At 39.6% G+C, this 72089-nt stretch overlaps 2 protein-coding genes and 1 long non-coding RNA gene across 3 annotated transcripts in view; 2 read left to right on the forward strand and 1 right to left on the reverse strand.

Moving 5' to 3' along the window:
• The first annotated feature begins 11074 nt into the window (after nucleotides 1-11074).
• LOC139717458 (uncharacterized) lies at nucleotides 11075-12404 on the forward strand. The gene is made up of 3 exons (XR_011709974.1): nucleotides 11075-11210; nucleotides 11816-11922; nucleotides 12342-12404. It is a non-coding gene; the product is annotated as an uncharacterized lncRNA (long non-coding RNA).
• A 12349-nt stretch (nucleotides 12405-24753) lies between these two features.
• LOC139717492 (uncharacterized) lies at nucleotides 24754-47465 on the forward strand. Its single transcript, XM_071628998.1, has 12 exons — nucleotides 24754-24814; nucleotides 25992-26246; nucleotides 26983-27258; nucleotides 28228-28362; nucleotides 32328-32492; nucleotides 32765-32917; nucleotides 33380-33538; nucleotides 33994-34125; nucleotides 38639-38750; nucleotides 39594-39865; nucleotides 41344-41420; nucleotides 47190-47465. The coding sequence occupies exons 1-12, from the start codon at nucleotides 24754-24756 to the stop codon at nucleotides 47463-47465; spliced, it is 2073 nt and encodes a 690-aa protein (XP_071485099.1).
• A 17760-nt stretch (nucleotides 47466-65225) lies between these two features.
• The window catches only part of LOC139717493 (beta-1,3-glucan-binding protein-like), an 8999-nt gene continuing 2135 nt past the window's right edge, over nucleotides 65226-72089 (reverse strand). Inside the window, exons 4-9 of the mRNA XM_071629000.1 lie at nucleotides 71503-71685; nucleotides 70695-70772; nucleotides 68201-68318; nucleotides 67186-67260; nucleotides 65762-65906; nucleotides 65226-65474 (exon numbers count right to left, since the gene is read on the reverse strand). Coding sequence (XP_071485101.1) covers nucleotides 65226-65474; nucleotides 65762-65906; nucleotides 67186-67260; nucleotides 68201-68318; nucleotides 70695-70772; nucleotides 71503-71685 — 848 coding nt within the window. The remainder of the gene's footprint in view (nucleotides 65475-65761; nucleotides 65907-67185; nucleotides 67261-68200; nucleotides 68319-70694; nucleotides 70773-71502; nucleotides 71686-72089) is intronic.

A 72089-nucleotide genomic window follows, 5' to 3' on the forward strand; every position in this document is an offset into this window, starting at 1 on the left:
AAGGTGTAACTGTAACTTTTGCATCTATACCAGCTGTTTTTGTCCTTCACATTGGTGCATATTATTCTGTTGATAATGCTGGAGATGAACGAAAAATGAAGTTGAGCCTGAACCTGAATATATTATGTCTCAGAAGGAGGGGATCTGAAGTGTATTCTTCGGATTGTCTTTTTTTCATGGCGACGGTAGATGAAAGTCTATTGTTACTGACACACACTATTATTGCCCTCTTTTCATTTTCTCATTTAGCACATTTATTCTGTAACATGGTTGATTTAACTTGCAAAATAGAATCAAACTACATTGTATTGTGTGTCATCTACATTTTTTTCGTTTTTCTTTTTGACCATCCGATTTATATCATAGTGCAATACTTCTTTTGAGAACCGAGAGGACAGAGTATCCCTATTCTCTCTCTTTCTTATTTACTCTTCCCTTTCTCCCCCCCCCCCTCTCTCTCTCTCGCTTTCTCCTTCTACTCCTGAGATTCTTCTGATGAAAACCAATAACTTGCATGAAGCTGTCAAGCTGCCTAGCAAAGTGGTTTGCAATCAATTTATGAGAAATAAAACAGATTAGGGATCATAGTACTTAGATAAAACTGATCATCATCAAGGAAAGATATATTCAACATTGTAAGTTGAATTTGGTTTTCCCATCATTTAGTTTTCATTTGACACTATTTCGATTTGCTGCAGCTCATCTTCAATAATATATCCAGAACAGACTAGAAATGTCGCTTTGGCGACTGGTATGCCTCCGCCATAATGCATGATTCTCCTAGGTCTATAGTACATGTGGACAATGTGTGATTACATTTTCACAAAATTGGCAAAATATTTAAATGACATGTTCGGCATAACTGTGTTGAATATCCACCTTCCTTGACTTTGATTTTTTTTTTAAATTTTAATTGGATGAATAGGAGAGCATGTATTTGGGGATTTAAGGACTTTAACTTGACTTCGAATCTTTCATAAGTTTATGCATTGAGTAAGTTTGGAGAAAAAGTGCAATTTCTGTATTGAGTAGTAAATTGTTACCATTTTCATCTGGCCTTTGACCCTAAAATACATAAGAGAATCACTGTCAGGCAGAACATGCATAAATATGAACTAATTTTCAAGATAACTTGAGCCACTTCCGATATGGAGGAAGAAGTAAGTTCAGCACTTTCACTTGATCTTTGACCTTTTGACCTTTGACCTTCTGGAAAAAAAACTTCCTAAAGAATCTCTACTGGGTTATACATGCATACACCAAGTTAAAAAAAAATCCTGCTGGCAATGCATAGATATGAGGGAAATAGTAAAATTTTGAAGTGTTGCCCTTGACCTTTGACTCCTGACCTTTGACCACATGAACCCCAAATTCCCTAGATAATCACTGCCAAGACAGTACATGCATATATACTATGTTCCATGAAGATACCTTGAACAATTTCCAGGATAAAAGTGAAAAAAGTAAAGTTTTAACATTTTACTTGACCTTTTGACCTTTGAACTTTGACCTCATGACCCCAAACTTTCACCAGAGAAATCTAATAGGGTAATACATGTATACACTAAGTTTCAAGAAAATATCTTTAGGCATTGCATGGATGTGGGGGAAATAATGAAATTTTAAGCATTTGTGACCGTGCACCTCAAAACGAACATAAAGTCGCACACACTGATTTTGCGTAAGGACTGAAATTGTGAAATGGGTCAACCTAGCCGCAATTGACTTTTTCATATTTTCTGAAAGAGCGGGTCTTCTTTTACATTATGCTAAAATTTGGTATCATAAATCGGGCAGGAAAGTGTTTTTTTAGCAGTTTATCTCGAACATTTTTGGTAGAATAGCGTGATTAGGTGTGTCTATAGAATCCCTTTTTCATTTCAGAAAAACCTTGTCCACACTCTTCACTTTCAACTCTAATAACTTTTGAAAGGATAGCGCTACTGCTTTGAAAGTTGGCATTATTATATTATGGACAGAATGTGTTAATGAGGCATGCTTAATTTCATTATAATCTGATAATCTCTTCATTGTTGTTACTCAGGTGGTTTACTTCCTGTTTTTGTCCCATTCATTGCACAGCCAGCACGGTTTGGTAAAGATTAAGCGCTTGAATAGACACTGTACTTCAGAGCCTCTTTTCTCAGTTCACACTTTTCCTGAGTTCTGTGCTTTCTTTCCAATATTTAGATAGGTTAGGAGAGTCCATTTGATTTGAGTTATACATCATTTTAAAGCTTAAAGTCTGCTCTTTCAGAATATGGTCTTAACTAAAAATTCATGTCTGGCGACTTTTTGTTTGTTTTGAGGTGCAGGGTCACATTTGATCATGACCTATTGACCTTTGATTTTGAGCATAATTATTATGCACCTAAAAGTTGGTAGGCACAACTGCACCCCCTAATACACGTATGCCAAGTTTCATGAGGATACCTCAAAAGGTTTTTTTAGTTACGCTGTCCACAAAATTCATTACGGACGGACGGATCGAAGGACGGACAACCCGAAAACATAATGGCTCCGACACCACTTCGTGGCGGAGGCATATCATATATATGAAAAAAAACAAAAACAAAACAAAACAAAAAAAGAGGTGATTTACAAAGGCTGGAGAAATTGTAAAAAATAGTGGGGAACGGATTACGAGACAGTCTTATTTTTTAATACAGGGCAGCCTTCTAAATTTTAGCGCTGACCTTGCCATTGGCATGAATTTAGGCATCTTTACGATTACCATGTGACGTGGACCTGGAGGGATATCAGGTACATGTAGAAACAACTAATAGTTCACTTCGCGTGATTCGAACAAAACGATTCAGTTCAGTTCAGGTCAGTTCAAATTCATTTCATATTTCCATTTCCTCAATGATGAGATTACAAAATTATTGACAATAAAACAAGAATACAAAATATATACAATCATGCCTTTTGATTGAAGAAGAAGAAGAAAAAACATTCTTGACACAAATGCACATGGTCATATCATATTAAGATGTCACAAATAAGTATCAGAAATATGATGGGGCCTACATAAAAGCTTGAACGCTTGTAAAACTGTAGGTTCCCAAATTCATAGGCATATAATTATACGGAGAACGGATATGTTTGTCTTGATCAACTAAAATTACATCAGTACAAAAATCGATAAAGAATAAAGTAATAAACCACATAGATATCGCACAAACCAGACTGTATACGGATCTCGCGGTGTTTGAAAAAGAATGCTATGTATTAAAAGATGTATCGGTACCATTAAATAACTTTAATAACTTGGTGCTGCGGACAAGGACAAAAGACTGGGAGTATAAAAAAAGTTGCTAAACACTTGGAAGTGTGTCTCCACTAAGTCATAACTGTTTTAATTTGCGTTTGAAGGTGAATAAAGACAAAGAAGAAGTAATATCTTGAGGGAGGTCATTCCAATATCTGGGTCAAGTAAATATAATTGTTTTCTTAGCAAACATAGTGCGAGTACTGGGAAGGTGATAGGCGTCACTCTGGCGAGTGGGATAACAGTGGATAGAGCGATTCCTTTTGAACATGTGGATAAAAACAGATGGTAATTCATTGGTTGTTAATTTATACATGAAAATTCCGAGATTGTAATAAGATAGGTCTGGAATTTTCAGAATTCTATTTTGATGAAAAAAACAGTTGGTATGAGCAAAATATCCGTTGTGGTTTATGATTCTTATTGCACGCTTTTGAATACGGAGAAGGGAATTTGATAATGAGTGAATTGCATTTCCCCACACCAAAAGTCCATAATTAAAGTGTGGAGATATTAAAGAAGAATATATACTCTGCAAAATATAAACAGGAAAAAAATGTTTAAGCTTATTCAAAACTCCAATATTTCTAGACAAAATTTTACGTACAAAATGAATGTGAGTTTTCCAGGATAATTCTCGGTCAATCCAAAGCCCTAAAAACTTTGTGTTATTAACCTGCTTTAAACATAAATCATTTATTTTGATATCATTTGGGACAACAATCAAAGAATTACTGAATACCGTTTTATTATAATGAGTTTTTTCTATGTTCAAGGATAATTTGTTCGCATAATTCCAGGATTGCACAAACCTGAGCTCAGTATTCATCATATCAACTAATGCATTAGGGTCTCGATGTGAAAAAAACAAACAAGCTTGTGTCGTCGGCAAAACAAATGAACGATATAATTTGCGATGACTTTGGAAGATCGTTTATGTATAAAATAAATAAAAGTGGGCCCAAGAGGGAGCCCTGCGGACTCCACATAAAATAGGTTTTAATTGCGAATCATGGCCGTTATGATTATTAACAATTGCTTTCTTTCTGTTAAGTAACTCTTAAACCATTCTAGGGGCGTCCCGCGGATTCCATAATGACACAATTTATAAAACAAAATTTCGTGATCTATCGTATCGAAAGCTTTAGAAAAATCAAGAAAAACTCCAATTGTTCAAAATTATCTATAGCATGAGCTACCTTGTCCATAAAAGTAAGTAAAGCATGAGTTGTGTTGTAATGTTTTCTGAAACCAAACTGAGAATCCGACAAAATGTTATAATTTGTGAGAAATTTTAATAATGGTGTGTAAACCACGCTTTCAAGAATTTTAGAGATTGAAGTCAACAAAGTAATTGGTCGGTAATTATTCACCAAATCTTTCTGTCCCTTATTAAAAATTGGGACGACCTTTGCGACTTTCATCTTATTAGGGACTTTGCCATTAAATAAAGATTGATTAAGAATGTATGTAAGAGGAGTAATGATTTCACTTAAAACACTCTTTAAAGAAATTTTGTTATTTCATCATATCCTGAACTTTTTTTATCATTCAAATTCTTGGTGATATTTATAATTTCTTCTTCAGCAATAGGTTCAAAAATATTGATTGAGAATTCCTATTGCCTAAGTATGTATAAAATTCAGTTGATGATTTCGGGATTTTACTGGCAAGATGTGGACCAAGACTTGCAAAATAATCATTGAAAGATTCCGCCATAATGACCGGGTCGTTAGTCTGACGGCCGTCCGCTGAAATATATTTGGGAGGATCGGTATTATTTTTGTGTTTGAGCGCCTCATTAATCACCTTCCACGTACTCTTCACATCAGATTTATATTTAACAAACTGCCGCGAAAAATTATTTCGCTTGGCTATACGTATTAAAGATGTCAATATGTTCCGATAACTAGTATATCTTAATTTATTTAAAGGGGATGGATCTTTACGATACTTATGAAAAAAAAAATATTCTTGCGGTTAATGGACCTGAGAAGAGATTTTGTAACCCATAGTTGTCGTGGTACTTTTTTTATAATTAGAATGATGAGGTCTTCGGAGAGGAACACAAGAATCATAATTAACAATTAAAATATTCATGATTCTAAGGTCTAAGTAAAAAAACAACAACAACAAAAACGAACAAACAAAGATAAGAGGACTCACTAGAAATTGAGCGAGTAAAAACGGAGCCATGTGAACAGTTGCACGCGCACACGAGAGGTTAGTTCACAGAACACCGAACCCGCGGAAGTGCCCTAGTAATTAACGTGAGAGATAGCTTAGGGACAGACACTTGTGGATAGGGCAGGGCAGACAAAAATCACTATAATTTAATCCTACATAGTCCGGGCTGTTGTGCCCCCCCCCCCCCCCCGATCTCGGCTGTCGTTGATGTCGGGATCGTTGCGAAAATCGGCACGCACGTTGCCCATCACGTAATCTCTATGATAAGAATGAATCATTAATTTTAAAAAAAGTAAACACGGTCGCTTTCTCTAAATTGTGCTTATTATGCTCATCTATGCATTTTTTATTTGTGCATCACATATTTAAGCTTTATAAATCCCTACATAAATCTTCCAATGGGATTTTTACCCCCTCAAGATTTTATTTTTTTAGAATTTATTCATTTATTTATTTTTTGGTAGTAACATTAGCGAATTTACGTAAATTAATGCGGTAATAATATTTTTTCCTGACACTACTAAAAAGACATGTAATAGCATGGGTACTATGCTTTTCATCAACTCTCTATAAGAGACAGTATGAGTGCTTGTTGGGATGGTGTCCACTTGAATTTCAACAAAGAAATGCATTATCTGATATCACAAATAAGAGTATAATTCAAAAAGCTTAATGGTCTGCCTTGATCACAAACCGACGTAAGAGCAAAATTTGCCTACAGGTATTTGAATGGCTGCCATACTGGAATTCAAGATGGCCTCCAAAACTGATGAGGTAGAACAAAAGTGGTGATAAACTCTGTGGCTAATATCACAAGCACATGTACTGCCACCACTTTAATAAAATCTCAAAAGTCGAAATATAAGTCAAACCTCTTGAAAATAAGCTGTCATATTGAAATTGAAGAAAATGCAAAACCTGATGAGGTTCAAAAACAGTAGAGACTTTTCTCACCAAATCTGTGGTATCACAGACATAGGTAATGCTACAATGTTTCATGATCTTCATTGCCCACAAGGCGAGATACAGGACAAAACCTACCTTAGGTTGCCGGTCATATTGATATTCTAGATGGCCTTCAATTAATATTGATGATTTAGATTACTTGAAACCCTGTGGTATATCACAAACATAGGTACTATCACAATTTAAACGTTTTTCATCACTTAGTTGAGATATCGGACAAAACCTATTCTGAATTGGCAGCCATGGTGAAATTCAAGATGATGCCAAACCTGATGAGGTATAACAAAAGTGATCATGTCAATGAATTCTGTGTTATCAGAAGTATGTGCAATGTATCATTTTATATGATTTTCATTCCTTACAAGTCAAGATATAGGACAAAACCTATTTCTAAATGGCGACTGAAGATGTCCTCAGAAAAAATGGTACCCTAAATTTTCTGAATCAGCAGCCCCAGATTGACAAAGTTAACGATAAAGTCAGTTTTGGCACAAAAATCTAGCTGGAGCCAAATATCCACCATTAGGGCCTGTACTAATTAAACAAGGTTTTTTTTTTTTTTGTAGTAAGGCCCTCGTTATATTTTCCACTTTGTTTTCTTCGCTTTATGACCAGCACTTCAATATCTATTTATAATTCATTCATTCATTACCTCCTAAGTGCTGTGTTCATGTATTTCCATGAACTCTCCAACAACCATTAAAGACACCGTTTACCCGATGGGGTCATCCCACGAGACCGACACCCACGAGTCATACGGTCCACGAGACCGACATAAAGAATAGGTCCAAGAGTCATACAGCCAATGAGTTATACGGCTCACGAGTTACATGTATATGCAGCCCATGAGTTCGACATTAGGCACAAAAGGCTCACGAGACCGGCGCTAAGAAAAAAAAAGCCCACGAGACCGACACTACACAATTAAGGCTAGAGGCTCACGAGACCGACACTAGGCAAAGAAGGCTCACGAGACCGACAGGATGAACCGCGCCATCTACATGTCAATTATGTACCTGTACAGGGTGTTCCATTAAGGGGAAAATTACATACTGGCGGGTGCAAATTCGTTACGCTGTCGAGCGATATATTTTTACCAATAACAGCACCAGCTACATATCGTATTTGTACATGTGTGGTTTTTAGGGAGCAGTTCTGTCAAGCTACGAGGAGCGACATTGTTACCATTTTTTTTTTAAACAAAATTGTCCTCTTCATGGGACCACTCACCAAAAGAAAAATGTTCGACAAAATGATAGAGGACAAGAACGATGAATGGTTTAATTTTAGATGCCATCGTGATATATTTAATTGGCTTTCCTAATTTCTAGTTAGACCGTGGACAGGATATAAGTTTTTTTCGCTCTTTTCTTTCTCGCTTCACAAGTTAAGTAGGCCTTAATAGATATCCTATCTACCTGCTTATACCCATCTGCTTAGAGTTTAATTTGTAATTTTCTGTCTAACTATGATGTATCAAATTCAACGGATGAAAACATTTTGTAATCGCAGCGATTCACCTCGATTTCAGTGGCTTCTAAGTAGGTGTATACCGGTATGGTCTTTCCAGATAGGGAAACGAGGGTGTTTTGGCATTTTCGAAAGTAATGTTGAAACATCTCATGCACTTTCACTGATTTTTTTTTTCCACAAACACTCACATACGCAAAGACAATTAAAGATCTTGAACCGTTCAGGGGGTGAGGGAGGGCAATTGACGAGGTAATACCCTAGCAACTCTCTTTTTCCATCTCTTATACCATCTTTATGCCATAATGTGGACACCCTACACAGTTAATTGGTCTATAGGTGGCGCTGTTCATCCTGATTTTTATTTTTATTTTTTCCACAAACACATACGCAAAGACAATTAAAGATCTTGAATCGTTCTGGGGATGAGGGAGGGCAATTGTCGAGGTAATACCCTAGCAACTCTCCTTTTTCCATCTCTTATACCTTCTTTATGCCAATATGTGGACACCAAAGAGATTTTTCCCAGTAGGAGAAAATCTCTTTGGTGGACACCCTATACAGTTAATTGGTCTATAGGTGGCGCTGTTCATCCTGTCGGTCTTGTGGGCCTTCTTTGCCTATTGTCAGTCTCGTGAGCCTCTTTTGCTTATAGTAGACCAGCCAAACCTCAAAAAAGGCTCTAGATAAGGATTCGACGGCATTTTTTGTTAATGCTCCGTTCTCATACTGAAAGTCTTGCAAAAATACTAAGGAATAGCGTACGGCCGGATGTCACGCGCGTTTTTGCCGAAAAATGTCATTTTTAGCACAAAATTCAGAAGCATGTCAAAAATCACGATTTTTATTTTTTGCTTCCATTCAATTCATATTTGAAAGATCGTGAGTTTCAATTGTCCCTTTTAGTGAAATTGCAATTTCAATGTGTTTCCTTAGCAATTCAAAAAGTCATTTTGTACAGCCATATATGGGGCTCTCAAATGTTTGGGTGTTGTTTTCTCGAAATAATATTCACAGATTAATTAACGTTCTGCAAAGTTTGCTTTTCCAAGCTAATTAGATGATCTTCCAAAAGTAATTTAATGTTTTATAAAACTACAAGTGCTTCTTTGATTGAATGTGTCAATATTATTTCTAGTTTTCTTGAAGAAATCTTTACTTTTAACCAAAACTCTGAACTTGCAGGAACTCAGAAAATGCATTTTCGAGCATTTTCCAGTAGCCCCGCGCAGCTTGTGTGCGCGCGAATACTTAATACGTGTGCGTACGTCTACCCCTACGAGCTCGCAATTACAGGTAAAATCTCTCGCGCGAGAGCGTGCTGCATGTTTCGGTCGTTGAGTTGGAAACGTGGTGACTGGAAAAGGGACTATTTCCTTCGAATGTAAGTAACTTAGTGAATAAATACATAGTTCTTTATTGCACTGCATAACGGAACTTAAAAATCTGTTTTGATCTAACAGTAAGATATACAACTTTGATCTGAGACTTGGTTAATATCAAGGTTCAAGCGCTAGTATACTACGTTAGGCCGATGTCTTTAATTACCGGTACTGTATTTCGCACCGATCCCGTGGGCGCAGGCATGCCTACCAACCCCCGGGCCGCCACCCGACCGTGCCGGCGGTGCTTGTTAGTGGAAAACCGATTATTCCGGAAAGCACGTCTTGACACGGTGCGAAAAGAGGCCTCACAAACATTAGGTCTACGTCTAGATTTAGGTGTCTTGTTCGTTCGATCTAGGTTTGTAATCTATGGCCTCATCACATGCAGTTGGACTGAATCCTCGTCTACTGTTAGGTCTAATCTATCTAACGGTTACACTCTCTCTAACTGTTAATACTAACGTTAGTGTTAGACATTCTAGCTAGTAGGGGTAGTGTTACTCTAACGACGAACGTTAGTGTAATAGTGTTAGAATGTACGGCTACGCGCGCCTGTTATTATGCCAAAACAATTCAATCGGGCTAGGCCCTATGATAGTATAATCACAATGAACTTAACACCTAACGTTAGCACATTAGCAGTTGTATATTGAGCGTGGACAGTACAGGCCCACTACTACTAACGTTACTGCGCTGGTTAGATGTATTTGTAGGGCTAGAGCCAGGTCCAGGGCAAGGGGCTGTAGTCTATACAGAAGATGTAGATGTAGATCTACCAACGTTTAGAGTCTAATATACTAGACCTACAATATAAAATCTAGGGTCGGGGTCTGAAGCATAAATAGCTGGCGTCTGGAATTAGGATCTAGGTCTAACCATAGTCAAGATCTGGGCCACTGATTCTACCTAACGTTATAGAGGTTTCTAGTAACCTACTACTCATATCTAGGCAGTTTTGTTGTAAAGACCCAGCTTACTAGGCCTAGCTAGACCTAAGTTTAGGCATCTAGAGGTTCTAAAATCTATGCATAATAATTATACTATATATGTAGGCTAACTTTGATCAAAAAGTTTATGTTAGATCTAACATTAGAAGATCCTAACATTAGCTCTAACGTGAATTAGCTAGACTAATATCAGTCTCTAGAGCAGAGGTCTAAGGTTGATTCCACTCTTTCTGGTATTTGTAGACCTGTGGGTTCAGAAAAAGAGTCTAGGATTTAGGCCTAGGTGTTTTATATAAAAGCGAGTCTACAACCAAGTGATCTTGCCATTCGAATATGCCCGGAAGAGAGAGAGAGAGAGAGAAAGTGTTCAGTCCTGACTGCCAACCTCTCCTAATCTGTGAATCATTTACTTTGTACATGTACTCTTCTAGTTTACAAATAGATCTAGTCAAAGAGGAACTATTTAGAAATGTCTTTACTCATACAATGTAAGTACCAAGTTCTTATGTTAATGTCTCAAAGAATAAAGGTTCATTTGAAAAAAAATGTAAATATTACATTTTTAATGGATCATTTATACCGACTTACTGAAACCTAAATATCTTCTTCTTTTTTAACTTTTTAAAAAGCTAAAAAAAAAATCATCTTAATAAAAGCGATATATTTTTAGTTATAATTGATTTGCATGGGGAACAAAGAAAATTATGTCAATGTCAAGATGCCTTTTCAAAACAATCAAATTTCAAATTGATTTTATTTTTTGTTCACTGTTAGCTTATAATGCTCTGCTTTAAAGATTAATAAAAATTATTTCAGTCATGTTGATTTCTGTTTTCAGCTAGATGTACCAACAAGTGGACAGACTGAGTCTTGTCTTCAAACTTCACCAAAGAGAGAGAGACATAGGCCTATCCTGACTTGCCAAAATCTGATTGTAAAGACTGAGCTCTTTCTACCTGCAACAAAGTGCAGAACAACCAGAAGGTAAGAAACGGTATAAATATCTTAAATAGCGGTCTAATTTGAAATATCTTTTAAATACTAACTTACTAAGTGTTTGAGTATCAAATGTATCACTTCAGTGCCCAGTTGAAAATAATGCCAAATCTAAATACATTGAGTATCAAATATTCCTATTCCATTTGAATAAATTGTAACAAGCATGTTTTCACTTTGACAGTTGCATTACAATGCAGTGTACAAGTACTTTGCAAACAAAGAGAGGAGAATAATCTTATACACGTGTATCTCCATTTATATAAGAAGGGGAGCAAATCTATGATCAAATGTGTATTCTTGTTTTCTTGTAAATTCATTGCATCTTCTATTGTAGAGGATCATATGAAAGAACGGTATTCTATCTACTGAAGATGAGATCATATAAAAATCAAACATAAATGTAATCAAGTAAGATATTGTATGTAATGAAATATTTCTCAACCATGTCAATTGGCACAAGTGTTTAATGTGTGCACAGATGAAAATACGTCTGTAGTCACAGACCAATTAACTTTCCATTGTTATTATGTTGCGTTAAGTATGACGTAAGGGTGATATGCTGTGATGTATTGTTCTTTATTTTTATCAAGGTGTCAGCAACAAATGGACATGCTGAGTTTGGGATCACATCCACTAGAGTGAGGGGGAGATAGAAAGATGTCTTGACTGCGATGTGAATGCCCTTTCCAGCTCAGAAGTAAGTGTCAACGATTTGAAATTAGGAATATCATCTCATGAATACAAACCGATTTATGCAAGGAAATCATATCCTAATCCACATACAAATGAGAGCATGATACAATCACATATTTGTGTACAGGAATTAAAAGTGTCAAGATGACTTCCATCCTACATAATTCATTTTCAGTAAGATATGGCTTTAGAGCATCAAAGATGATAATAACAATGACATGATTAATGTATTACATGTAAGACAAATCAATGTTGACAGTGACCTGAAGATCCAAAATCTCATACTAAGGGATTCATGAGATCGTGATGATTAATTCTAATTCATGATGAATGTGTTTTGTTTTTTGTTGCAGTATGATTATCCTGATTCACTCATAAAAATGATAACTTATTCAAGTTTTTGTTAATTGTATTTTCGACCAGAATTAGCACAAAGTGGACAAAATGGACCCTGCAAACCACAGCCAACTACGGACAAGAGAGAGAGAAAAAAAAAAAAGAAAGAGACAGATGTCCTGACTACCAACTTCTAATCTGTGCATCCTGTACTCTATTTCGAAAGGAAATATGGGAGGTAAGCAATAATACAATAATGTAAAATGTAAACCCCAAATATGTTGGAATATTTTGTCAAGCCTTTGACATCTTGACCAAATTTTTGACTGTCGATCCTTCATTGGGCAGAAAATTAACGCATGTTTTGCTAAATGAATGCAGTACTGCATATGCATGTAGTCAATCACTCCAACAACGAAGATTTACATGAATTAACGCTGATTATTTTTTTTTTTAGCCTCTGTCAAAGATGGTTGCAGGAGTTTTTATGTTGTTGCAGTCATCCATTCACACGTACATCTGTTCTATTCTCATCTTGCAATAACTTAACATTTACTCAGCAGATCATCTTCAACTTTGGTTTTATACAGAAGAGATGATTACCTGCTGAGCCTTGTACAAGTAGCATTTTAGTTATTGTTGTGATTTTGCTGCTGATTGTAAATTACAGGGAAACCCTGATTTTTATTGACTGTAGAGCATTGCTACCATGACATTATATCTACCTTCGGATGGCAAAGTTACCATAACCTCTAAGCAATTTGACTTTGATTAGTTATGAGGGTATTGATGTGAAAGGTCACGGGGACATTATATGCACGAAAGTGAAAATTCTTCTGAATGGAATAAAAAGCTTAATGGAAAGAATTGGATATTTGGATCATGAAAGTTTCCTACATTTTATATTTCATCGTGTACTCACGGTTAAATTGCTACAATTAGGATCTATTGTATAAAATAATATTCTTTACAGTTTCAAGGAAACACACAATATAGAGGAAATCAAGTAACCGTATGTCTTTATTAGCGTATATGTCACTGTGTCTTCACCAAAGATTAAAATGCCCATGTCACTTTCCTCATCAAGTAAAGACAGATACACCATTCTTTCTCTCTCTCTCTCTCTCTGTGTCTCTCTCCAGAAACAACCCTGCCAGGCTATCCGGTCCGCATCCAGATTCCGTATGAAGGATGTCATCAGAACCTGAACTTACATGTGGAAAATGCATCCATCTAAACTTCTCAAATAAAATCACAATGTGCTTTCAGGACTATTATAGAAGTTGAATATATAAAAGACATGTGTATATATTAGAAATTTCTACTAATCCAGATTAAATGCTTCTTTTTTAATCTTTTTTTCTTTTCTTTTTTCCTTAGTGATGAAGTAAAACAAGGCCTGATATCAAAATGTGCACAACACTACTTGGCAAAGAGCATTTACAATATGATTTGATGTAGATCTACTTCCAATTTTGATGGCAGCATTAAAGGGATAAGGGATGGTCTTCTTTTGGTTGAGATGGGGGCTGAGATGGAGATTTTGTAAAATAATGAGAACCCTGTTATAAAATATCAAAGAGTAAACAATACCAAGAGGAATTCCAAATTTATTTGTTAAAAATTGGTTTTGAAAAGGCTGAGATGTACAAAAACAAAGAGGTCCTAATAAAGGTGGCACCCACTTCTAATAAATATCATTCTGTGTCACTTTTTAAAAAAATTTCTCGGCCGTTTCAAAACCAAGAACTTTAATCAAACAAACTTCAAATTACTCTAAGAATTTGATGCTCTTTCATATTTCATAAGTTGTTTTTATTTGCTTGCAAAAAGTTAAAGTCTGAATCTTCATCTCAACCAAAACTATACCATGCCTTTGAGACTCAGAGTTACAAGCCGCATACTAGTAGTTCATGGAAATTGATCCTGTTATTTCCTTTGAAGCCCAAACGCCAACATTTTAATCCTGTCAGATTGTAGTGTCTTTTGTTTTTGTTTTTTTTTTGGGGGGGGGGCAACAAAAGGGAAGTGAACTTTGCCTTTCTTCATCAGATGGAGGAAAATATGTGACATATTAGAAAAAACAAGAAAACTTCACGTTGAAGTGCTTAAACAGAAAATTTCACAAAGTAACAGTTGGTGAATCTGAAGGGAAATAGCATAGAGCATGTTTTTTTTCTTTTCTAGTTTATAAAAGAATAATATGTAGCTTAAAGGAACGAACATAAGTAAAATGTTTCAATCCAAACGCCAAGTACAAGAAGTAGTGAAAAGAAAATGTACTGGTCAAGATGTATGTTTTGCCAGGTTTCTTTCACATGTGCCATAATTGTCATGATGTTGGTAATACTGTAATATATGTTAGCTATTCAGGGCCCCAGCAATGTATTCTGGTGTATGGTATTCTAATCAGCATTTTGGTAACCAGCAACATAGATGTCAAGTGCTGCTATTCTAGTAAATGTACGCTAATGGCAAATCATTGCTTTAAAAAAGAGAAATTGCCTCGTTTACTATTTACTGTATTTCATTTGTGAACGCTGTTTGAGACGGTGGTTGCGGGCGTGTGCACAATGTGTAGTACGTTTTGTTGGTTGACTGGGAATTTAGAGTGTTGGTGATAACTGAAATGATTTTTTTTTTCACAAATTTGTGATAATATAGAAAAAAAAATCGACTTGCAAACAAACAAGTTGTTACATGTCTGCTCCAAGGACATAGAACTTGGCCAAGGATTAATACATGTATAATCTGCAATATAGACTCGATGATATAACCGACTTAATGATGGGAAGGGGAAATGAGGCTGTTATTGCATTGTACGCATTTCACTTCTACTTCCTTTTTACTTCTTGTTTTCTCTTTTGAGGGTGATATTTGCCTTACTTTTTCACACAAATCCGGGATACATAATAACATTTTTATGTCGCCGACTAAGTGTGCGTTCCAAACAACGTTCAAGTAAACAATCAACCATCATAAAAGAAACATTTAGTATAAGTCTTCTGCGGGAGAATAAATCAAAATAAAATGCAAACACCTCGCCTTAGAACATTACAAAAGTAAAAGTGATTTCGTGCCTATCCCTTGCAGGGCTCCGTTTCAGGGCCTGAGAATGCAAACTATATAGCATTATGAATTCCAAAGCATTTTCGGGGGAAGGGGTGAGTATGCAGGATGGGAGATTTGGTATCGTAATTTTTCCCAGTAACACGTGATTTGTTATCACGGTTTCCATGACAACCATTTCCGAACATAGTAAACAATTTATATATAACTCTTAGGTTTCATTGTTAAACATAGATTAGTTAGATTGATACATTTTTCACACACACACAAAATGTTTCAACACTTTCGTACGTTTTACAATTATGAATATTTGAAATTTTCAGGGAGTGACCTAATGATGATCAGTTGCCATGGTAACAACACTACTGATTTTATTTTATTTATTTATTTATTTTTATTTATCTATTTATTTATTTTTTTTGGGGGGGGGGGAAGAAGCACATTTCAGTCATATCAAGGTGCCACAAAGGGTTTTGCAGTCAGCTATCCAACCTGTCCATTGACTTCGCCAATTATGTAAGATAAATACCTACACGCACTATACCATGTACAATATATATGGGCTTACGCTATACATTCTATTTTTCATTCAAAATGCGCGTCCGGTAAAAATACATCGTCCCATTTAGGATAACATAAAACGAGTTATCTTTTGCCTTATCTTGTAATTTCTTTGCTGCATAAGATATCAGAATATATATTATATTTCGGAAAAATAAAAACTTTTGAATAGATTGATTTAGGTAGTTTTAAAAAACTTTGAAATATTGGTAGATGTTACAAAGTACAATTTTGAATAAATTAAGTTTTTATGTTTCATTGCGCCATATATGTGCGTGTAAAAATTCTGCATTCAAATGCATATTAGTCAGGTTCTAAACTTGAAATAGAAGATAACACATTTCTAGTTTGAAAGGTACTTATCAACCATTACTTATTTCGGTAAAAAAATAAAAATCGTGATTTTTGACATTCTTTCAAATTTTGTGCTAAAAAAGGCATTTTCGGCAAAAACGCGCTTGACATCCGGCCGTACGCTAAACTTGAATATTTTTGCAAGACTTTCAGCTGGAAAACTTAGCATTAACAAATTTTGCCGTCCAAAGTAAAAAAAATCGTCTTGGCTGGCCTACTATTAAGGGGGTTTCACACCGAGCTTACGTACTGTTGCGTAGAGTTGCGTAGTGTTGCGTAGTGACTACGCAACACTACGCATCTGTATGCTGTGAGTACGCAACTCTACGGAAGAGTACGCCGAGGGACGCAAAATACGTACGCGAGATGTACGCAAAAAATTAAACATGTTTAATTTTTTCGCGTACCCTCCGCGTAGAGCACTGATACGCAGGTTTTACGCAAGTCTACGCAACCCTACGCAACTGTGCTCCATTTATACGCAACAGTACGCGATCAAACCGTGTTCACACGAAGGCACTTTTTCGGCTCGCGTATGACTTGGCGCAGTGTTGCGTACTGTTACGTAGACATTTACGTAGACTTGCGTAGACCTGGCGTACATTTACGTAGTGTTGCTTACAACTGCGTAGGCAATTATTATTGGTGAAGATTTGGCATTCAAATGTGATCCATGTTTGAAAACTGCATGATATCATTCATCCCACTGGACTCTGAATGGCTGGTGAATGTATCTTCCTGTGCTCTTCGAGTCTTCATTATATCTTTTGTAGGCCTAATGACTGCAAAAGGCCGAAAAGGAAGAGCAAATTGCTGTGGTAGGTGCGAGAGTTCTTCTCCTGCTCATTTTTACATACCTCTACTGATCAAGATGCAGACAATTTGCCAGCACTGTTTGAACTTATCTGGCAATAAAGCTCCAGCGGGAAGTTCCCTTTGATAATCACCGAAGTAGAGGAAACAGAACGTGCTTCCAGCCTTATTTTAAAGATCCTATATGAAGGGAATAAATGTTCGTAAAATTCGTTTGTAGATGAAATATATGTTGGTAATTGACCAATTATGCAAAAAGTTTGGCTCAAATCCCCGCAAGCATCTAGATATCCGCTATTTGCAAGTCCCAAACATCCCCCTCCCTCCCCCTCGAAAACCAGCCACAGTACGGGACTCCAAAAGTTGTGACGTCACGCCAGGGTAGTTAGAGCCACGGGCCCCGGATGCTCTGTAGAAAAGCATTTGGCATCGGGAAAGAATTTCTGTCAATTTTTTTTCAAAGTCTGAAATCTCTGCTATTTATACTTTTGACACCAACTCTTTACTGTTTGTCTACACTTAATAGTATTATCATGAACTGCTTCTTCTCAAACAATTATTTTGTATTACTATGATCTGCAACAAGCCCAAATTTCACACAATTATCACAATTTTCTCCTCATAGTTTTGGTGCGAAAGTAGATCCGGTCGGCCGTCGGTCGGTATGACGTATCACCTCGCAGCTCGTATCGTATGCATTGTACGTACGTACGTGCGGTTCACATTTGTATCATCGTAACTTTTTCATAGCGGTTCGTTTCGAAATTTCGCGTCGATCAATTTTGAGCTTTCACTCCTTCCGAAAATGGCCGAGAACAGTGAGTTATCAGAGTGATCTTTTTATGGACTTTGAGGAGTACGTTAGTGAAGAGGAATGAAGCGACAAAAGCAGAGAAGGGGACGAGAATATAGACGAGGACGATGGAAGTTGGGAAGATGTAAGCTGGGGAGAGGACGATGGAGAAGTGGGAGAGCAAGGTGCTGTCGACGTCAATCCAGCCGGGGAAGCAGCGGCAGGGCCACGGGTGCCGCAACCCTATGAGCCGCTGCCTTTCGATGGAGATGGAATGGCAAACGACGGGGATGCTCCTCGTCTCGATTTTAGACATATTCATTAAGACATATTTCAAATTTCATGGCGAAATGATGTTTCTATCTTGAGAAATTTAACTTTGAAATCACAGCAATATCACCCCATTTTTTTACGAGCACGCATGAAAATGTGACCCAAATCATGTTTGCAAACAACGCCGAAAAGCTGCATTCGCGTGTGGATCTCCAGCGATCAGATAATGAGCGTACAGCGGTTAGAAAATACGCGTAACAAGCGCAGAAGCCACTCCCCCTATGTGTTGTCATACCCTGTGTGCGCTGCGTGCGTACGTACGTGCTCGGTATTCAGTTTACATTCGATTCACATGTACCGTATTGAGCGCCCTACAACACGTACGAACCCCGCGTATGTATGCAGGCGCAGCTAGCTAGCAGCAGCTAGGCAGCCCCGCCGGTAAAATTCGGGGAGCCGAGCGGACGAGAGAGCATCGCGATTGCAAGCCAGGGCAGCCGGCATGGCGAGCATGGTTACGTTCGCACTTTGGCTAAGCGGACATGATTGTATTCACAACCGACTTCTCGGCTTTATAGTGCCAGTGACTCGAGCATCGCGAGTGCACTTTCGAAATATAAATGCCATATAAATGAACAACGATAAGATCATAACCAATCCACAAGTAAACTAATAATAGTAGACAGAAATTTAGTCTGGTTGTTTTGCAAGACGTACGTGATTTGTGAGCGTGACTGTATCCGATATGTACAGTACAGGGTGCGTGCTATGCTGTGATGCGTGTTGTAGGCCTATAGGAGCTATCGCAAGCGACACCAGCCCAGTTTCCTGCCTCGATATGCACATCATACACAACACATACACACACACACGTAGTGACACACACACACAGAGGTAGCTCTTTGCTGGCAGCATCTGGCGTCCGCACCGTACCGCGCGCTGGCACGTACAGAGTCGCATCACTCGCGGATTAATCTTTTACGCGGGACGTTATTTTTCCAACCAAAATAAAACTAAAAAAGTCCTCTCAAAATTCTAAATTTTCTGAATATTATGTGATGTATCAAAAAATCGTTCACTAGAACATTTTTTTCTAATAATTCTTAAACAAATTAGAACATAAAATCCATCATAAGAGAGCGATATGACGCAATTTTAAAGCTTTGACAGCACTGCATTTGCGTGGACATAAGAGGGAATACCCTTACGTGACATCATAATCTAGGGGTCTTGACTCAACGGGGAATAAGGCTTCGATATTTTGACGAAATTTGAACGCATATTCCTCAAAAACCAACCTTTTTAGGGGTTTGAAAGATGTGAGATAGGAAAGTATGGTTAATAAGCCTTTCAAAAACACAAACAGTCCAGTTTTTGGCGATCGGCTTCTTATGTGAACTTTAACTGACCAAGAAAAGGTACACGTTCTAATGGAGTGGGTTCAATAGCACCCGATGCTCTATGATAAGGCTCGTGAAGACTATAAAAAGGACGCTAAGAAGCTGCTGTATCAGTCATCAAAACACTAAAAAATGGAGATTGGGGTAGAAGGTATGCTACAGTATAGTGATCAACCAGGCTAGCGCACGCAGACATGGGTGAAAACTCAACGAGACAAAGTTGGCAAGCTAGTAAAGATTTCTGGAGGAGCATCAGGGAGAATCAGTATAAAGACATGTTGTCTTCCCATGTTATTGGTGGCTTGGATGCCCAATAAGGTAGAGGAAGCTACTGCAATTGCAAGTGCCATTAAATCACACTGATCTAAATGATGGGTATCTCATCTTCCCATGGCACCATGAGGCAGTTTCTTTGCTCATTTTCTGCTCTGCTTGTGTTGCCACGCTATGTACAGTTGTTCCATGTCTGGCAGGTGGGTATTGTACGTATCTCCACGAACCTGAAGTTAATTCATGATAATGCTGCTGGTCATCTCGATCAGGTGAAGATTATTGCAAGTTTGAAGCTAGGTTCTAAAGATTTCCTGAAATGTGTATCTCATTGTGTAATTCTCGGTGCATGTCGTGTCAGGAGTTTATTGAACGCCTGTGGCTTCATTCACATGAAATTGAAGAAACATTGTTGGCATGCAGTGTTTTTCATCAGTTGTTCGTATTGCCCCTTGGTCGCCGCTGGATCCGAGATTTGGCCCACACACTTCTTAATTCGGATTCTTGCAACATCTTATTTTCTTCTCTTTTCTCATTTTTGCAAAACGTTCGTATTTATGGTCATGCGGTTTCTAGGGCAGCTAAATGCTGGAGAACTGAAGGTACCAGCAATGGATTTAACCTCCCCACCACATCATGTTTGAACAGCAGGCAATTAGTGGAATAAAAAGCAGAAGGCTATGCTGAAGTAGCTTTGCAGTTACATTAATTTGTGCATACGCCCGCGGTACGCAACTTCCCGCAACTGTAAGCAAGTCTACGCGGCCTGTACGCCCGACCTACGTTTATGTACGCAACTCTACGCCCGCTACACGCCGATTACGCTACGTTGATTCGCGCTTCCTACACAACCATACGTAACCTTACGCCGAGACTACGCAAATCCTGCGCGGATCATCACAATTATTTTTTCATGAGTACGCAGCCGATTTCGGCGTAGTCGCTACGCAACTCTACGCAACTCTACGCAAAGCTTGGTGTGAAACCCCCTTTGTCGGTCTCTTGAGCCTTTTGTGCGTAGTGTCGAACTCATTGGCTGTTATATAACTCGTAGGCTTATTTTACTTGGTGCCGAACTCATGGGCTTTATTTACTCAGTGTTGAACTCGTGGGCTGTATGACTTGTGAGCTGTATGACTTGTGGGCTGTATGACTCGTGGGTGTCGGTCTCATGACGTGCACCCTTACCCGATTGGGTAGTGATAAAAAAGAAATCTGATGCAAATGTTTGTTCAGTTGTATCACAAAACATTCTACCGTATACAAATGTTCAATAAAGCCTAGAATATATAAAGGAGATACATTCATTACTAATTACCCTATTACACCATAGTTGTAACCGGTTTATTATAGAAAAGATTTTATCAAAATTGTTGTTCACATTTAGTATTTTTAACATTACGTAACATCGATGGTGCTGATCAACTATTTTACATTTGTAGTTGTTTCTCTCACTAACTAACATTTTAGACCTTTTTGAAGCACTAATGCTGGTTGTTGATTTTTTTTTTCATCTACAATTTTAATGGTAAATAGTGCATTTAACCATGTTCCTCTTATCTAGGCTATTTACAGTTATTCAACCTGAACCTCTCCGAACACGCACCTTCAAGAAAAAAACAAAACAAGAATAGTCCTTGCTCACCGTACGACATGCTGTTCCTGGCACCGCTGCCTGGAATTCTCTTTCTCATGAAAATCAATACGGCTATGCCAAAAATGCCGTCAATCTTTGTAAATAAAAGCAACTCCAGTTGCAAGGGTCTTGCCTGCGCTCCAGAGGGTCATATTCCTCTTTATATTCGAAATGCTGAAAAAGTTGAAAAGTTTAAATCTTTGCTGAAAACTTATCTATTTTAATACTCAATCCGATTTTTTTTTTGCTGTTGCTGTTTAATGTACATAATGCTGTATTTATCTTTTTTCCGTATTAATCCCGCTAACTAACGTCAGTATCAAGCGTTATATAAGTGTTTTTTTACTATTATTATTACTACTAGTAGTAGTAGTAGTGGTAGTAGTAGTAGTATAGTAATAATTATGATTATTATTATTATCATTATAGTAATAATTATAAGTATACGTAAATAAGAAGTGAATTGATCAGTGTTTCAGTAGTAGCCAGGATCATGGTCAGGATCAGGGTAGCCTCTTCACTGTTGCCACTGTCCTAGCAGAGGGGCCCTCCATTATTATAATTCTAGCATTGCCAGGTACGCATTTATATACCTGAGTCGAGAGGGCCGGCTCGTGGTGGATAAAGCATGAGAGATGTACGAGTATAGGGATAGAGATAGAGAGAGATAGAGAGACTTGCACTGGCACGACTTATCTTGTTTATCTGTCATCTGAAGTCGATACATGTGTGTATCGGGTAAAAATGCCTTTTAACTTTCTGTAAAAGTTAAAATGCTTCATAAATTGTCAGGATTTGCTGTATACTACATGTCCCTTTAATGAGGTGCAGGTCTAGCAGCAAAGAACGTTGTTTACAATCCAACGATTGTAAACATGATCATTTTGAATGTAGTTTGCCATGTGTATGCCCGCGTTCTTCTATCATTGTCATATTAAGCGATTATTTGATTTATGATTCAAGAATGGTTCCTGAAGCTATCCTGGACGATTGACTACGTTTGATGTGCTATGTCGACTTCAAAAATTAAGTGCAGAAGCTGGAGGGTACAAAAAAGGCTTATTTTGTTGAAGACATAATATTTTTCCGGCATTGCTACGAACGGGACATAATTTAGAAAGATGAAACATTGAGGATATGGGAAGGTGGTTATAGAATGTTGCTCTAGAAGGTTAACCCCCCTCCCACCCGCCCGTCGTTAGCTTGTCAGTCGTTATATTTGACATAAGTACGTTCTCAATGACAGCCCCTCTCATTCGCATGATTATTATTATCACTTGTCATCCTTTGAATACACCTTTATAATATTCCCGTCTTCATTCTTCGACTTGTTTTTCCTCTTATCTTTACTATAGAATGTTATTATCCTTGTCTCGGTCCATTGTCATATAGACCTACTTCAGTCGGTAACAATAGAAATAGATAAATACAAACACACACACACACATACAGACACACACACACACACACACACACACACACACACACACACACAAATATATCGTGGCTGTATTGTATAGGCCCTGTTCAAACATTGAAGTGGGAGTGTCTCTTCCCACCTCCCTGCTTCCACCCTTCTCGTGGATCAAAATGTAGTTCAATTGACAGGTTCGTTCCATCCGGTGATCGCGTTCGCGTCGGGTAGTCTCGTTACACAACCTTTCGTAGATTTATATTAAATCCTAGTACATAGGGTATTGCGTCCAGTTTACCAAGATCTTCTACGAATGTACGAATTTACGAATGTTCACGTATTTTACGCGATAATATTGGTATGCCTTTTACTCTGTGAATATATATATATATATATATATATATATAAATACATATATATGATATCACAAAAATTCGTACAGAAGACTAGCAGTACAGTACAGTTCAAATGCTGTACTGTACCCGTGCATAAAGCGATGCGCTCGATTGCGATAGTGCTATACCTTAAACATATGGGACTGTTTCAAGTAAATAAAACACGCACAAATATGCATCAAATTGCACCATTTACAACATGAAAATGCATAGGTAGGGAGGACACCTTCCTATTCCCCCCCCCCCCCCCCCACCCAACGATCAAATCCTGGCTACGCATGTGCATGCACGTGAGAGATCGCACTGTATGCATTCAGCACTGTATGCATTCATTGCAAAGAGAAAAGGGCTTTAGAATTGTCCCGTTGTCCTCCCCAAGTACATACAACTGAACCCGATGGAGGACCATCTAGTGTAGCTGACTATTATTGGGCTGTCCAACAATTGTGTCACATAGACATGAAAGCAAACAATAAATATTGCTCTGCTTAACGCTTTGAATATAGAAACATTACCCCCTCACCCGGAACTCCGGGGAGGGAAATAAACCAGATGATATTCAAATTGGTGACTTAAAAAAAAATCATGAAAATCCCCTAACAATCACTAACTGCTGACAGTAGGCCTACTTATAATAATTGAGTTTCAGTTACTGGAGAATAATCCTTGTTCGGTCCGTTTTCATGATGGGGGGGGGGGGGGGGCAATACCAAGGGACAGGAGCGAACGAGCGGGGGTAGGGAGTGTACCCAAAGAAAAGTAGGTTCAACGTTGCACCTTTACCAGTGTCATCCTGGGCATACTGGAAGCACTTTTTTGGCTTTAACTTTGCACCTTTCAGATCAGTTAGCACCTTTAAAAGGTGAAAATTTGTTCCTTTCTGGTCTAAAAGGTGCGAAGTTGACAAAATCGGCTGCTCATTACCACACCGATGTGTGCCAATTGTAGGTTGGTTTTTTTTTTCGATTTTTGTTTCCGAGAGAAACAAGGGCACAGAAATAAAATCTCTTAAAAGAGGCTGTACTTTGCTCATGCAGATTTGAAACCGCCGATCAGTTGCTAAAAAGAGAAAGAAAAGAAAACCTCTTATCAGCGAGCTTTTTCCCAACTTTTGCAACACGTGGCGTGCCATAATTGATTTATTTCATTTTGTTGACAACACAGAGTAGAGACCTCTGAACGGGGGGTTTCCAAAATTTTCCAGCACAAGTCTTCATTGTGTTTCCTGCAACGTTTCGTCTGAGGGACTCAGTTCAGTGCGTCTTTTGTTCAAAATAGCAGTCGGCCTGAAAGATATCTGTTTCCTCTCAATTATAAGGGGATATCATTTATGTACTTCTCTAATTTTCGGCAAAACGTGAGAACGAGAGTAACGCAAATCTTTCAACCTATCTTACCGTGGAATACTTGCAATTGCAGGAGGACGAAAATTAGTTTTGTTTTACAGATCATTAAAGTGCTTAAACAGTCTTCAAAGAAATTTGACCACAGGTGACTATTTAAAGTCTTCAGTAAACCACGATGGCTTCTGCTAGGAGTGTTTCATGTCTGTGTTTCGTGATACGAATTATTGGAATTTTAGGTAAGATATTAAAGCATTTTGTTGATTTCCCGTTCCTCTTATCTGGTTCTAACTCCTTATCCTCTAAGGAAGTCTAACAGACGAAGCAGAATTATTGCTTCTATTATTCATTTTGTTGGTAATGGACTGAAAGGAACGCTTATCTTCAGTGAGTCCTGATTTTGTTTTCATCGTACATCGTAGTGCATTTGCGGAGAAATACTAGTAATCTACTAATACAACAACCACTACTAGTACTACTACTACTACTAGCTGTAATGACGATAATAATAATGATGATGATGATGATAATAATAGTAATACTAATAATAGTAATAATAATGATGATAATAATAATAATAATAATAATAATTATTATTATTATTATTATTATTATTATTATTATTATTATATTATTATTATTACAATTATAATAATAATGGTCATTTTACCAAGGGTAGCCTCTTCACCGTTGGCACAGCTCTTCCAGAGGGCCATGCCATCATCATTGTACCCCAGCATTTGTCTGAGCCCAATATTTTGCACCAGGAACATTGGGGGTAATAATATCTCGTCCAAGGATCCTTCGCAAGCAATTGGCCCGATTTGAACTCGGAACCCCCAAGTCAGAAGTCATTATTATTCGCTTTACAACAGTGCCCCCTCTTTAAAATAGATTCTTAGCTCTATGAAAAGAATAAGCACCATTGAGATTCCATTGACTATTGTCAAATTGCCATCTATTTGTTGTCACATGTAAAGGGTATTACCTTGCTGTGACGTCCCGTCGTATCATGCTTACGACCTACTGAAGGCGGTGTTCGCAAAATATTCATGAAACCGTAAACGTAGATTAATAGGTGTTTTTTTTTCGCGTCCACATAGATTTTATTTTATTTTATTAACAGATTTTATTTTATTTTATTTTATTTTATTAACAGATTTTATTTGTTCGCGTCTACAAAGTTGCCTCATTGTTTAAAGCCTACAGTGTTCCCTCCCTTCACATCATTCACCATAATTCACCATATCTCTCTGCCCTACGCTGAATGACTCTCTCCCTCTCTTTCTTTCTCTCTCTCTCTCTCTCTTATACATATGTGTGTATACATGTATACAAACTTGAAAATAACATGTTTGCAACGTGCTTCCGAATAACAGAAGAACAAAATAAATGTCATATTTTTTACCCATTTAGCTGAACCTCCTTTCATCACCGTGCTGTCAATCAGATATTCATCCATTGAGACTACGTCTAACGACATTTTACCCGAGTATCAATGTTATCGCAGCGAGGGGGACGATGACGTGGATCTTGACTTCGGCCGACTAGTACCGACTACATCGTCTTCACCTCCGGACCCACCGGAAGAAGTACCTCACTCTGCAGACGAAAATGTCCTGCGCATTTTCTTCCCTCATTCTCCCTCATCATGGCAGAGTGACTGGACAGGTATCTTCTATTGCCGTGCATCTAGAGGAGACGACAGGACAACCGTTTCGACATTCTTCACACGTGGCGATGGTACCAAAAAACTACCTTCAACATTTGGCAGAATAAACTATAACTGCAAGAATTTAGTCAGTCATTGTCTCGTGAAGTGTTGAAAGAAAGATTAACAAAATAAAAACCCTCCATTTTAGATGTTCCCATAATGGCCATTGGATGATTTGATAGGAAAGAAAGGGTCTCGGAAATGTCCAGGCTATTGGAGGGGACAAAGAATCTTAAACTTGTAATCTCATCTGATTTAGGTACATGAATGTGATCGATATCAACCTATTAACTATTCGGACAGTATTCGCCAATATTTTGAAGATTCAATTTTTGAAAAGATCTTAACTAATGAAGAGAAATTATGCCCTGCTTGTCAACGAATTTCTCTCTGAGAAGCATATAAGGCAAATCGGGTGACGCATATACCCCTTTCGATTGTCGTATCAATGTCAAAAATAATCTATAGGTGTCTCACTAGATGAACCAATACATTAACACATCCTCGACCAGAAAAAGTGAAGATGCTTGTCTCGTCTCTCTTCCGAGACTATCCTGATGACATGAAAGACATCAATTACCTTTCACTTATTTCATTCCGACATCAACAAATTATTTAATTTCAAGGCTCTCATTGGATTGTCTGCTGTATCAACATCCTTGCAATCCTACATCCACATTTAATTTCCAACAGCAAAGTTTGCGCCAAGGGAAGGGGCCTTCACTCGCACTGTCAACGTTGGTGACACTGGAGTGATCATCAGCATGGACGTTTTACACGGACCTTCGGCTGTAGGAGGGGTCATCAACTGGCGCAAGAATGGTGGTCAGCCGATTGCCATCCAGAATGGGTTGACAGATTTCACACTCATGGGACCAATTCGCCAGTCTGATCAAGGTGTCTTCGAGGTTTATTACGAAAATGAGAGGGATACTGGAAGAGGTGGCCTGTTTCGTCTCATTGTCAGAGGTTAGACTACAGTGTTAGTAAATGTAGCTATTCTTGATGTTGTGATATGTTTGCTTCTTGATTTTAAGTCGTTTTATTACTTAGAAGTGTATTAACACTAATCTAATTCCGGTTGTTGAACTATATGTATATGTATCCATGATATGTGCATAGATTTATAAATGCAATACCCTCTGTCCTAGTGAGCTTTTACAACATTCATAACAAGGCAGGGGAAAAAAAAACTGCTGAAAACTGCTTATTCAACAAAGGCGAGCCAGTGGAGTGAAATGGAGTCAGGCGGGCCCTGAGTTGTCGATCCTAGCTATTGCTAGCAAAATCTTCGTCAGAAGTACTGGGTGAACCTTCTATAATATCTTGTTTTTCGCAGGCAAGATAACTAATTCAGATAAAAGCAAACAAATGCCTTTAATTATGGACATAGAAACAAAGCAACGAAACATGCAGCAACAAGAAGGGGCCATTAACACGCACTCAATAAGAACAAAAAGGGGCAAACTGGGTGTCAATAGCAAGGAAATGTCGACACTTTAATAGATTGCCCCTTATATTCTTATTGTTCTATGTCCCTGGAATATACTGTAGGAGTAGTCGGTTCATGGTACCTTGCTGTGTGTCTGTGGCTCATAACAGCAGAGTGGATTTTACTTTCTTCTGCACCCTGTTTGTCATTTTGCCTTTAAGGAGGATTAAACCAGGATCTAAAGCTCAGGCCCCTTTGGACTAAATTCGTCATTCATAACATAGTACATGGCATAAAAACAATATGAATTAAATACAATGTACTGAAAATGTAGTTTGCTTCATAAACTATAGGAGGAAGGAATTATTAACAATTACTCTGCTATAGGCTATTGTTAAAAAAGAAAAGGAGCCTAAAATTTCTTTTGTGTGTTTGTGTCTATCTGTTTGTTTGTTTGTTTGTTTGTTTTTATGGTGCATCTGTTTGCTTCCACACCCGTGATACAGAGTGTCCTGCCGGCAAGTGGGATCCACCTGATTGCCTTGGAGTGTGTGATAAATGCTACAATGGAGGAATTTGTGACGACAAGACTGGCTACTGCATCTGCCCGAATAACTTCATGGGACCAAATTGCCTAGAAAGTAGGTTTGAAACATTCAAGAACTGGTTACATTAATTCAGTCCCACCTGTGTAGTATAGGCATTATTAAAGTGTAAAGTGATTATTTTACAGTCTGCTGTTGAAGTCAACAGCCAATGTAATCACCCTTCCAGGTCATCCTTTGTTTTGTTCCCTTTGTTTCTGATTTCCTACACTCCTTTCTCTCCACCCATACACTGGGAGATTCATCGCCTTTTACGGTCCTTCCATTTCCTCTACTTCCTACCCAACTCATCGCATACCGGCGATGAGCGCTTTTAGAGGGATGCCTCAACTTGAAAATTAACGCTTGCACTGACTATTTGTTCACAAACACCTGTCTCATCGAGTCATTATTTCGGGGTGTAGAACACAAAATTGGCGTCGGATGATTTTTTATTCAGAATGGTAGAGCGTTTTCACGTGCCCGACTCGGGCCCGTTCGATCGAAGTCCAGTCATCTAGCTTCCCTCTCATGGTGGAAATGGTGTATGTACTATTTTGACTGCCGCCTGCGTAGCTGACACCAACTATACAGCTTTTTTGTTCTTCTTCTTCTCTTTCTTTATCATCATCTTGCCGGCCCCGGAACACAAGATGATTTATTTTCGGCGTCGACGCAGAGTCATAACCCACCTACAGAGTGACAGTAGCTGTCCTGACTAAGTGCATATAGCTTTCCGCGAATGTTGCGTTGGAGCAATATCATAGTTTCGTTAAGAAAGTCAATTACTGGCAGACGAAATCAGCAACCGTTTGCAGTCACTATCCATATCACGTGAACACGGTGACGCCGATTTATGAATAAAGTCGGGATCGATTCAAACACCAGTGCCAATCGCCCGGTGTCCATCATCGTTTGTTCCTTTAACGAGACTTGGAAGTGCACACCGGCCTGACATCCCACGCCCCAGTGAGGGTCAGGGCAAAGATAGAGGCTGCCATGATAGGGGATGGAGTCTTCCTTCGACAGAAGGACACCGGAGTATACAGACGCGATATCGTCCTACCCAGTGACATGGGAAGAATCGCTGTGGAAATTGCGGTCACAATGGATATCATACCAGCGACCCGCCACCCGCACAAGGCCAGAACTGCATTAAGGACGGAAAACACAGGCACTATAATCTGGTGTGTCGGAGCGCCAAGCTGGAGAGAAGTCGGGGTCTCGAGAAGGACGACGAAAAGCCATCAGTCAATTGCGTGGGCGAGTAACACAACACGGGCCCCCAAATACATCTCGAGCTCACCGAAGAACAAAAATAATACAGTCACAAATCCAAAGAACTTAAGACTGGGCGACCTGAACTCGCATTTGTCCGCTTTTGGTGTGATCCCGCCTTCGTACAAGCGCTCGATTAGTGCTTCGAGCTGGTCAGGGATCGTTTCGCCTTCAAAGTTGTAGACAATGATGCGTCCGAAATACAATTGCTTGTCATCAAAGACTCTCGGTTTCATGTCCCCGAACCAATTCGTAATCACCCTTTCGGTCATCCTTTCTTCTTTCTGTTTGTCTCTAAATTCCCACACTTCTTTCTCTTGTCATATCAATGTCAAAATAATCTTTAGGAGTCTCACTAGATGTACCAATGCATTAACACAACCTCGGAAAAAAAAAGTGAAGTTGCTTGTCGTTACCAGTCATTAATGATCATTCCATTTCCTCTGCCACCTACCCTCGTACCATAATGGACGATGTGCGGCTGTACAAAGCATATAGTAATTTGATCAACACCTGTCTCATTGAGTCATTCTATCACCGAGGTGCAGAACACAAAAAAGTGCGAAAACAACTTCCACAGTCTTCCATCCTAACACCAAGGAGGCCCGTCGCCAGCTCTCAGTAAATGTCAACGGGTCACCACTGCAACTCTACACCCACATACCTTGGCTGACTTACAAACAACATGTAGATTCACTGCGTGCTATAGTGTCCTCCAGGAACAATCTCCTACGTCTTCTATCTCATTCTATTGCAAGCCCATCCATTGGCATGAAAACTTCCGCCCTCGCCCTGGTGTACAGCACTGCGGAATATGCCTCTCCCGCGTGGTGCAGCAGTGCACACACTAAGTAACTAGACACCACCCTCAATGGGACCCTGAGGATTGTCATCGAATGCATGAAACCCACACCAACGAATATCCTCCCAGAAATGTCTGGTATCGCTCCGGCCGCCCTTCGCAGGAAACACCCCACACCTACAGATTTGTGAGTAAGGCCGCAGAAGACCCAGACCACCTCCTCAATGAAGTCATATTGGGATCCGCAAAGAGCTTGGTCGCCAACGCCTACCTTCCCACCGCCTGTTCCCCCGCCTGTCAGCTCCCCTTTTTGACTCAAACTATAACACCCTCCAAGCATGGAGAATCAGCTGGCAGCAGACTCCCCGACCCGCCAAACTCTCAACTACCCCGAACACCAGCTTACCACCGGGCACAGACCTACCCCGCGATGATTGGGTAATACTGAATCGGCTACGTTCAGGAGTGGACTGGTTCGTATGCCAACATGCACCGCTGGGGCCTGCGCGCTTCTACGGGTGCACGTCTCGAGACCGACACCCACGAGTCATACATCCCATGAGTTATACAGCTCACGAGTCATGCAGCCCATCAGTTCGACACCAAGCTAACACGGCCCACGATACCGACACACTGAGCCCCGCGTTGTATCTGTCGAACTCGTGGGCTGTTTTCACCTAGTGTCGAACTCACGGGCTTTATTTGCCCAGTGTCGAACTCATCGGCTTTATGACTCGTGAGCTGTATGACTCATGGACCTGTTTTCAATTGTCGAACTCGTGGGTGTCGGTCTTGTGGGATGACCTGGCTTCTGCAGCCTACCCATGCGGTGCCACACAACAGACGGCCCACCATATCATCCACGAGTGCCCAACCCTTGACCAACCGACCAGCCTAGATCTCGACAATCCCAACCTCGATACAGTGAGCTGGCTGCAGCGACTTGGTGATACTGCATAGCCGTCTGATATGAAAGAAGAAAAATAGGAAAAGTATCGGTGTTAAAAATATCACTGAGATCTACTTGTCGTTTTGTCTTGTCAAGTATCGGGAATAGACTTTGAGCGTCTGTTTGGCTGAGTCAGCATGGATATAGCACCACCGCATTTTTGATACAGAAAAATATCACTTACCATTGTATTATCATACCTCGCCTAGACGGAGTTTTAAATAGTTTATGAAAAGTAATAGTTGTCAAGAAAAATTGTACTTACTCAAAGAATTTAAAGTTTAAGTGATAATTCAGTTCGCATTACCATCAAAAAGGACACATTGCTTTTAAGTTGACTACACGTTTGATGCCCATTGTATTGTAATGTTTAGAAAGTGTACTATTACACCATGTACTTTTTTATCACATTTTTGAAAGTCAAGGAAGCAAAGCAAAATGTTCTTGTTCAGTTAAGCTAAATTCCATGCCATTTATTTCCAGCAAATGTTAGGAAGATATATAGATATGAGATATAGCTACGCGATCAATTTAAACATGTTCATGACACATCTCTATAGAAAAACAAAACAAAACAGAAACTTGTGACGAGTGTTTCTTCAAGATGAGTGAATATGATACTCCATGATATCCGATAGGATAGCAAATACACAACCCTGGCAAGGACAAAAACAGAGACAGACACCGAGAGACGAAAACAGAAACAAAGACAAGGAGATACATACGGATATTGATGTTAACGGGGACATAAACATTGACTTTACATGATAATAACAATAAGGGTATAACAACAGACATGCAATCTCATATAAGTAAATATGAACATTATCAATACGTGTAATCTGTATTCTTATTTTGTATTAATCACTTTGCATGGGGAATTCCAAAACATCGGATCAAAGCCCTTATGTCAGGACCTATCATGACAACAGTGACTATTCGAAGTGATTATGAAATCAAAATTTAATGGTTATGATTCATGTTCTATCATAGTATGCAGACCTAGAGGAGGAAATCGCTTTGGTGTGAGCTGTGAGTTCCGGTGTACTCATCAGTTATCTGATGACCCTCAGGCTTGCTCGTCGTATATGTTTTGCCTTCCTGACCCATACGGCTGCACTTGCGACGTCGGAGTTAAGGGTTTAGCGTGCGACACTGGTAAGTCGAGCTCTCATTCGTCGCAAATTGACGAACTCAAGCATAGCAATACCTAAGTATAGTATATTTTAAAGTGTTTATGAATTATGTGTGTGTGTGTGTGTGTGTGTGTGTTTTAGGGGGTCTTCTCACCAGGATCAAGCTATCAATGTCAGAACATTATTTTTTCCTACGCTTTTTTCCTGAAACTACGCTTTATACGTTTTACAAAACCAACCTTGTACACAGTTTGAATGTATCACGTGTATGCCCCTTAAAATTGTCTCTCTAAGCGTGTGACTCCGGCGAATTCGGGCCTGGATGTTCCCAAACGTGTCATTGTCAAGATCCCTCTTCCTGCAGTCGATTCACGGGAGAATGCTCGGATAGTTCCTCTCCAGATAGCAACCTCTGTGAAAGCGGCTGGTCGGGACAAAACTGCCAGAGTAAGTTTTAACGGGCAGCTCATTAATGTCGTAATCTTTAAAATGAGAAATAATAGTAATTAACGATTAGACGATTATGGATTCAAGATGCGTGCTACAATTGCACGACTCTGTCAAACGCCCAAAGTTTGAACGTAGAAGAGAGGCCACGTAGGAGCAATATCATGACTGTGGTGATATGGATGAGACATAATAGCCTCCAAAAGCCCTTGGTCCGAATCCTGTGGTTGTCGGCGTGTACATCCCTGGACTACCCAATATACTGTATTTTTTCCACCAAAGGAAATGAATGGCACTTGTCAATGCATGTATCATAACAAAGAAATATGGACAGTTATCGCGGCATTGTAGTATGTTCTCAACTTTCACATTGTTTATTGCCGGTTTTGCTGAAGGAATGATCCCCTCCTAGGACAGTGTTTTTCATCAACCAAGTGATCTTTTCTTTCTGTATTTTTTCAGTTCCAGATGTATGTGACACTGGATATTACGGCATGCAGTGTATTGACAAATGTCACTGTGAGAATGACGTGTCCTGTGATAAGATTACTGGAGAGTGCCCTCAACGGCGGTGTGCTGCAGGATATCGCGTCGAAAGCGGACAAATTCATTGTTCCTCCGGTAATCATGCAATTGATACAGCAGTAGCAAAGGTAGTGGTATTATAGTAAATGTCTGTAAGATTGCCCCTGTTGACAAGCATTCTTTGACGTCATCGATTTCAGTAAAGATATTTCCATGACTGACATTGCACTCTGAGCATAGATTAATTTATACAGACTACATGTATTACTACAGATTGTTCACAGAACATACATCCTTTGTTTGTTTGATTTTTTTTCAAGTATACTAGTAGCCCAGTTATTATTCTTCCCAGGACCCTGGACAGAACCCCAACAGTAATGAGACTCGAGAAAACGTCTCTACCGATGCATACGAGATTGTCTTGCGATAGTGAGTCACGTTTTCTGCATGATGTCGATTATTTTGACTGTAAATATAAGAAGGGTGTCATTGTTAACGATCGATTCCCGTTAGAAGAAATGCAATGATGCTCGTCTGTGTATTCTTCGCAGAATGTCAACATGGATTTTATGGTGAGGACTGCGCCAAAGCCTGTCATTGCCAGGATGAAGCGTGTGACACAGTGACGGGGTCGTGTACGGGCCAGTGTCTGCTGAATTGGCTTGAACCAGATTGCCAAACTGGTGTGTTCTCTGTTGCTTCTTTACTGTATTCCATGTGATAATAAATTTATTTATGATCGTCATTGCCAATTTGTAATGAGTGTAAGGCTGTTTGGAGGAAAATCGTATATTCGTGATATGAATTCCCTGTAAGCAGATTACAACTAATGAAGTTCGGATGATAATAATAATAATAATAAATCATTTATTAAGCGCAGAAACTATGTCTATATATTCTACTGCGCTTCAAGAGCTCTTAAATTCCTTTGTTGCACAATACTGCATGGGAAGTACAAGAAGAAATAAGCCCATGCTAAAGCAAAAAAGTTTTCACTTTTGATTTAAAACTATTTAAAGTCTGACATTTCCGAATGTCTAATGGTAATGTATTCCACAACCTAGGGGCTGCACAAGAAAATGATCGGTCACCTAATGTAACTTTTGTTTTGATTTGGGGTATCTGCAATATCAATCTATCATTTGTACTGCGGAGATTATGGCTATGAATCTGAGATTTAAAATTCAATAATTCACTGATATAACCAGGGGCCTGACCATTCAGAGCTTTATAAACCAGCATCAATATCTTGAAATCAATTCTTTGGCGAATGGGCAGCCAGTGCAATTCCTTTAAAAGTGGTGTAACATGAGCAAATCTTGGGAGATTACAAATCAATCTTGCACACGTGTTTTGAACCCGCTGCAACTTAACTATCTGTGAATCCGGTAATCCGTACAACAGACTGTTACAATAATCTAATTTGCTTATAACACATGCGTGAACAATCATCTTCATGCTTTTCTGATCAAAATATCTACGGATGCGTCTCAAATTATATATCATATAATATGCTGATTTACATACACTAGTAACCTGAGATTCCATATTCAAATGGGTATCAAAAAACACCCCCAAGTTTCTCACATTATTGGATGGTTTTATAACAGTATTAGCGAATGATATACCATTTGATTCAAATTTAGAGACTTGCCGTGGAGTGCCAATGACTAACAGTTCCGTTTTCTTATCATTTAACATCATTTTGTTTTGTAATGTCCAGGTTCTAATGTACTCAATACATGATTCTAACACAGTTATGCAGTAGTCTTCGTTTGGTGTGTTAGGGCTGAATGACAAATATATTTGTGTGTCATCTGCATAACAGCGACAAGTGATAGCAGGAAACTCCTTTTCAATATTTGTGAGGAGTCTACTTGTGTACAGTGTAAACAGTAGGGTACCTAAACGTGACCCCTGTGGGACACCAAAAGGTACCGTGAACACATCAGAGACAATGTCTTCCATTTCCACTGTCTGTTTTCTACCAGACAATAAGAGTTAATCCATTCCAGAACTTTACCGTCAATCCAAAAATGGGTTCTCAGAGTTTTTGATAGGCAGGAATGATCAATAGTGTCAAAAGCGCCACTAAGATCAAGTAAGAGCAGTAAGTTGATCTTCTGGTCATCCATTGCCATCAGGAGATCATTTTTAATTCGAACGAGTGTTGTCTCAGTGCTATAAAAATTTCGGTATGCAGATTGATTGAATGGAAGAAGTGAGTTAGACTCAAGGTGTTCAAGGATTTGGTGGGTAGCAGCGCCTTCTACTAATTTTGAAATGTATTGAAGATTACTAACAGGCCTCAGATTACTGAATTCTGTTTCAACACCGGACTTCTTCAACAGTGGTTTAACAAGAGCAACCTTCCACAGAGCAGGGAATTGCCCTGTTGCCAAAGATACATTGATCATTGATGTTATGACAGGCAATAATACATCTAGATGTTTCATCAATAACTTTGTGGGTAATGGGTCCAATGGACAAGACTTCTTACTAAGTTTCATGATCAATTTCTCAACATCATTCTCAGACAATTCTTTAAAAACTTTGAGATCTACGATCTTTTTATCAAAAGGGGCTTCATCAATGACAAATTTGTTCACATTAATGAGTTTTGATTCTATGTCATTATGAATTTTCTTAACTTTATCCAAGAAATAGTTGCCTAAGTCATTGACAAAAGCTGTTCTATCCGTATTACATGGAATCACTGGTTGCTTGTTTGAGATATTCACAAGACCCTTCACAATATTAAACAGTGCTTTGGTGTTTTCTCTGTGTTCAGACACGAGGTCTTTGTTGTGAGTTTTGCGTGCCTCAAACAATGAGAAACTGTAAGAGTTTCGAAGTGACACATAATTTTTCCAGTCTTTCTCAGATCTTGACTTCAACCAACGTTTCTCAGCTTTCCTCTTTCTACGTTTCTTTTCTAATATAACATCAGTTAGCCAGGGTGTCTTAGGTCGCAAGACCACAGTCTTTTCTACCATCGGTGCATACTTATCTAACAACTCTTTAAGTGTCGAGTCATACAGAATAGCTAATTTAGAGATATCAAAGGATTTTTCTTTACAAAGACATCTTTCAGCAATATCATGTTTAAACAGGTCAGTGTTGATGACAGATAACCTACGAAATGATATTTTCTTGACTGGAAAGTGAGCTTTACTTAAATTGAGGTAATACATTACAGGGAAATGATCAGAGATCAAGGACGAATAAGCCCAAGGTTTGCCTATTACAATGGTATCGTCAGACTGCCGTCTGATTAACAAATCAAGGGTATGACCGTGTGTATGGGTACAGAAATCAACTAGCTGGGTACAACAAAGACATTCAAGGAGGTCTAAGAAAGATTGTGAATCTCCATTTTTAGTATCAACATGTATATTGAAATCTCCTGTAACTAGAACAGGAACATTAGACAGCAGATGACTTTGAATATAACTGTTGAATTCTGATACAAAACTGTTAGAGACAGATACCGGATGTGATTCTGAGTAAGGAGGCCTGTAGATGTTAATAAGAGACAAATTATATGATTTACATGTAATGTGATATTCTGCATACTCGAAAGAGTTCACCTCACCAGCAGCTGTTTGAACGGCATTAACTGTTTCTTTGTATACAAGTCCTGTTCCCCCTCCATGACGGTTGCTCCGGGGTCGATGGATGAACTTGTAACCTGGAGGTAGAAATTCCTGTAGCACGGCTGAGTCGTTCTCTGTTAACCATGTTTCTGTCTTTGGCATGAGATCAGGAGTTGTGTCACATATGAAATCATGTAATAGTGCTGACTTATTACGCACTGACCGAACATTCACTGAGCACAGTAGAAGGTTCGATAATGATTTAGATTTTCTGGATTGTCGAAGATGATTCCTTCTACGGCCTCCACGTCTTCCTCTCCGTGTCTTTCTGCGTTGAATTCCATAAGAACGGATTATATCACATACCTCTGAAGGCAACTGGAACTTTGTATGCCGCCATTGTGAGAGTTCTGCAGGAGTGCACTTGATACATGTACTGTGCTGAAGATCATTGTCAGGGATAGAACATGGAATAATGCCATCATTATCCTGTGGTCCGGGGTTGGGATGTATGTCACCACCATGTAACAGTTCTAGTTGGAAAGAAGCTGTTCCATTTGGGATATAAGGGATTCTCCTTTTGGAGATACTGCTTCCTGGTGAAGTGTCCATGAGTTGAAAGTTTGATACACCATTGCTCATTGCAGTACACAGCTTCCACAGATGCAAGCAGGCAGAGGGTTAATAATAGTCCAAGTTGAAAAGCTCCCATTGTGCTTGGAAGTGAGTTCTATTGTTGAAGTTCACCCAGGTGCACATTACATAATACCCTGCTAATACTATCAGCTTACATACAAGTGTGTACAAAGTATGGCCTCTTACCTTATGCACTGGTAACAGAACTCCATAAAGCTGCAAAAGTTGAACTTCAAAATACACACTGAAATCCAACCAATATGACTTCAAATTTGACCTGGCGTATCCAGACAACATATATGAATAACCAACAACAGTATAAATCTGTAAAGCAGTGCGAAACAGGCAAATGAGAGCTCTTTTTGGAGAGCCAGCAAAAGCATGTGTATACATGCTTGAGCGGTACTACCCATATATGGGTAGATAGATACAACGAAATCTCCACTAAGACATTCTTTCATGACGTCAAATGTGATAAATATCGTGTGGATTGAACGTGTAGCTTGACAGAAATTGAGAACATCAATGAGCATCTTCTTAAAGACAGGGTTCCGATTCATTCGATGTCCAACTGCCAGGGACACATTAATAAATCTCAAATAGCACCGGCCAAGGAATATGCGCATCGAATCATTGGTAACGGTCGACTCATGTCGATATTCTCCTTCTGTATGTGTACTTATATTCAGAAAAGTGATAAAGTTTTACACAATTCGTTATACAAGGTATGTATAGGTATATGTATGTTATGAAAATCTACTCCACGAAGCAATGCGTTACGTGGTCAAAACTCGTAATGTGATACATTGACATATTTGAACTCTCAAAACGTAGTGGCCGTGAAGATAACGAATCAGCGGGTTCGTTGTAAAAGATGTTGAACATGTCAAATCCTACGTTTTGTAAAAAAGAATATGATTGTATACCTTATTATTCTAATAAACTCTTCGGGTTGTCTTTACAGGCGTTGACGTGATCAGTAGGCACGTGCAGGTCAATCCCATCTCCCAAGCTTTGCTCTTTTGTCGAGCTCGTGGTAATCCACTTCCCTCTGACACTGATGTCGGTCTGTACAGGTATTCGTACCAGGACGACAGACATGACCAAACCGGCATACATAGGAATGGGTCTACAGTAGAGGCAGGGGGTGATGAGCGTATTGTGATATTCAGGGTTACCTCTATTCAAGAGGGAAATTACAGTTGCGGAGTCATCGGAACCACTGGGTTTGCTTACTACACCTTTCGACTTACTTTTCATGGTAAGTTAACCTGCAGTTCGGTTTTATCTTTCCCCTCCAATTTTCAGATAAAAAGGTTACATCAAAAGTGAATACACGCTATACATATAGATCTCATCCATTCTGACAACGGTTTCTTATGCCCGAAAACACCCCTTCCCCTTCAGTGGCGATCTCCAAAATGACTCTGTCATTATCTATACCATAGTTTGGGCAAGTACCATTTTCCCCGGATGAAGACAAAAATATTGGTTCAAACAAGACATTTTGCAACTTCTAAGTTCCTAGGCACCGTCTTAATCTGTTTGCAGAGTAACACACACACACAAAAAAAAATCAACACGGTGCATTGTTGTTGCTTAACTTTTTCTCATTTCAATGTGGCTTTTAAAAGGAATGTAATTAAGGTTTAAGGGAATCGTTTGCTATAGCTGTTTACACAAGATGTATGGACGTTGTGTGTCTTATATGAATTAGAATGGACCCATGTTTCAGAAACAGTCTCATGTAAAGTATATCTTTATTTGTATCATAAAAGATTGTTTGTTTGTTTGTTTGTTTATCATAATTTATAGACATACAATGGTTACCATGGCTATGCACTATCTTCAAAGATACACATAATCTTTTTTTTTTTTTCAGTGTTACCAGTCCTTACACATGCCCCTCGTGTAATCAGTCTTAGCCAGACGACGGCAGAACTCGAATGGTTACCATGGACACCTGGGGTAGATACCGGAGATCCTCCCCTGGTAGCCTACGCTATCTTCATCAGGAGAACGTCACAGGAGTGGTCAGAAGTGTCTAGAGTCTCGAGTTCATCGACATCAGTCACGATAAGCGACCTGGACGCGGACACGGACTACGAATTTAGCGTTGCGCCGGTACGAGAGGGAACTGGAGGTACCGGAACAAGGTCGGCCCCTGTCTTCTCAGCCACACTCTGCCCAAGTAAGTCTGACCATTTAGTGATCTAGAATACCGAAACCAGTGATCAGTGATTTGATCGTCAGGTTAAGTAAAGCAATCTCTATTCATTGCTAAGTAGTCTCAAGCCATCTGTTTCAACTGGCGAACAAAGTATAAGTTAACCCTAACTAGGCCGGGCTATTTAGGTAGATGATATAACTCGGCCGTCGACAGCGCGATCGCGACGGAAATGGGCATACACATTGCCTATGACGTAATTTATCATTTATGCTGAATTATGCTAATTTATGCATAGGATGCATGAAATCAGACAATTTGGTATAAATCACTAAATAAAGCTCAAAACAGGCACATTTCCGGGTTAATATTCTTTGTAGTGTCCTTAGCAAATGTAAAAGAAAAAAATTGCAATCAGAAAAATTGACCTTAGTATTTTATTGTTTTTTGAATTTCTTATGTATTTCCTTGCTTTTCGACTTCATGTTTTTCATATTTGTTTTGATGAATTTTGTCCGCTACATTGTATGTATGACATGATGTTGTTAATTGATTTTAATCAATAAAGCCCCCAAATAATCATGCTTTTTTTTGAAATTTGCCTGTAACCATAGTTTGCATTGAAATTGTACACGAGTTCACGTTTTTGAGCAATTTTTGGGGAGACTCGGGAGACTCGAAAGAAAAAAGTTATAATACGTCGCGGCGATAGCGATACATCGCGCGGAACGTCGAGGGAGGAGGGGGCCTCAGAGCCCCCCCCCCCCCCCCCCCCGGCCTAGTAAGGGTTAAGGGTTAAAATGCGGAAACAGTCTAGGTTCTCTTTCACTGCAGTTTGAAAGAACATTCTAAGTTTACCTATCTTGAAGTTTATAGGATATATTGTGTGCAAATCAGTTATTTCTGGTAAAATGGAAATGAAGAAGAGCTCACAACGAGGCATGACAAGAAGTTTAATAAGAAACGCACGTAAATGATTTTCTAATAGCGCTCTTGAAGATAGGACAATTAAAACAACTGAATAGGATGTGAAAAAAAAAATCATGAGAAGAGGATATAGACGAAAATAGCTACAAGGGGTGCTTCAACATTAAAAAAAAAAGTCGACGAGAATATTATGACAAATTGTATTATAACTAGGCCTAAGGATATTTTAAGCGGATTTTATAATGCCAGATCTAAGCTATCACCCACCATGTTGATTAATATCCTATTTTATCAGGAAAAATGTCATCTGACATAACAAGTGTAAACAATTGGCAATAGTGTTAATCGGAGATATTTTTTTTTCCGATTAGACAGTGCACGTCCGTGTTTGTAAAGAGAGTTCATGAATACTTGGCCGTAGGTCGTTAAACGCTAAGCCCCAACATATTTGCAATGGATTCTTCACAATGTATTTACAGAATGGATGTTTATACGATATACGATATTTGGCTTAGATACGATAAGAATATAATTTTACTATGCAGAATATTATCTAACTGCTTCATTTCATACAGAGCCAAGTGGATTTCCTCTGGAAGTAAATGTGTCATCGAACGAAACTCTTCCACAGCAGTTGATCGTCACGTGGAAGGTATTATGGGGTTATATAAGTAGAGACTAGAGATCTAAAGATCTTAATGTTAACACGAACCTAATCATAATTTTGACCCTTAGGATATTTAATGCTTTATAATACTCAAAATCTTTTACATTTAATTTACTGATGATTATTCGTCAGTGTCCATTTCCTTGAAGTCTTCAGAACCTCCAACAATTTCATCATTTACATTCCGATTGTAAAGTGCTGATACAGGGGACATTATATGATTCTTGACGTAAAGGACGTACAGTGTAGGAAGGGTAACTTATATGGATGACAGAATTCATGTTTGTTGCGTGGTACATTTTATGTCATGCAGGGGCGGATCCAGGAACTCCGTAAACAGAGGGCGCGTTTACAAAATTAAAGGGGGGGGCGTACGCACCCCTCCCCCCATTTTTTCTTTTTATTTCTTTTGTTTCAACAAAAAATAAAGGGGGGGGGGGCGTGCGCCGGTTGCCGTCCTCCCTGGATCTGCCACTGTCATGGGTACGCATTTCCGTCTGTATGTTTACAATAAACTGACGTGGAACGTAATTTAGCATGCATGGAAAAATCAGTGAAATATTCTCGTACTGGATATCAAATTACTCGCAGTGCTTGGAAAAACAAAGTTTAAAGATCCTCTTGATGCGTAGTCTCGTCTAACACTATCTATTTCAGGTATATTTTATGAGTAGGCAGCAACGGCGTAGCCAGGATTTCATCTTAGGGGGGCGGTTAGTCTGCGAGGGAGCGAAGCGACCGAGCCCGAGCGAGCGGAGCGAGAGAGAGGGGGGGGGGGGGGTGTGGGAGGGGGTTGTCCCCCTCCCACGGTAAGAACTTTCTGCATTTGGATGTTGTAAATGGTGCAATTTGATGCATGTTTTTGCGCGTTTTATTGACGTGAAACAGTCCCACTTGTTTAAGGTAGCAGTTTATTTTGTTGTAGATTATTATTGAACAATTTGCCTATAAAATGGTATAATTTAGATACACTTCTTGTATTAATTCTTTTCACTGAATATTATGAACGCGACTGAACCCGAGCGAGCGGAGCGAGCGAGGGGGTAGGGGAGGGTGTGGGAGGGGGTGTCCCCCTCCCACAGTAAGAACTTTTTGCAATTCGATGTTGCAAATAGTGCAATTTGATGCATGTTTTTGCGTGTTTTTACGAGTTGAAACAATCCCACTTGTTTAAGGTTGCAGTATATTTTGATGTAGGTTATTATTTAACAATTTGCCTATAAAATGGTATAATTCAAATACACTTCTTGTATTAATTCTTTTCACTGAATATCATGAACGCGACTGAACCCGAGCGAGCGGAGTGAGCGAGGGGGTAGGGGAGGGTGTGGGAGGGGGGATGTCCCCCCTCCCACGGTGAGAACTTTCTGCATTTTGATGTTGCAAATGGTGCAATTTGATGCATGTTTTTGCGCGTTTTATTGACGTGAAACAGTCCCACTTGTTTAAGGTAGTAGTTTATTTTGATGTAGATTATTATTGAACAATTTGCCTATAAAATGGTATGATTTAGATACACTTCTTGTATTAATTCTTTTCACTGAATATTATGAACGCGACTGAACCCGAGCGAGCGGAGCGAGCGAGGGGGTAGGGGAGGGTGTGGGAGGGGGTGTCCCCCTCCCACAGTAAGAACTTTTTGCAATTTGATGTTGCAAATAGTGCAATTTGATGCATGTTTTTGCGTGTTTTAACGAGTTGAAACAATCCCACTTGTTTAAGGTTGCAGTATATTTTGATGTAGGTTATTATTTAACAATTTGCCTATAAAATGGTATAATTCAAATACACTTCTTGTATTAATTCTTTTCACTGAATATCATGAACGCGACTGAACCCGAGCGAGCTAAGCGAGCGAGGGGGTAGGGGAGGGTGTTGGAGGGGGGTGTCCCCCTCCCACGGTGAGAACTTTTTGCATTTTGATGTTGCAAATGGTGCAATTTGATGCATGTTTTTGCGTGTTTTAACGAGTTGAAACAATCCCACTTGTTTAAGGTTGCAGTATATTTTAGTGTAGATTATTATTGAACAATTGCCTATAAAATGGTGTGATTTGAATACACTAGTCTTCTTGTATTAATTCTTACACTGAATATCATGAACGCTGTCTGTTCAGCAATCAAACAGAAAAAGCATGCACACGAGGGTGTAGATTAGGGGCATATCCCCTCCCACACGAAGGTGATTTTGCGTTTTCAGACCTGAAATTCAGCGATCTGGTGCAAATTTTTGGTGCAATACTTTTTCATCGAAGTGTTAAAATCACGGAATTTAGCTCTTATTCCGAATGTGCACCATTTGTGCGTATGTATAAAGTCTAGTGAGGTAGAGCTTAGGGGAAGGGGGATTCCCCCCTCCCGCTCGCGGAGCTTTTGCGTTTTTAGAATTGAAATAAAGCGATCTGGGTATAGCCCGGCTACGCCAGTGGTAGGCAGAGGTTTGTATCAATCGAGTGACAATTGTGCTCATCGATTCACTTTCATGTCACTAATCATGAACATTGGTTTACTGTGTATTCTTATACAGTTTAAGTGGAAACTGTTCGGACTTTTAGTTGTCTCTTTTTTCGTAGATGCAGCTCCAAACCACTAAAAAAAAAAAAAATACTCTCTCTTTCTCTTCCCTCATTTCTTTTTTTTTTCTCAATCCAGGATTCCCTTCTTTGTCCCTAGAAGTCTTTCCTCTCTTATCATATCCCCTCTTTATTGTCCTCCGCGGCTAAGTAATAATGAACAAAAAATGCCCTATCTGCTGGTATGCGTTTTATTCCTGCATTTAAAAATAAGGGAGAATTCCATATAACACGCATGTTTCTTCGACCCCGTTTACATTGCGAGGCTCCGCCGCGGCCGAGCCACGACCGAGCCCTCCTTCATTTCAGTGTAAACGCGCAAAAGGCCAAATGCGAGGCCAAAATTGGCCACGCATTTGCTCGCTCGCCAAAATTTATCAAAACAAAAAGGAGATAAGAACAAAACGTGATGATGATGACGCGGAAATATACAAATTTCGCCTCACTCGCTCGTACTAATTTAGAGTATTTCTTCAATTCCTTAGTTTGTTGGTAAAAATCGTTATCTATAAGGCCGTCACTATACATTGTGTCTTAATTAGAATTGTAAGATTTGATAAGCAAAAAATGACAAGAGTTCCATGTTTTGTAAACTGAAATACAAAAATTTTCGGCTCGCTCGCTGCTCTCGCTCGCCAAAATTTATCAAAATTAAAAAGGAGATAAGAACAAAACGTGATGATGACGCGGAAATATACAAATTTCGGCTCACTCGCGCGTACATGGGGGGGGGCATTTCATGAAGCAAATTGTCAGATATTTCGTCTGACAAACTGTTAAACGCTACTGAAATCCTTGCTTCTGATTGGCTGAAAGCAAATTTTGTGCGACAAGTTGTCGGACAAAATGCTTCATGAAATGCCCCTCTGGTTTAGAATATTTTTTAAAGTACTCAGTTTGTTGGTATAGATTCAATTCAATTCAATTCAATTCAATTCATTTATTTTCATACTTCTCATTTATGAACATTACAACAGAAACCAGACAAGTTCTTTTACCTTGTGAACAATGTGCAGAAAACAAACAATATACATGGTGATAACACAGTAATTACATGTAATGATAACTGGTCAAAATCGAAATCGAAATGGGGTTGATCAAAGAGAAGTATGACGGGACCTACATGAAAGATAAATCGTTATCTATAAGGCCGATAAATCGTTATCTATAAGGCCGTCACTATCTTGATTACAATTGTACGATTTGATAAGCAAAAAATGAAAAGAATTCCATGTTTTGTCAGCTGAAATACACAAATTTTCGGCTCGCTCGCTGCGCTCGCTCGCCAAATTTTATCAAAATTCATTACATTTAAATCACCCTCAAAAGACCCCTTTTAAGGGCTTGAAAAGCATATCATGTGGACTTTGCTTAAAGTCTCTACCGGGATGGGGTTGGGGTTGAACACTAGTCTTTTTCAGAAATTAGGGGCGCAATTTTCGCGCTTGCCCCGGGCGCCGTTTTCCCTAGATACGCCACTGTCCAGTTGGCAAAGGGTCTAAAAACCATTCTATACCAAATTGCGTTTCAAGCAGAACGCCACTACGACAAAATACTGAAAGGTTTGAATTAAAAGATTCAAGATTCAAGATTCAACTTTATTTCCACTTCCATCAAATAAACAAAGAAATTATATACATTGCATATGTACAGGATAATTGTAATACTTACAGAACATAATTTGACAAGGTACACATGAAAATGAGAAGTAGATGCGATTACGTCTATACATAAAGCGTATAATACAAGTCAACTAAGGATGAGGATGGAAGTGGAGGGTCCCACTAAGAAGCAGAGCTTGTACGATATGGGACCCTCAGAAAATACACAAGACAGGAATATAAAAGCGCGGCCGAGCCCGGCAGTGTAAACGGACAAAATTGCGAGGCTCGGCCGCGGCTCGGCCGCGGCCCAGCCCACCTTCATTTCAGTGTAAACGCGCAAAAGGCCAAATGCGAGGCCAAATTTGGCCTCGCATTTGGCCTCGCTCTGGAGGTGGTCTCGGCCGCGGCTCGGCCCGGCCTTTTCTCAGTGTAAACGCAAACTGGGCCAAATGCGCGGCCAATTTTAGTCTGGCTTCCAAACCCTCTGCCTGTATCTTTCGCTATTTAGGACATTAACCCCCTCAACGTCGAAAACTTGTATAGTTTAAGGTGGTTTTGTCCTGCAAAGGATTTTTTCCTTCGGCAAAGGCCTTTGCAAAGGCCTTTGCCCGAACGGCGACTTTGTCGCCACGGAATTCAGTTGGCAAAGGGTCTGAAAACCAGACAATACCAAATTGCGTTTGTTTACAAGCAGAGCGCCACTACGACAAAATATTGAAAGGTTCTAATCAAAAGCGCTGCCGAGCCTCAATACGGGCCGAGCCCTGCAGTGTAAACAGACAAAATTGCGGGGCTCGGCCTCGCAATTGAGGCTGAGCTCGGCCGCGGCTCGTAGACCCCGTTTACAGTGCGGGGCTGGGCCGAGCCCAGCCTCAATTGCGGGGCCGAGCCCCGCAATTTTGTCCGTTAAAAACTGCCGGGCTCGGCCGCGCTTTTAATTCAAACCTTTCAATATTTGGTATAGTCTGGTTTTCAGACCCTTTGCCAACTAGATTCCGTGGCGACGAAGTCGCCGTTCGGGCAAAGGCCTTTGCCGAAGGAAAATCCTTTGCAGGACAAAGCCACCTTAACTATACAAGTTTTCGACGTTGAGGGGGTTAATATCCTGAACAGCAAAATAGTACAGGCAGAGGGTTTGGAAACCAGACTAAAATTGGCCGCGCATTTGGCCCAGTTTACGTTTTTACACTGAGAAACGGCCGAGACCACCTCCAGAGCGAGGCCAAATGCGAGGCCAATTTTGGCCTCGCATTTAGCCTTTTGCGCGTTTACACTGAAGTGGGGCTGGGCTCGGCCGCGGCTCGGCCGCGGCCGAGCCTCGCACTGTAAACGGGGTCCGAGAGGCTGATATTCCAGTCCAGCAAATTTCTTCCTATCGATAACGGTTCCCTTCACCTCTGTACCAGAAGATAGGATAAAATGCCTGTCTGCATGATTGTATGTATACAATAATCCTATTTCTTTTGAGTACTCTTGTTTATATCTTCATGTATTTTTTTTTGTCTCCAAGTGGAGAAATAAAACAAAATGAAACTGAAACTGAACTTGAACGTTTTACTACAATTTCAATTATCGTAGCCACCTGACAACACGGAGTCCAACTGCCGAAGTGGCTTCACCCATTACATCATCTATTACGCCATCGATCACTCTCATGACGTCATAGCTCGTCGCCTTGACGACATCTCAGTCACACGTCACACTCTTACTTGTCTTGGGACGGGCCTGAAATATCGCATCTACGTGACGGCTTGGAACAAAGATAGTGAGAGCCGAGAGAGTAACGTTGTAGTGACAAGGACTCCAGGCAGTGTCCAGTGTGATGGTATGAAGCCACGTCTCCTAGAAACTTGAAACGGCAGCTTTCAGATTCAGTCAATTCATTGTAAACGATATCCCCCCCCCCCCTCGTATTAAAGCGGAAGAGTAAACATGATAGCAGATACATAAGTGAAATAATTTGCCCTTTTCTGATTTGTTGAATTAACTTTTTGACATGATCAATCATAAAATATCGTCGGCGGTCATACGAACCGTCATATATCCCGATTTTCGGTCAAATTTTCGATTTTGAGATTTTCAATCATTTCGATAGTAAACATTTCGTTATTCAAATTCATGAAATCCTTCCGTCGAGATGTTTTCATTGCAACTGATTGACAAATTGCCCTACATCGACGTAAATAAAAAAAAAATAAAATTTACGTCGATGTAGGGCAATTTGTCAATCAGTTGCAATGAAAACATCTCGACGGAAGGATTTCATGAATTTGAATAACAAAGCAGTACCCGCTGCATGCTATAAGGATTGGAACCAACGCTTGCTGTCGGGCGGAGGCTCGTTGGTCTAGTGGAGATGACGCCTGTCCGGTGATCAGGAGGTCGTAGGTTCGAATCCTGCTCGAGTATGTACGCCCATGATTTTTTATCATGGCTACTACTAAAACACTGATCAACTCAGGGCTTATTTACGTCGATGTAGGGCAATTTGTCAATCAGTTGCAAACATTTCGTTATACGTTATTGTGAAATGTTGATTTTATAACTTCATGTAATTTTTGTGTGATTATCACTTTTATAGAATCATGTCATTTCAAATTCATTCCTCCGTAAGCGCGCGTTTTAAAACACAGCGATACGCAGTCCTCTCCTATACACGACGATTCGGATAACCGCAAACACAGTGCGCGCAGTCAACGAACCATGGGCGTAAATCCGGGGGGGGGGATGGGGGATATATCCCCCCCCCCCCCCCCGAAATGGAGGAGGGGGGATGGCCTGTACAATCATCCCCCCTGAAATTTGAGGGAAAAAATGGAGGAAGCAGAAATGTGATTGTATCAATTTTGGCATATTGCATGACGTTCGTACGCCCGCCTCCATACAGGTAACAGAGCTGAACAGTCTTGTAGGATAATGTATACATAATTTTCTCAAGCGCTCGCTCGCTTCGCTCGCTCGCAAAGACAGTAATATCGACATAAGGTATGGCCCAGACGTTGACAACGTCAAATAGTATAGGCCTACATGTAAACATGTAAATCCAAAATTTCACCAAAAGTGTGCACCAGATCGCTTAATTTCAGGTCTGAAAATGCACAATCTTCCTCGTCTGAGAGATGGGGTATCCCCCCCCCCCTCCCACAACCTCTCCCCACTCGGTCGCTCCGCTCTCTCGCACAGATATTCCAACTCCAAGTCCCTCCCCCACCCACCATCATTACAGAACGATGCCCCTGGGATGATTGATTGCTTTATTGACTTAAATCAAGAAAATAGAAAAATACAATACCTACAGGAAGATAATACCGGTACGTTATTACATACAAAGAAATGGAGATCCATATTACCATTTTATTGAATATATTTGGGCATTATTCAGGGCTATCCTACGTTTTTTAAGGGGGGGGGGTTAAAATCACCTGTCAGTCAAGAAGAAAGAAAATCAAAAGATAAGAGAAACAACAACAAAAATTCTTCGTTCTTTCAAGGTCTGATTTTCAGCCAAAAGTCGGCTGACAAGCAAAAGAAAACAAAAACCCAAACAAACAAAAAACAAAAACAAAAAGTCTTCATATTTTTGCTGCTACTTTCCTCATCCTTTATATTTCATGCAAAACAGTGGTACGCTCGATCCCTGTTAAGTGTGTTAGTGTGTGTGTGGGGGGGGGGCGCCAAGCTCCCCTCTCCCCCCCCCCCCCCCCCATCCGCTGGTAAAAAAGAATAAAAAACTTACCAAAATGGTAATTCAAGGGTTAGTAAACTGCCTTTGAAATCGACATGAAAGGGGATCAAGAAATAAGATATTTTTCTAAGATTTCTTTTAACCATAATCAAAGAGGTATCGTGAAACATTGTTCAAAAAGTCCGAAGCCGACAAAATATTGCGATTCAGCGTGATTCTGGTTGGCATACTGAATATAAGCAGGATGTGCGCAGTGTACTCAGAACATCCGAACGGCAAAAAGAGTCGCTGCAACGTTGCGCAATGTGATGTAGAATGTACGCCTTTGTACCTTACGCTCGTTATATCAAAGCTACAAATTGTAGATCATTAATGATTTTGCATTGTTGCTTTACATACTAGTCTATATCATAATGCCTTGCATTGCCAATAATAAGACTTGACCTGGGCTATTTCCTAACTTTGTCATGTATATAAAACACATACACACACAAACACAAACAATAATATTAGAGGATGTTCTAAAGTGCAGAATTTGGATATCCTTCTCCCATATTTTGGTCACTTCGACGCCCCCTTGCTGGTCATACCTCCCCAAATCATGAACGTAAACCGACACCCTTGACTACCAGTGGCGGATCCGCCCCCCCCCCCCCCTCTTAATTTCCAAAGCGTAAAAATATAGCTACAAAAGGCAGTTTTTGGACTGTAAAATGTCAAAATTTTCAAGCTCGCTCGCTCCGCTCGATCGCATCGCTCGATCGCTCGATCGCAATTGCCAGTAGTTGCGCCCGGTGCGCCCCCCTTATTCCAAAGTATAGCTACAATTGGCAGTTTTGAGACTGAAAAATGTCAAACTTTTCAAGGTCGCTCGCTCCGCTCGCTTACATTTAATCGTGATGCTATTCTCCTGATGTCACTACCAGTTATTGACAGCAATTGCGCCCGTTGCACCCCCTTAATTTCCAAAGTGAAAAAATACAGCTACACAAACGGCAGTTCTTGGACTGTAAAATGTCAAAATTTTCAAGCACACTTGCTGCGCTCGCATATAATCGTTATGTCATTCTCCTAATATTGCTGCCAGTAATTGCCAGCAGTTGCACCCGGTGCGCCCCCCCCCCCTCCCTTAATTTCCAAAGCGAAAAAATATAGCTACAACCGGCAGTTTTGGGACTGTAAAATGTCAAAATTTTCAAGCTCGCTCGCTTCGCTCGCTCGCATATAATCGTTATGTCATTCTCCTGATGTCGCTGCCAGTAATTGCCAGCAGTTGCGTCCGGTGCGCTCCCCTTAATTTCCAAAGCGAAAAAATATATCTACAAAAGGCAGTTTTGGGACTGTAAAATGTCAAAATGTTGAAGCTCGCTCGCATTTGATCGTTATGCCATTCTCCTGATGTTGCTGCCAGTAATTGTCAGCAGCGGTTGCGCCCGGTGCGTCCCCCCCCCCTTCATTTCCAAAGCAAAAAATATAGCTACAAACGGCAGTTTGGGGACTGTAAAATGTCAAAATTTTCAAGCTCACCCGCTTCGCTCGCTCGCATAATAATCGTTATGTCATTCTCCTGATGTCGCTGCCAGTAATTGCCAGCAGTTGCGCCCGGTGCGCCCCCTTAATTTCCAAAGCGAAAAAATATACCTACAACCGGCAGTTTTTGGACTGAAAAATGTCAAAATTTTCAAGCTCGCTCGCATTTAATCGTTATGTCATTCTCCTGATGTCGCTGCCAGTAATAAACTGCTAGCAGTTGCGTCCGGTGCGCCCCTTAATTTCCAAAGCGAAAAAACATAGCTACAAACGGCAGTTTTTGGGATTGTAAAATGTCAAAATTCTCAAGCTCGCTCGCTCCGCTCGCTCGCATTCAATTGTTATGCAATTCTCCTGATGTTGCTGCCAGTAATTTGTCGTTTCACACCGTCATTCCATAATCCATAAGGAAAAAAATGACTGCGCAGTGGAATGTATCACATTCCGTTATGTATTGCAGTCCCCATTACAGTTTCCAGACTGACAGCACACGCACATACGCGCACACACACATACATATACACGCACGCACGCACAAGCATGCATACACACCCTCAAAATTACTTTTCCACGAGGTGCCCCCCCCCCCCCCCTCATGTCTTGACCAACCAGCCACGGTACGTCACTGGCTGCACCCGTCCGGTTATGGGCTTGTAATCGTGGTGATGGTGACTATCGCCGATCATCCCCCCCCCCCCCCCCCCACTCCTCAGCCAGCACGGATTTACGCCGTTGCAACGAACCGTCGTAAATCGGGTGCATTGACATACGACGGTTCGTTGACTGCAAGTACATTGTACATGTATAGTGCGCACGGACAACAAAACTGTCGTATACATGGTAAATGACAACAGTCTTTGCAAACCGAAAAAAAAACCATGTAGATCTCTTTCGATTTCTCGCATAATTCCTAACAATACAATTCGACGAATACGTTACACGTTAGAATATTATAAGGATTTAACTCTTACGTATTATAAAAATAATGTAGCAATCTTGATCGAAAAAAAATGGGTAAAATTCAAAGGCGATCATCTCGAAATGTCATTCTTACGTGAAAATTGCATGTAAAACGGTTCGGATGACCGCTGACGATATGATGCTTAGAAAAACTCCATGGCACAGAGATTTTTACCAAGTACACACTTAACTGTTCAGAGTACATCAATTATTTTTATGCAGAGAATCTACTGTTTTGACTTGATCCATGTAAGTCAAAATAAGTCTTGAGTCATAATCGAATTCATGGCAGTGGCGGATCCAGAGGGGGGGGGGGGGGGCGCAACCGGCGCACGCCCCCCCCCCCCCTTTAATTATACCCCCGCCAAACGTAGTTTGAAGGGGGTATATAGGAATCAGCGGACGGACGGGCGGTCGGTCGGGCGGTCGGGCGGTTGGTCCGTTGCAAATCTTGCGTCGCGAACTACTTCCTCAGTTTTCAACCGATTCCCATAAAACTTGGCACAGATGTGTGCCTTGGGTTGTAGATGTGCAAGACGTATTTTTTGACAGTACCCAAAAGTACGTTGCCATGGTAACGGCATATTATGGGTAAAAATGGGTACAAATCTTGCGTCGCGAACTCCTCCCACAGTTTTTGATCAATTTTTATGAAATTAGGTACAGATGTTCATCTGAATATGTTAATGTGCAAGACACATATTTCCACAGTGGTAAAAAGTGCGTTGCCATGGTAACGGCATGTTATTGGTAAAATATAGGGCAAAATGCTTCATGGCAAAACTGCTTCATCAGTGTTCTTCCAATTCTCATGGAATTCATATTGAATGTTTGTCTTAGGATATAGGTCAGCATGACACATTTCTTGACAGTGACAAAAAGTATGTTGCCATGGTAACAGCTCACATATTATGAGCCAAAATGATGGAAAATTTTGTGTTGCAAACTACTTCCTCAGTTTTTGCCCAATTTCCATGAAACTTGGTACAGATGTGTGCCTTTGGTTGTAGATGTGCAAGACGCATTTTTGACAGTACCCGAAAGTACGTTGCCATGGTAACGGCATATTAATGGCAGAAGATCAAGGAAAGATCTTGCGGATTTAACTACTTCCTCAGTTTTTTGACCAAAGCTTATGAAATGTGGCACACACCTTGTTCTTGGTGGGAAGATGTGGAAGACATATTTTTCGGACGTGTCGGAAGCTGCGTTGCCATGGTAACGGCATATAAATGGCAGAAGATCAAGGAAAGATCTTGCGGATTGAACTACTTCCTCTGTATTCGACTGAAGCTCATGAAATGTGGCACACACATTGGTCTTGGTGGGAAGATGTGCAAGACATATTTTTTGGACGTGTCGGAAGCTGCGTTGCCATGGTAACGGCATATTAATGGCGGAAGATCAAGGAAAGATCTTGTGGATTGAACTACTTCCTCAGTTTTTGACAAAAGCTTATGAAATGTGGCACACACAATAGTCTTGGTGGGAAGATGTGCAAGACATATTTTTCGGACGTGTCGGAAGCTGCGTTGCCATGGTAACGGCATTTAAATGGCAGAAGATCAAGGAAAGATCATTCCTTGGGTAAGACTGTCGTCACGGGGCGGGGGTATTAATCACCTTCAGTGATATTTCTAGTTTTCGTTAAAAACAAAGAAAATAAAAGTAAAAAACTGCAATGAAACCCGGAAGTGGCACCAGAAATATTAGTCACGCCCCCCCCCCCCTTTACAGAATTCCTGGATCCGCCCCTGCATGGTTTCATCGTTTAATTGCTGTCGTTGATATTTTAATAGCCATGGAACAATCTTGCTCACGGGCCGGTTTCTAGTAGGCTACATGAACTTCTGTTATTTTGATAACATCCTTTACAGGAACTCCTACCTCCTCATTCCCCTCATTCATCCCGTGGGTACTGTTGGGCGTATCTTTACTTGTGAATGCTGCAACTATGGTTTTCGCATGGTACGTAAACACGGAATGACCAAAGGTGGCGTCTTTGTGAGTCAATACGGTATTTTCAGAACTTTTAAGAATAATCTCAATATGATTATGATGTTTCTAGTAAATTCATTGCCCTGTCTGTGTGGATTACTTCTCTACCATTTCTTCACAGAGACCTGTGTAAGCAAATAAAGAAATCGTTAAGCGTAAAAACACGAAAGAATATGATATAAAATACAATTACATAATGCTTATATCCTCTTGTGTGTTTTAAAATGTTTTAGTTGCTGTGTTCAGCAGAAATGCTAACAACTCATTTCATTCTGTCCTGATATTGCCATGAAAATATGTCAATTACCTCACAGTGAAGGTATATAAAATGTGCTCCCTGTGATGATACATGTGTATTGATTTACAACTTTTCCTTTTCCAGTCTTTTTATTAGAAGGAAATGTCCTCCATCCAGGACTTCTGAAAACACCGATGCAACACAGAAAGATGCACAGACATACCGTAACGCGGGATTCTCTAACGATATCCAAAGGGGCGCAGAGGGTGAAGACTATACCACCCTGCAATCGCCGCAGCCAGAGTTCAATCCTTACGCCACGGTCGGAGAGGGGCAAATCTACCTTTCGCCAAATCAGTAGACGTCGTCGTCATCTCGTGTCATTCCACGTCATAGTATGTAGGAAACCACAGCTAGATAGAGCAGACATCTGATGTTTGCTATCCGCCGAAACAAAATTTTGTAATCACACCTGTTACAGTTCGTCATTTCGATGATTCGTTATTCCGAAGGTTCGGGGTTTTTTTTCGAAGATTTGTTATTCCTAAGGTTTGTTATAAATTGTTCGTTAAAACGACGCACAGTGGGCCAGAGAGATACCAAAGTGCGCCAAAAGTCATTTTGGGCACTTAGGATTTTTTAATTTTTGACATGCGCTCTTGAGAGGAAACACTTTGAAGAATATTTCATTGAAATATTTAAATCAGATATGTACATTAAAGGGATATATTTCCTACCTGAATTAGCAAAATACAACATTTTAAGAGTTTCAAAGCAAATTGTAACCTCTTTAATGAATACGTAATTTCGACATATAGTTTTTGAGATATCAACCTGCAATTTCTCCCACATATTTCTCAGAGTTTATCTTACGTTATGAATGCCGTAAAAATGCAAAGAAACCTAATCTTCATCAACATTTTTCGGTAAATATCCTTGAAAAGAGGGTAATTATTTGTCTTTTTTGATATATCCAAATGAAAAGTTTAGATTGCCACGGATTTCCAACTAAATTCTATTACCACAACATTCCCTGATGTCTCAGCTTTAAGCTGATACCAGATTTGGCTGCCACCTTTTGCCACTTTTTGTGTTAGAGCCGATTTTCCGCGGCACATTACGTGTATTTTGGACCTAGCAGCCGCTTAGGAATTCTGTTATCATACGGCGCCGCATGAGGGCGGCATTGTATTTTAATTCATTTTTTTTTTTTTCTTGCACGTTAAAGGCCCGCAAACATGATTAACACTGAATTAGAGGTAAACAGAGTTATAAATATATGAATAGGGCTAGTTCCGGCGCCTAAAAGACCCTTCTTTCAAAGATAAAAGAGTACATAATTGCACATAACCAAGGTCATAGCCATATTATTGTCCATATTGTCATAGCCACTGCTGTAAACAAGCTATTCCCTCTGCGATACATACTGTATGGACACCTAAATACTTCGATCCTACTCTTGACATATGCAGATAGAACGTTATACACCTAAACACAGATATTCTATTCTCATCGGTTACTCTTTGGAAGCAAAGTCTGTTGCTATCCGGCTGCTCACCAAAGTGTATCGGATCGCAGTCTGATGAATCCGACTGTGTCGGTCGACTACTCAGGTCAGGTCAGACATTGCTCGCGTGATCCTCATCAGACGATCTTGCCTCATGGGATCACGCCCACCGAACTAAAACATAGTGGAATGCGTGTCCCTATTCCCAACATACACGAGACCGTGCAGCCAAATTTACCGTGTTGCGTCGCCATCTTGTTAGGTCAATTTTTCCTTATATGGAGTGCACGCTTAGGCGCGGTCAGACTGGGCCACTGGTACGCGCGCAAGCAAGAGTACGCCGTCCAGTGGCTAGTGATTATGACGTAACAATGCACGTTTGTACATGACAATGGCCTTGCGCTTCGGATACATAGCCCGCAAACAGATCGAGAAGTTTGGCGGAAAGTTACGTGGAAAGTTTGCGGTCACACTGGCAAAACTTCGAGTTAAACTTCTCGATCTTTTGCCAGTCTGACAAAGTCGATAAAAAGGGGTCCAGAGCTCGACGAAATCATGTAGGCACGGGCGCTGTGTGTAGGCTGTATGGCGGCTATGCGGAGGACTCACATTAGTTCTTTTAACATGTTTGCGGCGGTTTTTTTTTCTTGCTGTTGAATTTCTAGATTGCTTTATTAAACCTAGAATTACATATGCACCGTAAATAAATCAAGTTTCTTCATTAATAAGCTCTTTAATTTAGGCATAATGCTCGCCACTAAAAGAAGTTAGGCCCAGAGTTTCAGTTGCTCATCAAAAGCAGGCAAGATCCTGCGTCTGTCTTATTGCTTCATATCATCAGTGCTTCCACTTTTCAAGGTCAGTCCTCCTGAAATCAACACTAAAAACTCCTGGAATTTACAAGAATATCCTGGAATTTTTCAAACAGGCTACAAATACATGATTAATTGTGAGCTGGGGGAGAAGGTCAATGCATGATACTCAATGATATGTGAGAGAGCGAGCTGATTTGTGTGTGTGTGTGTGTGTGTGTGTGTGTGTGAAAATTTGCCATCAAAATAGTCTCAACCTAAGTTAAGGAAAATTATTGATATAAATTTGTCATTTAAAATTTAAATAAATACAAACATTACGGTTTCGGGACCACGGTTTCATGGAATTTGAAACGCACCAAAATTTGGCAAAACGAACATTCATTTGGGGATTTGATCTTAATCATGGCATCATCAACATCATCACCATCGATCATCATCATAAATTTACACACTGTCAGTGTCACTGTCGTAGGCCCTAGCTCTATCTAGCTATGGAACCTGATTGGTGCCAGGTAAAATGGCAGAGGTAAAAATGGCAGAGGTAAAAATGACAGAGGTAGAAATGTCATAGTAAAATGGCAGAGGTAGAAATGGCAGAGGTAAAAATGGCAGAGGCAAAAATGGCAGAGGTAAAAATGGCAGAAGTAAAAATGGCAGAGGTAAAATGTAAGAAGTAATGAGAGCGATTTCGTCAGAGGTAAACGTATGAAGAGGTTTTGAATAATGACCTATAGCCAGAGCAAACTGTATTTATCAAATTATCAAATCCAAATTGCAGATTTGAAGAATATTTATTGAATTATGTTTTAAAAAGATGACAGCACTCTCATTATTCTGATTTTGATTCAAGTGCAGTGGCGTAATCTGTCTGTTCAGAGGAATAATAAACCAGCTAAAAAAGAGCCTAGTATAGGCCTATGGGAAATTATCATTATTATTATCATTATTATTAAAAGGGGTTTCAACAATGCTGCATAGCCCTTAAACAGTATAATCCTATACGTTGTTTCGCCCAATGAAGTTATCACACACACAAACACACACACACAAACACACACACACGCACGAACCCACTTTTGGTATAAACATATACTTCTATACGCAGATATACAACATTTACTCTCATATACACACTCTTACACAAACGAATTCCGCTCACTTCCAGGCTAGTATATTGTCATTATTTTTCATTTTTTGAACTGTTTAATGTAAAGAAGTGAAGGAGACATTGTCGAAGCGAACCGCTAATTTTTCACATGTTCTATGTTATTTTCTCACATTCAGGTTTCGTAGGAGCCTATATCTTTCTCACAAGGCCTGATCACGACATAATGTAGAAGTAAAAATACAAAACGCAAAAAACAAACTACAGCTAGATGTATCGGCAGACATCAGTAGGCTCTTGCAAAATATTTCATTACAATGTTCAAAGATTTAGGAGTGATCCCTGAGGTCACTCCAAAATGAGTGAAAATAAACATTTTCACTCAAAATTCACTCCAATTTCACTCTAAATTCACTCTTTTTTGTATTCACTCCTTTAAGAGTGAATATTTTCACTCGATTTTTTTTAGAGAGAGTATGTAGCACAGGAGTGTAGGAACATTAGTAGAGCATTTTGTGATACCCCTATATATATATATATATATATATATATATATATAACACATTTTCGTGTAATTAATGATTTGTTTAACCCCTAATTTGGGGGGAAATGGGACATCAAGCGCTGAGAAATGAGACAACCTGGAGAGAAATTAGATAACCATCATGACCAAAGTAGGATTTACATGTGCTGCGGGGAGAAATGTAACCCTATGCCCTATTGAATTTCTCCCAGTGATAACAAAAACAGTAAAAGATCCCTGCCAATACCTATTAACATAGTATAGGACCTACGAGATCTAAGTTTGATATTTTACTGACAAGATACCTGTAGAGCTGTATGGTAGTCAATATGTCCTTTTTCAGGTGTACCGAGGCTCATACTGATATAATTGGATTGTTGACTTGCCGACCATTTTTCAACTTATATACATGAGTTTATATTTCTCCCCGTGTCCCATTTCTCCCCGGTCTCCCCCGTGCTTTAATTATTTCAGGAGAAGGCACGAAAAGCGCGTATTGCTAGAGAGGTGTCAGAAACATGAAGGAAAATAAAATCTCTGTCACTTTTACCTCGTCATCTTGCATTTCTACGACTAAATTTTTATCAATGACATTTTTATCTCTGGCGTTTTGACCACTGACATTTCGACCACTGACAACTTTACCTCTCACATTTGTACCACTGTCTTAATTAGTTACCTCTGCCATTTTTACCTCTGACATTTTCACCTCTGCCATTTTTACCTCTGCCATTTTTACCACTGCCATTTTTATCTATGCCATTATTACACCGAATTGAACATACCTCCTTGATCATACCATATACCTCCCGTGTTACCAGTGTGTGCGCGATTGATGAGGAAGTGGGGGTGGGGTGCGCGATATGACGCGTGCATGAACAATCGAAAATGAGAGAGTGGTTGGATCCACATAGCGTGCACTCCATATAAGGAAAAATTGACCTATCAAAATGGCGGTGGTAGCAAGTTTTGGTGGCTGCGTATTTCCTGGGTGAACACGCATTCCACTATGTTTTAGTTCGGTGATCACGCCCGACCTGTCTGACATTGACCTGATAGGCGACAAATACAAGTCGGATTCATCAGACTGTGCTCCCATATACTTAGGTGGGTTGCCGGAAGCAAAAAAAAAAAAAAAAAAATGCTTCCGACGACTGACTGATGAGAAAAAAAAATCCTTGTGGAATGGGGATGAATTTATAATTTCACATGATAGTAATTCCGATAGATTTTTCATTAAAAAAAAATCTTTTATTATAGCTTTTTCAAGTAAACCTTCATGCACGGAAGACTCATTCTTAGTTGTTAAGTCATAACCTTTCATTCTCCTGATTACTGACTTCACAATTTATCTTTCCAGTAAAATTAGACAAATAATGGTTTTTCGAGTGTTGCGCTTGTATAAATTGATATGGCATAGGCCTAAGGTTATAGTAGAGAGATTGATTTGATATCACACATTATGTCCTGCTAGAATAGAGTGAAGAAATTCCCCCAAAAGTACAGCGTACATCATAAACTTATTCTAATTTACACGGACAACAGTATTATTTTGCAGTACGTGTGTATAATATGGAACTTCCAGCGCAGCATGAATTCGATCGTCGAATGTTTATACACTTTCTGTGGCCAATTATGTAAGCATCTTGTATTCAATGATAGTAGATAAGCAGTGTCAGTGAATGTGAAAAGATAAATGAACCCCTTTTCCAATTAACCTTTAAAGAAAATAAAACAGCCTAAGATTTGCACTGCTTTATTCGTCATTTACAGACCGATTTTTGGTAGCCAATGAAAAATCAGCATCACAGTGACGTCATATGAGTTTGAAATTATGTTCAATCAATTCTACGCCCCAAATTACCCCTTAGCACCAAATTTTGGTAAAAAGAAACCATGGGATATAATTTTGGCGCACTTTGAGCTCATTCTGGCCCACTGTGCGACGGTTCTGCATGGGTTCCTTGATGCGTACCCTTTTCACTTTTCGGATTATTGAGTCTTTGTCGTTGTTGTTGTTGTTCGGAAAAACGAACCGTCGGAATAATTATTCAAAAGTCCGGACAAACGAATCCTCTTTCATTTTCGTTTGAACAAGCATCTAGGTAAAGAAAACTAGTGAGCTTCCTAACAACGAATCTTTGGAATGAAGAACATCACGTATCACTCGAGCCGTATTTCCTTTCAGGGCCTATAGGCCCCTAAATGTATTTTAGCTGGCTGTGTGGAGAGCACGTCATAAAAACATTGTCCTGATTATGTTACCTTGCTTTTCCTAAATCAAATACGAGAATGTTCAGGATGTTTGTATTGTGAAAATACTTCTGCGCCTTTACCATCTGCTTGGATATTAACTCTATTTTGCTCTAAGTGCCGAGGAGCTGGCAATCATCGTACAGTGTAGGTGTGATTTGGTCGAACTCTACCATTCCGTGTTAGGGTGCGTTCGAGCGCTCTTCTAAAGCGAACCATACCGTACCGTACCCACGCCAGAGGAGCGCTCGAACGCACCTAAAGTGTACGGTACAGTACTGTACCTAGCCAAAAGTGGACCACTTCCCGATGTGCTCCAAAAGCGTACCAAAAGCGTACCAAAAGTTTGCTGTAAAGCATGCGCGTATCATGTGCATACGTCACAATGCAAAGACATCATTCTCTTTGTTCGAAACTCTTGCTACCAAAATGCGTGACCTTTTCTAAAAATAGGGACGTTTAGATTTGCTGCGCGGACGCTTGAGACAAGAACGTCAAGAACGTCCTGCTCAACTTCAAAGAACGTCCATCTCAGAACGTCCTGCTCAAGCGTCGCGACGCTTGAGCAGAATGTTGTCCTCTACCCTGCGTCGTGTCGAAAAGTAACTTATTACGCTGGGACGCAACGTATAAAAAATAAAATGACGCCCCCATTTGATCGGTACATCGAGTAGCTCCCTACGTTGCAAATTGTGCGGACGTAAAAATAGCCCAGAACGCGTAATCAAAAACTCAGACGACGCAAGCTAAAGATAGATCGACTTGACCCGTGCTTCTACGCAGGCTCGGAACAGAGGGGTGTTTCATAAAGCTGTTCGTAAAGGCCGTGTCACACCTTTCCGGGCAAGCCTTGCGTGCGACTTGCAAAGAACAATTTTGACAACCCGGAGGTCCCCGTAAATGATCCGCACATGACAGTACCTAGCACGTATCTCAACCGTAGTCGCCCGGGCTTGTTCTGTGTAGGGATTTTTCAGCATATGGGAACGTTTCTGAGGGCGGACAAGGATTTTGGTGAGTCAGTGCATGTGTCTTACTTGCTGGACGCGTTCTACTTAAATTCTACTTGCGAGTATACTGTGTGACCTTTGTACCAGTCGCGTGGGGGCTGACAACTCAGTGACGGAATTCCTCTGAAGGAATGGCAGAAGTCCCACAGAATGTCATTATCTTGGCTGCATACGGGACTGTGAAGTACCTGCGTGGGAGTTGCCTGCGAGGTGCTGCCGCTAAGGGCCTCCTACTGGCGTTCTGCCTTGACCTCTCCGGGCATCCCCGCGACTCACCCGGAAAAAGTTTGGTCATGCTCAAAACTTGGCTGCGCTTAAAGCGGACTTGCGTGTGCACCTCCGGGCAACTTAAGGCGAGATACGCGCAAGGTACTGTCAGGTGCGGACCAACTGCGGAGAGCTCCGGATAGCAAATTTGTTTCCCCGCAAGTCGAGCCGCAAAACTTCCCCAGATGCGGTATGACAATGCCTTAGGCATGCTCAAAACTTGTTCCGAGTGAGTCATGGGGGTTCGCTCGCAGAGGTACACGCAGAACACCAGTATGAGACCCTTGTACCAGCAGCACCTCGCAGGCAACTTCAACGCATGTACATCTCAGTACCTGTAGGTTGCTCGTAACAGAAAACGGATCGGTTTCAAAGCTCTCACGCAGGTCACAAGGAATACACGCAAGTAGAAGGTAAGTAGTACAGTACGTGTCTAGTAGGTAAGAAACAGGTGCGAAACTCGCAAAAATTCTTGTCCGCCCGCGGAAAATTCTCCTGCGTCCGGAAAATCCCTCCTCGCAACAAGCCCGATTAGCTTGCCCGGAAAGGTGTGACACGGCCTTAAAGTTACGAAGGACTTACGAGCGACTGGTGATCATTTCTTGTGCTGAATTATGGAAATTCTGATAAGTATAGCACATCATAACTGATCACCAGTCGCTCGTAAGTCCTTCGTAACTTTACGAACAGCTTTATGAAACACCAGCCAGGTTGCTGGTTTTTTTTTTCCTCTGAACGTCCCCGTCGCGAAAATATAAAGCTCCCTATTACCTCGTAAGGTACGATTTCTCAACACTTTTTTCGAACGCTTCAAATCTGGCACAGTTCGGTACGGTACGCTCTGGTTCAGTTCGCCTTTGTTCGCTTAGAGCGCCCGAATGCACCCGTGCTCTGCCTATATCAAACTTAACTTGATTGTATTGTTTAAGGGTACCCAAAACCATAACTGGTTGGATACAGAGATAATGTTTTGCTCATGTAGGACCATTGATTTTGTCACCGCGTTCGTAATTAGTATACAGGCCTCGAGTCCAAGTTTCCGCGAATTTCATGCTTATAATAGTATAGGAGTTTGAGTCATTTGGACGAGGCAGCAGTTGGAAATATGAAGTAAAAAGAGAGGAAAAAGCGCCCTCCTTAGTGTCCTAAAGTGCAGAATCACATCTTGTTTAGATGGCTTTGATAAATGAGTGTGAAGAAGCAGACAAACAGAATAGTAGTATTGCATTAGAATGTGTCTTTCGAGACATTTATGTCGAAGACGTCAAGATTTATCGAAAGACGCCTCGTTGATACACATTTTTTTCCTGTCTCCCTTAGCAGTGTGAAGACAGTTATTTTTCAGTCGTAAATGTCCACTATGATAATTTTAATTCACTCTTTCGAAAAGTATTCCACATGGCCTTTTGAACTGAACTTTTATTAAAACAAACATCGAACAAAAATGAGCTGAGGACCAACACCCATCTAGAGTGTACAATATACTTTACACCTGCATATAACACGGTCGAATTAAAACTTTCATTTGAACAACTTCTGTACAGGTGTATGCTTATTCATGTAACGACAGGATGACCTGTTGACTGTATATCTGTATGTACATCGCATTTCCTAGGTCTGTGATACTCTCAAGAGACAACTCACTCTCTATTATACGCAGGGTTGGCCATTAGCAGATGCCCAGCCCAGTTACATTTTCGGTGTGGCCTTAATAATTGCTATTCTTTGTAGATAACTTGATAAGATATATTTTGCGGTTGATATTGTTATACGGCTTTCTGTCGTTTGCTTGCTTATATATATATATATGTGTGTGTGTCTGTGTCTGTGTGTCTGTCTGTCTGTCTGTCTGTCTGTCTGTCTGTTTAATTCTTCAATGTAAATTTTTTTTTTGGCTTAATATTTAATTGTGCACTTAGTTAGCACTCCAGTGGAGTTACAATCATGTCTAGCTCTAGCTTTGTACAAAAATAAATAAATGAATGAATAAATAAATAAGCAGTCACTCCTGGTTATCAATGTTATTGTAGAGTACAGTATAGCAATCGATATGTTTGACATTGCGAAATTCACTTTGAAGGTGCAACTGTAGATTTTGCATCCACATACTGTAGAATTTGTTCTGTCATCCATATTGCACGTGTGTTCTATTGATTACTTATGTTGGAGATGGATTAAAGAAATACGGTTTAACTTGAACCTATGACAATTGGCATAATGATCATTTCGATATGTACAATGATTGTATTTGACATTGCGCAATTCACGTTGAAGGTGTAACTCTAACGCATTTACCAGCTGTTTCATACTTTAAATTTGTCCTTCTATTCACATTGATACTTTATTCTACCGATAATGTTGGAGATGGAGGAAAATGCAGTTGAGCTTGAGCCTTGTGACTTCATCAAACAGGTCTCCAAGCAACAATTATAGTTTTGCCTCAGAAGAAGAGAAATTCCGCTGCATGAACATTCTGACAGTGTCATTGAATCAAATCCTACTCTTCATTAAAGTACATTCTTTTTCGTAGCGATGGTAGATAAAAGTGTTTTACTGACTGTCTTATTCTCATTTTCTAATTTTGCACATCTATTTGGTAACATGATTTTTTTAAACTTGCAATACAGACTCTTACCATTGTATGATCCCCACGTCTCTCTTTGTTTCTGATCATGCGACGTAGACTCGTATGTAGCTGCATAGTGCAATACATTTGAGAGAACCGAGGGGAGGAATTATCTCGGTATTCGCTTTCCCTTTTTCAATCTCTTTCCCTCTTTCTCCCCCCCCCCCCCTTTCTCTCTTTCTTTCGTTCATTCTATCTCACGTTTTTTTCTCTGTCCTTCTTTCTCTATATATATCTCATCTCATCTCATCTCATAGCGACTTGCACACACACACACACAGTTCCGCACACACACACTTACACCCCCACACACACATAGAAACACACTCAATATAAGCGATTCCAGGCATGTTATGTTTGAGATCGTAAAGAATAAAATTAATCCTCATCGACACGTATGACGTGATTTTATTCGTGTGAATGAATTGAATCGAATGCAGGGATGTAAGAGTGTGAGAGATGTAAGATTATGACTTTTTTTTTTATATTGCCCGAAACGCATTTTCAAGAGTTTTTGGTAATCCAAATCGGTGTAATATTCACACATTAATGCCCAATAGACTGTTTTTCATATCAATTTAATATTTTTCCGATTTTTTTTTTGCAAGTAGTTCTCACATCCCTGCACGATTTTTTTTTCTTTTTTACATTTTTATGTTGGATATTTTTTTCTTGAAAATTTCTTGATCATTCAACCAAATTGTATTATTGCCACATGTGGTCTCGAAAAAGGGTCAACAAGGAGTAAGGCCTACTTTATTTGACAAACTAAATCATTTATGAGACATTACAGCTCTGTCTCAAAACACTCTATAAACGTGTTGTCCTTTACCCCTCTATCCCCTTACCTTCATCAGAGAACAGAAAGAAATGGCGATTATTGTCAGCACTATGAACATTTGGGGGATGGTGCTTCAGAGGTTTTTGTTTTCTAAGGAGATATTCAGTTCCAAGTAGTAATTACTGCATCCTGGCACTCAAGGAAAAGAGCAGCCAGTTGCAGTGTTTAATAGTTCATATTTTGGTAATCATCATTTTCATTCATATGGCCGATTGGTAAACGAGATTGAAAAGTATCACGGGGGCAAATTTAGCATCTAGCGCTCCCTGTAATGATACGTGGTTTCATCGTGGGCGTAGACACGGATGTAGTTGACTTGCATCGCAGCATCCTCCCCGTTGTTGACGTCCTGATTCCACGTTGGCAACCAGCTATCCTTCGCCTGCCAGAAATCTGTGGCGGCAGTTGGCGACGTGTTCAGCCAGGGTTTGCTGTACGGTTGGTTCACCAGGGAGTCTCCGAAATAGTTGGTTCCCCCAACAGCAACATTCAGGATAAGGTAGAACTATCGAAGAAGAACATAATGTATATTCTTCGTCAAATGGTTCAGTCTAATACTTTTCTTTTTTCTTTTTTTTTTGAGAAGTAGAAATAACATACATGATGTCAGTATCAAAAAACAGGAAAATCGAAGTGTTTTTGAATAGTGATATATGATACTATACAGACGAACAAAATGTTATAACAGAGCAAACTTTGCTGCTGGATACAGTTCTGGGAAGAAAAAAAATAATGTTCCCTTTTCACTTCATCAGAACGGGAGAAATGATAATTGGTGGCAAGCTGCCTTACCTCTTGGTCAAAAGGGGTCATTTTATTTCCAGAGTTGACCCAGGGGTTAGCGAGTCCCGGTGCGGCATTCTCGAAGTCAGCAAAGTCCCAGAATCCCTCAGTTCCCGGATCGACGGTGAGAATAAGCTCTGAATCAACGTAAAACCTAAAATGACACATCAGTCACATGACCGTGTAGACCAGATGAAATAAAACAGGGAAAAGGTCGGCAGTTTCTCGTCATACTACACACCCTTAGTGACGGTACTAGAGAGAATTATGTACATTGCTAGACTAGTACACACTACGAATGCAGTCCAGACAGAGGATTAAAGGCATAATTTACCATTTGCAGATCAACAAAAACCCAGCATTCGTGCTTAAAATAGTTCCAAAATGTAAGTTTAGGATAGAAACAACCACTGTAAAAATGTGAATCCGTATAATCAATGTTAAGTGTTGTTAAATACACAAAATGTGAACAATACTTATAGTAAAAATGTTGCCAGACTGAACCGTCTACAGTTATTGTTTAGTGAGAAAAATATTGATATCTCCTCATATTTTAGGCTTTATTGCAAAAAATTCATATGATAGGATGTTTTGTGATACAACAGACCTACACATACGCATCAAATATGATATCTTGAACATTTTCTAAATCACTGTTACCAAAGGTAAACAGGACCTATAACAGTCAGGCTGCGTTCTCCTCTGTAAGGCTGATTTCGTTCGGGTTATTGAAACAGTCGAAGTTTATCTTGCAATCAGATTATAGAAGAAATCAAGTGTAATCTAATATAAAGTCTAGAATACAGTAGACCCTTTGTTGTCGAAAGAAGGGCTACGCGAATGAAGCACTTTGGATATCATGATTTATGATAGTCATTCTGCAAATCGTAGAAAGACAAGTTTGTTTTGTCCACGTTCTCTTTCAGTAAAGGCTATAGAGAGACTTTATGTTTGTCGGAACTCGTTTTCATCTTGAAACGCCAAGTTTCTCTCTGAAAGGTCGCATTTCTCATGTAGGATTTCCATCTCTATGCCTCACATGGAAAATGTCTTTGTCGGTGAATAACACAAGGAATGCGCATAAAATTTGTACGGGAAGGTCATTATATGCTAAGATACTTACTCAATTTTAAATCATTTTCGTGGACCTTTTTGTGCTAACTATAATAATTGATTCCTCTCTCATGTGACCATCAAAATCAAGAACCGCGATGTTTATACAAGGAATAAATTGTCACATTCCAAGTTATTTTTACTTTCTAAATCCCTGCATGCGTCTTTAAAGCCTTATGAAAATGGCTGACTTGGGTAATGATGTGTTTAGGGATTAAATCTGCTGGTTCAACCTTATAATACTATAATGAGGTGGCCTGAAATATAAAAAGTGAAATAAAAACATTGAAGAAGACCATAAAATTGACGCCCTGTCTAACCTGATGTTTGTGGACGTCCAGTCGAGAGCGTAGGTATGAAAACCAGTTCCAAATGTATCTGATCCGTCCAGGGTTCTGCAAGACAATGGAATTCCATAACGTTTCCCATTTGAAACTACTTTTGATATCACGCGTGAATAGATTCATATGATAGGCTAACAGCTGATTTTACGGATCCGCTGGGAATGTGAAATTTAAGTCTAAATCATCTTTTATATTGCCAATTATCGACCATCACACATCGGAGCAATGTAATTTTCAAATTATATTGCCCCTCTTTCACAAGTTTTAGGGCCAAAAATCAAGGGCAGTTTTGTCTAGTCTGTTGAGCCAGTGCCCAAACTATGGATACAGGCGAGTCTTCTTGCTATGCATACAAGTGCTAGAATTAGAGAGATACAATTATGGTTGACAGAGATATTACGGATCGCTTTTGTCCTCCCACTATTATACTTCTTCACAAATTTACTGACCAGGATAATTAAATTTGAGTCTTTGCGACGTTTATCTTATAAAATGTACATTGTACGTGCTATGATTGATGCATTGCCCATTCACTATTGTTTAGCTATCATAGTTTCTACCATATTGCTCAAGTCGGGTTTTTTTTTTTCAGCCGTGTCTTGAGAAAGAAAAGTCACTTTCAGTCTCGAAACGCTCTGTAAGGCCATTGTGACATAATTATCATTACGTCCTGTGTCACTGTGCAGTCATTTCAATACACCGAGGCTTTCTAATTGTGACACCGTAATGTTGAAATAAAGAATTGCAGATCTTTCAATTCAATACAAATCAATTCATTTATTTTCGTTTGTTCAAAACATAACACAAAACAAATCAGGAATAACATCATAAACATAAGCATTCGACTTTGCAAAAGATAAATGATACCGATAAACATCTTTATGCCCTACACAACTGTTTTTCTATAAATCAGTCAAAATGCCCGGCTCATCTGTTTTTTTTTTAAAATCTGTCAAACTGAATTATGATGTTAAATGAACTGATTTCTCACTTGGTACTGTGGGTGAGGGGGTAGGCATTGAACGACCATAGCGGTCCCCAGTGCATAGTTGATCCCATTTGGCTAACACCCACGGGAGAACCGCTGCTGTCAAATAGCTGTCGGTTTCCTGCAAGGTGAAAGTATTTATTTTGTAATATCTACAAATTATTCTTAAAATGTGAAGTCATGCTGCGTCAGGAGGTCTATACGAGAATCAGATTTTGTACGGCCTACATACTTGAGTGGATATTCTCATACTTTCTTTCTGGGTCAAAAGCTTTCGACAATAATAATAATGAAGTATCACAATGTAGGTAAAAATTGAGTGATCCCTAGCATTTCATATTATACAGTGCTCTAAAGAGAGCTGTGTTGCAAAACGAATATTCCTTACACTTGTTTAAAATAGCTTTAAGATATCATGAAAGCAAAAAGTCTTGACAGAACTTACCGAATGTCTTATCACGTATTATTATCCATACAGAGGATTTTTAGAGCCCAAATACAAGTGTTATTTTGTCGACGCACCTCATAACCTCCAACCCACTTAAAAAGTTTGTTGAACTCGACCAATATTTTTTGCCGAGGCAACCAATATTTAAAATATTGGACGGCAAGAGGAGGATTCCCCAAAGTTTTTATAAACTGCACCGTGATTGGTTGAGATATATACGAGATGACCTGAAATAAGAAGTACAAACGTCTGTGATTGGTTAATCACGAATTAACTAGAATATCGTTTCTTCTGAAATTCTGTGTTTATACAAACAAATTTCATATATCAATTAGTTGAAATTGTTTTTCACACAATTTTTCAAAATATCACTTTCATAACAGGAAGTTAAATTTAGGTTTGATGAAAAAAAGTTGCATTTTTTTTTGTGCATGCAGGCGCAAGGCGACGATTGATCTGCAGCTCTGCATGCTCAGCGCTACTGCTAGATAGCCCGCGCGCGATATAATGTAGCCGGCCGCCGCCGCTGCGCTTGCATTTGCATGCGCGATATGCATATTACAGTTACTGTACATGTACGTACGTGTGTACAAGTACGTTATATACAGCACAGCAGGACTAGTTGTGGTAGTAGCATTAGTAGCCTACTTCGATCTTTCACGATCTACGGTAGATGTGACGTGAATTGTTTCTCAGATCTCGGATACAAATACATCTAATTCTGGTCTAAATTAGCTAGATCTCGGTCTAACAGTAACATGACGGCTACCTTGGATACATAGATCACTGTTTTATCAGAGACTGAAGTGGATTAACTGGCACTGAAGAGTGTACATGTACCATACCCCATGTCAGGATCACTACACAGTAGGAACAGCACTCGGAGTCGGAGACAGAAAGGGTAGGCCAACGTGAAAACATTCTTTGCTAAAATCCTCTGTAGGATAATAATGATGATATTGAATGTCCCATTTTCGATTAATACAAGGAAATATTGGACTCGCTAAGCAAAATATTGGACTCGTCTTCGACTCGTCCAATATTTGTGCATAGCTCGTCCAATATTTCCTTGTATTAATCTCAAGGCCATCCAATATTATATAATTATACTAATAGTAGACGTTATCATAACTGTATAAAACTGACAACAGAATATGTTTTGAATATTTTCTTCGTGGAACGTGCTAATGGCACGCATCTGAGAGAAGACGTTTGTTGTTGTTTTTATTTGTTTATTTTTTCTTTTATAGAAAGGATACTCCTGATTGTTAACTTTTTTATCAAAAATGTAGGCCTACTTGTTTAGCCAATAGAATAGCTGCTGGGGTTGAGGCTCGTTGACTCAAAAGCAGCATACTGCACTTGTCATGCAGGTAAAGCCATTTACTCGAGATTATGACTACAATGGGGACGATCCGCTAGATTTGAGTGTGGAGATAATCAATTTGTAAAGTTATTTTGCACTGATTTCATCTTGACAGCCTATTCATTTCGAAACATGGCTCCGCAGCACACATCACTTTTTGATAGTTGAAAAATACTAAAGGGGATGGCTAGTAACTGATTAGTGGGAATCGGTGGGAATGCTGGGGATGATTGTTCCAATTCTTGTGGAATTCACTTAAGAGTACACTATATACCTATTGTTGTGTGAAAATTATTTGCTTCAGAACGGTCTCATATTCAATTAATGTGCAGTTTAATGCCCCGTCACTATAGAGGCATGCTAACCTGGAAACATTAAACTGCACATTACTTGAAAATGAGACCATTCTGAAGCAAACAATTTTCACACAACAATAATGTACTCTTAAATGAATCCCACAAGGATTGGAACAATCATCCCCAAGCATTCCCACTGATTCCCACTGATCAGTTACTAGCCATCCCCTTTAAGTGTAATTCCAAAAATATTTTGTATTTATTATGCATTTATCAAAGTGTCTATTGCATTGAGTTTCTGTTTGCATGATGTGTTCATGAAAGAAAGTGCAGAAAAATGAAATTGGAGAAAAAAAAAATAAATAGAGTGATTTTCTTTTAATTTACCTCTGCACTCCACCAAGTCGATTTCTCCCGATGCAGGCCAAGTTCCAAAACGATTGTGTTTGGGTAGAAGCCAGATCGCTGATGAAGAAATAATAATCGCTTTCATTTGAATTGTCAGCCGATTACTTATTGCTGACATTTCAAAAATGTAGTTGCTGAATATGATTTGTGAGTAACATTATAATGTTTGCATCACTAATGTTTGTGGCTGAATGTTATCTGAAGAACAATTACGCGCTTTGCTAAACGACAGGATAAGTTTGATGACACAGATATTTTACCATACGTATAATAGGCACTATATAAATATATATAAAAACACCGTTTTGCTCATAATGTTCATTACTGCATGTTTCATTACAATTATGATCATTACTACAACATCCATCATAAGACATGTCATCTCTATAATCATTACAGGTAGATCGTCACTTTTGTTTCTGGTACCATGTTATAAAGAAACTAACTACATCATATTATATTCCAACTATTGGCTATGAAGAAACCCAAACAAGTCTTTGTCTTGTTATCGACAGAGGTGTGTGTTTACATGCTGATACACCGAATAGAAATATCCTGAATAATCTCAACGATCGGTGTTAAAAAAAATGGCAATACTGCCTTAGGTTATAAACGCCCATGTGATACATTGATATTCGCAGTCACTGTGCTGCTTGGCACACTTAGTCGTTTTGAAAGAGAATAAACTGAAAGAGAATAAACTGAAAGAGAATAAACAGTGGTGATGCCAAAGGCGAATAAAAAGTATAAAGAAAGACATGTGGAAGGAGAAAAAGTCGAAAGTTACCTGGCCATATCCAGTCTCCAGACGGCATCTTAGCCTCAACCTCTAGTCGTCCATACTTAAATGAAAACGTGTTCACGGTTCTGATCCTAGCCGACTGGATAGGATTGAGAATATTGCTATAACTTCCACTTCGCTCGCACCCCCACCAGGCATTACCCGTGCAAAGGTTGGCTGGTGATGAACCTGGGGAATGGATGGCATTATTATAATGTGTGGCCTATATCTTTTCACTGTAGTATAATAGAATAATAATTTTGTATTTGTATCCGCATGTTTAAAGATGTTTGTCACGATTTTTATAAAAATCACACCGGTAAATACAGTAGTAATCCCTATGAAACAGGAATGAAACACATTTAAGAGCTACCACGCTTACTGGTGGCATGACAGTAGTTGAAAAAGTACAAACTTATCTAAATGCAATGAATATAGTTTGGAATGTGGGTTGGCGTAAACACAAATACATGATGACATTAGAGACAAGCGTCTACGAAAATTTCCCGAACAGCATAATTTTTTGTCAGTTAATTCGCTTTTTAAAGACATTGAGCTTCTGTTTGACATACGTATGACAAGAATGCAAACGA

Source organism: Diadema antillarum, unplaced genomic scaffold (genome assembly GCF_040938485.1).
Source record: "Diadema antillarum isolate AM-2024a unplaced genomic scaffold, OU_Dant_1.0 scf00000075, whole genome shotgun sequence".
Lineage (NCBI taxonomy): Eukaryota > Metazoa > Echinodermata > Echinoidea > Diadematoida > Diadematidae > Diadema > Diadema antillarum.

Coding starts and splice junctions, on each gene's coding strand:
- LOC139717492 (XM_071628998.1), top strand. CDS start 24,754: ATGGCTTCTGCTAGGAGTGTTTCATGTCTGTGTTTCGTGATACGAATT. Junction 28,363..32,327: donor GGGACCAAATTGCCTAGAAA/GTAGGTTTGAAA, acceptor GTTCTATCATAG/TATGCAGACCTAGAGGAGGA. Junction 33,539..33,993: donor ACAAATTCATTGTTCCTCCG/GTAATCATGCAA, acceptor TATTCTTCGCAG/AATGTCAACATGGATTTTAT.